This window comes from Thalassophryne amazonica, chromosome 9 (genome assembly GCF_902500255.1).
Source record: "Thalassophryne amazonica chromosome 9, fThaAma1.1, whole genome shotgun sequence".
NCBI classification, from domain to species: domain Eukaryota; kingdom Metazoa; phylum Chordata; class Actinopteri; order Batrachoidiformes; family Batrachoididae; genus Thalassophryne; species Thalassophryne amazonica.
In genome coordinates, this window is record NC_047111.1 from 109,270,442 (window position 1) to 109,342,530 (window position 72,089).

At 41.5% G+C, this 72,089-nt stretch overlaps 1 long non-coding RNA gene across 1 annotated transcript; it reads left to right on the forward strand.

Annotated features, from left to right (window-relative positions):
• Positions 1–17,609: 17,609 nt before the first annotated feature.
• Positions 17,610–34,024, forward strand: LOC117517802. The gene is made up of 3 exons (XR_004562838.1): positions 17,610–17,620; positions 20,755–20,764; positions 33,656–34,024. It is a non-coding gene; the product is annotated as an uncharacterized LOC117517802 (long non-coding RNA).
• Positions 34,025–72,089: the final 38,065 nt, after the last annotated feature.

Below are 72,089 nucleotides of genomic sequence, written 5' to 3' on the forward strand. Positions count from 1 at the left end.
CTAAGTCTATAGCAGCATAAGGGTCACCTGATCCAGCCCTAACTATAAGCTTTAGCAAAAAGGAAAGTTTTAAGCCTAATCTTAAAAGTAGAGAGGGTGTCTGTCTCCCTGATCTGAATTGGGAGCTGGTTCCACAGGAGAGGAGCCTGAAAGCTGAAGGCTCTGCCTCCCATTCTACTCTTACAAACCCTAGGACCTACAAGTAAGCCTGCAGTCTGAGAGCGAAGCGCTCTATTGGGGTGATATGGTACTATGAGGTCCCTAAGATAAGATGGGACCTGATTATTCAAAACCTTATAAGTAAGAAGAAGAATTTTAAATTCTATTCTAGAATTAACAGGAAGCCAATGAAGAGAGGCCAATATGGGTGAGATATGCTTTCTCCTTCTAGTCCCTGTTAGCACGCTAGCTGCAGCATTTTGAATTAACTGAAGGCTTTTCAGGGAACTTTTAGGACAACCTGATAATAATGAATTACAATAGTCCAGCCTAGAGGAAATAAATGCATGAATTAGTTTTTCAGCATCACTCTGAGACAAGACCTTTCTAATTTTAGAGATATTGCGCAAATGCAAAAAAGCAGTCCACATATTTGTTTAATATGCGCTTTGAATGACATATCCTGATCAAAAATGACTCCAAGATTTCTCACAGTATTACTAGAGGTCAGGGTAATGCCATCCAGAGTAAGGATCTGGTTAAACACCATGTTTCTAAGATTTCTGGGGCCAAGTACAATAACTTCAGTTTTATCTGAGTTTAAAAGCAGGAAATTAGAGGTCATCCATGTCTTTGTCTGTAAGACAATGCTGCAGTTTAGCTAATTGGTGTGTGTCCTCTGGCTTCATGGATAGATAAAGCTGGGTATCATCTGCGTAACAATGAAAATTTATCAAAAGCAGCACTGAGGTCTAACAGAACAAGCACAGAGATGAGTCCACTGTCTGAGGCCTATAAGAAGATCATTTGTAACCTTCACTAATGCTGTTTCTGTACTATGATGAATTCTAAAACCTGACTGAAACTCTTCAAATAGACCATTCCTCTGCAGATGATCAGTTAGCTGTTTTACAACTACCCTTTCAAGAATTTTTGAGAGAAAAGGAAGGTTGGAGATTGGCCTATAATTAGCTAAGATAGCTGGGTCAAGTGATGGCTTTTTAAGTAATGGTTTAATTACTGCCATCTTAAAAGCCTGTGGTACATAGCCAACTAATAAAGATAGATTGATCATATTTAAGATCGAAGCATTAATTAATGGTAGGGCTTCCTTGAGCAGCCTGGTAGGAATGGGGTCTGATAGACATGTTGATGGTTTGGAGGAAGTAACTAATGAAAATAACTCAGACAGAACAATCGTAGAGAAAGAGTCTAACCAAATACCGGCATCACTGAAAGCAGCCAAAGAGAACAATATGTCTTTGGGATGGTTATGAGTAATTTTTTCTCTAATAGTTAAAATTTTATTAGCAAAGAAAGTCATGAAGTCATTACTAGTTAAAGTTAAAGGAATACTGGGCTCAATAGAGCTCTGACTCTTTGTCAGCCTGGCTACAGTGCTGAAAAGAAACCTGGGGTTGTTCTTATTTTCTTCAATTAGTGATGAGTAGTAAGATGTCCTAGCTTTACGGAGGGCTTTTTTTTTATAGAGCAACAGACTCTTTTTCCAGGCTAAGTGAAAATCTTCTAAATTAGTGAGATGCCATTTCCTCTCCAATTTACGGGTTATCTGCTTTAAGCTGCGAGTTTGTGAGTTATACCACAGAGTCAGGCACTTCTGATTTATAGCTCTCTTTTTCAGAGGAGCTACAGCATCCAAAGTTGTCTTCAATGAGGATGTAAAACTATTGACGAGATACTCTATCTCACTTACAGAGTTTAGGTAGCTACTCAGCACTGTGTTGGTATATGGCATTAGAGAACATAAAGAAGGAATCATATCCTTAAACCTAGTTACAGTGCTTTCTGAAAGACTTCTACTGTAATGAAACTTATTCCCCACTGCTGGGTAGTCCATCAGAGTAAATGTAAATGTTATTAAGAAATGATCAGACAGAAGGGAGTTTTCAGGGAATACTGTTAAGTCTTCAATTTCCATACCATAAGTCAGAACAAGATCTAAGATATGATTAAAGTGGTGGGTGGACTCATTTACATTTTGAGCAAAGCCAATTGAGTCTAATAATAGATTAAATGCAGTGTTGAGGCTGTCATTCTCAGCATCTGTGTGGATGTTAAAATCGCCCACTATAATTATCTTATCTGAGCTAAGCACTAAGTCAGACAAAAGGTCTGAAAATTCACAGAGAAACTCACAGTAACGACCAGGTGGACGATAGATAATAACAAATAAACTTCCAATTGGGACTTCCAGTTTGGATGGACAAGACTAAGAGACAAGCTTTTAAATGAATTAAAGCTCTGTCTGGGTTTTTGATTAATTAATAAGCTGGAATGGAAGATTGCTGCTAGCGGATTCCTAAAAACACACAAAGTAAATAATGTGTAAATAATTTAGAGGTGATTCAGCAGAGGGAGTGCTTTAGTTAAGGCATGTGAAGATTACACTGTGAAACAAATCGTTATCTAGTTAACTAGATCAATCTAACTGTGCAGATTAAACAGCTAACAGATACAGCAAAACACCGCTGTGCTCCGGAACAGGAAGTGATACAATACCGCAGTGAGAGCCAACCACCAGTAGAGGCCAGTAGAGGTAGTATGAGTCTGTGCTTGAAACTTGAATAAAACTAAAATATTATTTGGCATCTGTAATAAGGAGACTCCAGTGCAGGTACAAATAGATGGTGTGGATATAGAGTGCATGAAACTACGTTTTTTGATGTAATAAAAGACGATAAAATAAACTGGAAACCTCACTCTAAACATGTACAAAATAAACTGTCAAGAAGCGTCTCAGTACTCAGTAAGGCCAAACACAATCTGGACTATAAATCACTCCACATTCTCTACTGTTCACTGATTTTACCATATTTAAATTACTATGTGGAGGTTTGGGGCAATACTTATAAAAGCACACTGCATTCATGATTGATACTACAAAAAATGAGCTGAAAGGATTATTCATAATGCCAATTACAAAGAACATACAACTTCACTATTTTTAAAATCAAAAACATTAAAATTCAATTATCTAGTTCATCTTCAAAATGACGCAAATCATGTACAAAGCAGTAAACAATCTACTTCTGGAAATATCCAAAAATTGTTTTTTTTAACAGAGATGGGGATTATAATCTGAGGAGGGAGTATAAATCTATTTTGTCTGTAAATATGCACATATATAAATATGTATAATCATGAGGTGTAAGTAGGTTTTTTCATATATCTACAGTAGTTGCAAATTTGTTTAAAAGTATTTTGAAATCAACTGATTAAGAAAAGGACTTAGAAAGGATAAGGAGTAGGATGAATAAGCATATGCTTCTTCTTACTCCCTTTTGGAGACATTATGTTGACATTGTTTTTTTGTTTTTTGCCTTTTTGTGATTTGCTGCTTTTCTATGTTTGTTGTTTGTTTTCTTCTATATTTGTTTTTTATGTGCTAAATACAACCAATTAATATTTGTATCTTGTGCACACACAGGAGCATTTAGAGTGCTCACTAAGATCTGGACTCATTTGTCTTACATTTGAGTTCTACATCAACTCCAGGTGGAACAACCTTTGCAGAGCTGCACAGTTCCTGCTCCTCCTTTACTGCATGGACAGACACGCCCACTATCATGTGTCAGCTGTGTTCTGTGGTCATTCTGCAAGACACTCCTGTATTATGTTGATACAGCATGATGACATCTTAAAATGTTATCAATCATGCCTGGGGGGGGGGGGGGTGCTGCTAACCTATGACCTTGGTATCATAAAATAGTGTGAGCGTCACGTGACAAGACAGCTGGAGTATATTTATGTTGAAGTCACACATATTGAGATATGACATAATTAAAAAAAAAAATAAAAATCTGAAGACACACAAATGTTGAATTTAATGATTTACTGCTGAAAGTTAAGCAATGAGAAGGTAGAATTCAGTTCATAACAGCAGCCACAGCATGTTGTTTCTTTCAGCTGACCCCAGTGGTTCATGGTCGTCACAGTAGATCAAGTCCAGAGACACCAGGGAACTGCTTACAGATTCACAAAGTACACTACCAGTTAAAATTTGGACACTTTCCCATTTATTTGAATTGACAAATTTGTTATCAGTCTCTTGGTGGCTTCCCTCACCAGTCTCCTTGCAGGGTCACTTAGTTTTTGAGAACTGCTAACTCCAGATAGATTTACCACAGAGTACCACACTGTTTATATTTCTTGATGATTGATGTAAATTAAATTCAAGATAAATTTGGTGCTTGAAAATGTCCATATACCCAACCCCTGACCTGTCTAAAGAAATCTGGCTGTAAAAGTGATAATTTAGTTTTATTCTACCAAAGACCGCCCATAACACATTCCATTCTTTAAATTTACATCAGATTGTAGACATACAGCGTAAGTTTAAAGAGCACAATTTTGTAAATTTTACGAAAGAGAAGCTTGAATTCTTTGATTTAATTTGCCAAAGCAATAAATAAATCAATATGTTGTCAAAGGGACAGAGTATAACTATAACTTACTATATTACCTGAACGTGAACCAACAAAACAAGAAATACAGCCAACAGCAGGATGATCATTAGATATTCAGAAATAAATGTCCTCAAACAGTTTTTGTCCAATTTTCATGTCGTCATCCTTTTCTTCTGCACTCGTACTCCATATGCTCTGACCTCTGGTTCGCCTCCTTAATGACAAAGTTAAATCAGTGCAAATGCACAATTTTAAATTTAATATCTGATTTTTTTATTTGATTTATTTAAGAGAAACCACAACACTATGAGGAAACACTCACTTCCGATTCTTGAGGACATCCGGCTCACTGGAAGCTCCAACCAGATGGTTGTCTTCTTCGGAGTTTTGTCCTCTGTCTCGTTGCTGCGGGTCATCTCGCTCGTCCGTGTTGATTTCCACATTCTGGGTGTTCAGGTCAGCATGTGATGAGCCTTTTGGAGACCAGGCCTCACAGGATTGGCCACTTGCAGAGGCTCCTCCCACTACAGAACATTCACCGCTTAAAAAAAACATAAGACAACATGCATTTAGGACATGAATCAGAAATAAAACAGAGCTCATCTTTGACAGCTGAAGTGGGATTTGAACAAGTATATTTGTCTACATTTGTGTAACAACAAAAGTATGTTTGAGGGCGGGGCTTCCATCAGGCTCAGGCTCCAGCAGGTCATGTGACAAGTTGACATCTTCAGTTTCAGCAGCAGCGCATAGATGGTTCAGTCTGTTCATTGAAGCCAGAACCCAAAGTCCTGGTGTCTTTCTTGGGGACGGACAACTCGTCTTCTTCTACCTCCGTACAGCAGAAGGTGCACCAAAATGTGTGTGTGGGAGAACAAGATGGGAGGGGCACTTCAACTTCCTCCTGGATTCTCTGATCTAATAAACTCACCAAAACAAAGAAACACTGATGTGAAATCTGAGCCGTTGAGTGTGTGAGTGCTGGAAAGGTGTGCACGTGCAACATGCCCACATCGGGTCACACAACGGTGAGATAGGTTACATTTTTGTTCGAAGCAGGTGATGACTGGATGGTTTGTCATTAAAATTGTTGTCATCTCGTCTTCATACTTAAAGGTTTTGACACTTTCAGTTTTACATAAAAATTGACAAAATTGACTTTGGTCTGAAAGCAGGATTGCAGGGAAATTATAGTAGGTTTGTTCTGTCAGATCTTGGGGACAACATGAAGGTGGACGTGTGTACACAAGGGTCAAAGGTCATGCTGCATTCAATGGAAAGCTAGAACTCAGGATTTCTGACTTCCAGCTTGAAAATTTACATATTTTAACAGGAGTTAGAATTAGTGTAACAAGTTGGACATTAAACATCTGGTTCTGTTCTGGTCCAGTGTGTGTTGAATCAGGTGCATTTCGTTTTGGGTTATGACAGTCACACAGAATTTTATTAAGATTCATGAATTAATATTGCATTTAATAATTTTTCAGCACTTTCATGAGGGTGAGAAATTTTGCATTGATACTAAATCACATTTTTAAACAAATTTCTGATTTTGATCCATCACCTTTTTTAAAATATTTGTTTTTAAATGCTTTTTTTTATTTGAATCAATTCTGATAAAGTTTTTTAAATTTTTAACATTCAAATAATTTGTGATTTTGAAATATTTTGCATGTTTTGCTGTTTTCTAATTTCAGTCATTTTCATTTTTTTAAAACTATTTTCTTTGTCATTTTTACAGATTTTTAGGTCATTTCCTTAATGTTGTATTAAACTTTTTTTGCTTTGTGCTGATTTTTATTTTAATAATAAAGATGACACCATGTAATTAAAGAAAAGCTTTCTGAAATGATTTGAACCCATTTTAAAGGTTTTTTTTTCATGTGTTCACAGTCTCCCCTCGTTTATGTCAAATTAACAGATTTTGGTGTGAAAAGGCGGGTCCACAAGTTGAAGGTTCTGATTGGTTAAACTCCACTTTGATGTTACATTTCCTGAAGAAACAAACATACTGACAATTTAAATGATTTCATCTTAATAGTAACAACTGTTACTGTTGAGAAGCTGTTGTTAATCTGAGGGATTTTTGATATAAATGCAGTTATGTTCCAGTACATTTATAGACCAAATGGTAAACAGGGACGTCTCAGAGACAGAGACAGACAGTTTGCTGGACTGAATTCTTCCTCACACACAGCTTCATATTTATTAGAATCTTTGAACTGAGAACTGTAATATGGAGAATAAAAACTGGACATTTGTCTCTCTAAAGGGTTGCCATGGTAATATTTGACAACCTTTTTCAACCATTTAACTTCAGTCTTGGTCATTATTTGCTAAGTGTTAATACAATTTATATCTGAATCTGTACAAATTAATTAGTGTAAATGGGTCATAGATCTACGGGGCAAATTAAAAACCCAAACATTAGTGTTGAGTCCAGCTGTCTCTGTGTTGGTCACTGCTGTTTGTGTCTCAGAAAATGGTCCATGGTTCTGATTTTACTGCTTCTCTTTTACTTCAAACTGAAACGTGACTCTGGCAACACAATTTACAGATCATTCAAGTTTAAATCATTTCCTCAATGTTCATGAATGAATCTGTAAAATGTAAAAAAACTTTAAATGTATCATGGATTAAGTGTCATTTGTGTCGGTTTCTGTTTGTGTGTTTTACAAATAAGTCGTCACAATAAAAGTATGAACAGGTTCATTCTACTGCATGACGCTCTTCAATAAAAAAAAAGTGTGCTAGTGGAGCTGTTAGTCGTGACAATTGTGCACAGAATGAAAACATGAAACTTTCAGGGTTTGTTCTTGATGACAGAAGCTTTAACTTAAGATGTCGAGATGTTCTGGGAGCTGTCGAGCTCTGGGATATGAAATTTCTGACCATGAAATTAGAATCGGGTGACTCTTAGGATCTAAATGTGATAAAATGTAAACCAAATATGTATTTCCATGTTTCTGGACATGAGAAACTCATTTATGACAAGTACAACACCCCCAGAGGTCAATATGGGGTCACCAACAAGCTGAAGCAAGTGTCTACTTTGACTACTGGCTCCAAACACTGACCCTGGAGATTCACATGCTGCTCTTTATGAGGTAATAGAGGCAGGCTGACTTTGAGTTTGATATACAAGTACTGACTCTACTTCTGCCTTGGATGTTTGCTCTTGACCACACCCATGATGCCACGTGGCTCTCAGTCCATGTAAAGGACATGATCCAACTGTGTGAGACTCATCCAGAGACACATTCAGAGTTTGTGTCTGGACAGTTTATCATTAAAAAGAGGATCAGCTGATTTTCTGCCATTGCAACTGACCACTGCCAAACCCGAACACCATGAATTTCTTGTTGGTAAATGGACTTTTCTAATATGATGCAAAGGTCAAAGGTGAGCAGCCTCACAGAGGCTTGAATGATAACATTTTAATATGATGTCATAGAGCAGCATCAAAGTAATGCAGTGTTTTACAGAGTGACCACAGAACACAGCTGACACATTATGGTGGGCGTGTCTGTCCATGCAGAGGAGGAGGAGCCAACATCCAGCTGAATGAAGCCGTCAGAAACCTGGATCAGAGCAGCTGAACAGCAGCGTTGTAAATCTGGACACCCTGTTGTCCTCAGTTCATGTCCGTCTCTTCTGTCATGTTGATCTTCCAGCATTTTTGCTGCCGAATTGTCTTGATGACAGAATCAGAAACGCCGCTGATTCAGGAAAAACGTTCCCCTTTAAGACACTCCTCGTTCCACCTCCACCATCAACTTCTGTCACTGCTGGTGGTTTGACCTCTGACCTTACAGGTATAGCAGCAGACATGGTGAACCAGTTCTAGTTAATAACCAGAGCTCACCCAGGTTTATTCTGCAACTATTTCTCCGCACTATGCAGGTGAGGAAAATGATGACAAACCCCAAGTAAAATTTTTTTTACCAATGACTGTAAATTTTGTAAGAGTCATTTTAGTGTTTACACTATTGTGTAAATAGACTTTTGAATGAAACCTGAAGTACCAGCTGAAATGTTGACAGCAGTGTGTCAACTGTATCAGGGGACAGAAATTTACTAGAAATACAGTATTATTGATGGAAATTGAGGTTCTCCTCCAAAAATGTAATGACAATCTGTAAATTTTCTTGAATGCCATCTAGTTATTTTTCTATCACAAAACATAAAATTCAGGAACATGCTCAATTTTGGGTGAATTTCAGTTTTTATGACCAAGTGATGTATTTCCTCAAATTGAAATTTCAAAATTCTTCAGTGAGGAACAGAGCTTTGATGAATCAAACAAAACCATCAGAGTTCAAATTTATCAGAAGCTGGAGAAAAAAAAAAAGCATTTTGGGCGAATTTGAAGAATTGTGAACAGAGTGGTGGTGGGATCCATGAATAAGTGAAGAAGGAAAAAACATTTCGGGTGAATTAAAAATGTCCATATCTTACCCAAAATTTACAATTTCAACATTAAGACATTACAACACTCAAGAGAATCAGAAAGTTTCCCGGCATGCAGCAGCACTCCTGACACAGACGCCATCTCACACCTCGGTTACTATAACACCTTGCACATGCAAATTCATCACACCACCTTTTAGTCCAAATCTGCTGACACTGACACTTTTTGTTAATAAATTTCTCTTTGGTTTATTGAAGCCATTTGTTAGAAGTCCCTGATCTTGTGCTCCAACTGTAATTTTTCTCCATCAAAACCAAGTTCTCCATTTTTTGGCCACTGCATTGATCCAACTTTGTCAATGTATTCCTTTTAGAGTTCTTCTTGGAATGGTCCAGCCCTTTTGTGCTGTTCCCATCTGTCCAGATGTTTTCGTTCTGTCTGGCGAGTTTTGCTGCAGGCGTCAGATTGTTGCTTTCTCCCTCTTGTGTGAGTTCTCCTCTAAGGTTTTCTGCCAGTTTTATAACTGAGGTCTGTTGGGATAAGATCTCATTGTGATGTTGTGCAACCTTTTTCACGATTTCTTCTTCAGAGCTCTTTAAGTACTGTCCAATACTTATCGATGCTCTGTAGGCCTGGTTGATTTCAGTGAGACCCAGACCGCCTTCTCTACGAGGGAGATATATTCTGTCCATGCACTGATTTCTGTACGTGACTTTGTGGAGGATGAGTATCTCCCTGGTTAGTCTACTATGCCAAACCCATAGGTCACCACTGGCACTGGAAACTGGTGTATGGCTTTGATCTTGTTCTTTGGTGTTAATTCCGATTTGCAGATCTTTTTTAAGTGGTTTAAGTATTCTTGTCCTCCTCTTTCTCAAATTTTATTATGTTCTATTGTAGCATCTTCTTCTACTGCCAATTCAATTTAATTCATTTCATTTATATAGCACCAAATGACAACAAAGGTACCTCAAGGTACCATGAGGTACCTTTGTTGTCATTTGCTTCATACAAGTAAGGTCTAACCTTACCAAACCCGAGAGCAAGCACACAGGCGACAGTGGTAAAGAAAAACTCCCTCTAATGATATCGAGGAAGAAACCTCAAGCAGACCAGACTCAGAGGGGTGACCCACTGCTTAGGCCATTCTAAGTTACAAGGGTTTTACAAACTTTTACATAGATGAAGAAACAGAAAACAGGAAAATGACACACAGCAAAAGAAGATGCATTCAATGAGAAGTCCACACAGGTGTTTACACCACAGCCAGGGGTCACCCACCAGCATTCTTCATGCCATCAATGGGCCCGCTCCCGCAGCAACGTCCACTCCAAATGCAGACTGCAGTGGACTGCATCTATGGCGTCAGATCAGTGACAAAAAAAATGCATTCACGCATAGATATTAGGGTGATTCTTAAGACTACGGGCACTTATGTCCTTTGATCATATTGTATGAAAAACAGAAAAAAGGGGAAATTTCACACTTTTATAGTTATCTTTACAATGAAAGTGTGTTAAGAAATTTGTTCTAGTAGTCTATGATGACTTTTTCACCTTTTTTCAGCATCATTATATGCAAATATTGCCGTTTTGTGCTTGTCCCACACCCAGACTTTTGATCTTCAATGATAAAAATGAATGGTAAAGAAACATTTTTTCTAATGTTTTAAAATATCTGGCTCTGCTGTGATTGGCCGTCTCTGGAGAGCGAGGTTTGATTGATAGCCCTCCTGTCGCGGAAGTCAGTCAGACACAACAGCGTTAACCGATTATCACCTTGTTTCTACTGAAAAGTTCACTCCAGTCATCATCTATCTCAGTGACAGATCTTTGAAGCTTCTGTACAACAATTATTTCCACATAAATTCAGCATTATTTCATAACAAATTACAGAAAGTCCTAAAAATCACCTCCTGACACCGGCGCATCTGCAGACTGACTCTGTACACCCAGACCGACCAAAGGGAGTAATTATTAACCTGGGTTAATAATCACATTACTGATGGCAAATTAAAATCTCTTAAATCACGTGCAAACCATGACGCCACCACCTCCCTGGTGGAGACAATGGTGTCTTTTAAAAAATAAATAAATAATTAAATTATTTATTTATTTACGAATCAAATCCAAACAAAACAGGTTCTGTACAAAATCCTGTAATGCTGCATACATGAAAATACAAATACAAGAACATAAGGGGCTTATTGAATATATTTACAAATAAAGAAAATATTGGGCAACCAAACATTTACAAATCAAATTCTTCAATAAAAGAAACTACTTTTAAAACATTATTGGATTCGAACAATAATAGAGATTTATTATGACGTTTCATACTCATTTCTCCAGTGAGTAATGTTTGGTTTTGTCTTGAAGAAAAAAAAAACAAAAACATTTGTGTATGTAACATTTGCTTAGTAACATTATATTATTAATACCAAAGTCATTACACTTACTTAATAATTGTCTCAAAAATTCACCCAAAAGAGATTATATTCTTAAAGATTTTGGAAAGGAGGAAATACAAAAGATTAGATGTAAATATTTAACATTTCCAGTCTCACCAAAGGCGAAAGAACTCCAACTGAAAATTACTAACAAGATTTATCCAACTAAGGAGTTTTTAAAACAGATTCCAAATGGATGTCGGTAACTGAATACCTGCTGGACCATCTTTTCTTTTTGTGCGAAACAGTGCAAAGCTTTTGGTTTGACCTTCAACAATGGATTGTTTCTGAAGGAATTTGGATCGATGCTAAAACATCACAGACATCAATTCTGGAATAATAACTGAATTGACAGAATAAAAGTAGCGACAGGCTGTCTCCCGGGAATATCCCTCTCTGAACTCGTGTGTCTGGGATTATTTGTTCCTCTGTGTAGTTTAGGGTGATGGTGGAAATCTACTTGTTCATCTGTGCCCTCAGGAAAAGTCTTCTTTCCTCACTGACGTAGAGTTCTAAACACCTGACACACTGTCAAATGCCATTTTATAATCAATCAAAGCCATGCTGAGATTTCTTCTCCTTTTTTGCAGTCCTCCAGGATAGCTTTGTTTTATCAGTAACTGTCTTTTTTTCTGAAACAACCTTTCTGTTCATTTTCCAGATAGCCACCAGTGTCAAGATGTTCATAAATGGCATTGGCTGTGATTCCTGTCAGCCATTTGTATGTTGTTGTTGTTAGGCAGCAGATGGGTCTGTACTTGTTGGGTAGCTGTGTTTTCCTGGTCTTTGATAGTAGGCTTGTATTCCCAGTTGTTAGCCAGTCTGGTGTGTCCTCTTCTCCATTCAGTATTTTTTGTCAAAGCCATGGCATAGTGGTGGTGCAACACTATCAGCCTTTTCAACCAAAAATTTAAGATTTTGTCAATGCCGGGTGCCTTGAAGTTACTGTATTCACTCATTTTCTTTCTGATCCCCTCTTCAGTGATTACAACTGCTGGCATTTGCTGTTTGTCTTTGTTTTACTACTTCTATCCACTCGGCCTCCTGGTGTTGTTTTGGGTCTTCAAAGAGTGGCCTCCGGAATTTTTCAACTTCTCTCTCGGGTGGCTGTTGTACTTCTATTGTTGTTACTGTAGACTAGCTTGGGGTTTTCTGCAAACTGCTTTTTGTCCTTTATCAATTATCATGTGTTTGTTCAGGTAGCTCTTTAGTCCAAATCTTTGGCCACATTCAGAACAGGCAAAAGGTTTTTGCTCTGTATGAATTATCATGTGCCTGTTCAGTGTGCTCTTTTGTCCAAATCTTTGTCCACACACAGAACAGACAAATGCTTTTTGTCCTGTATGAATTATCATGTGTGTATCCAAGTGGCTCTTTTGTCCAAATCTTTGACCACACACAGAACAGACAAATTCTTTTTGCCCTGTATGAATTATCATGTGCCTGTTCAGAGTGTTCTTTTGTCCAAATCTTTGACCACACTCAGAACAAACAAATTCTTTTTGTCCTGTATGAATTATCCTGTGTGTGTCTAGGTGGCTCTTTTTTGCAAATCTTTGTCCACACACAGAACATACAAATGCTTTTTTCCCTGTATGAATTATCATGTGTGTGCTCAGAGTGCTCTTTAGTGCAAATCTTTGACCACACTCAGAACAGACAAATGCTTTTTGTCCTGTATGAATTATCATGTGGTTGTTTAGAGTGCACTTTCGTGCAAATCTCTGACCACACTCAGAACAGACAAAAGCTTTTTGCCCTGTATGAATTATCATGTGGTTGTTCAGAGTGCTCTTATGTCCAAATCTTTGACCACACTCAGAACAAACAAATGCTTTTTGCCCTGTATGAATTATCATGTGTTTGTTCAGATTGCCCTTCTGTCCAAATCTTTTACCACACTCAGAACAGTCAAATGGTTTTTGTCCTGTCTGAATTGTAATGCATTTGTTCAGAGCACCCTTCTGTTTCTGTCTTTTACTCAGATCAGAACAGCTAAATGGTTTTCTTCTATTTTGTCTATCCTTTTGTTGCTCCAAGTTGTTCATGTGACCGAATGCTTTTCCATATTTAGAGCCTTTAAACTGTTTCTCATCAGTGTTGCCTGAATTAACAAGTATGGTATTCTTTCGACAGTTAAAACGTGACTCTGGTTTTTCATCATCATTTTCACTCCTCACAGGGACGGCAGTGAAACCAAGCTTGGTGAGATCTGCCTCCTCCAGCTGCTGAAGCTGCTCTCCCTGCTGACTTATCCACAGCTTATCTTCTTCTTTAATGTCCTCCTGGTCAACACTCAGATTCCATTCCTGGTGCTCAGGGAGAGTTTCTTCTTTAATCACCAACAACGGCTGCATGTCTGTTAAAAACAAATTAACAATAAATGTTAAAACAACACTCATTAAAATAAAGTAGCAAAGTGGTGACTTTGACCTGATGACAGTACTAATACAATAACATGCTTTTGGAGGGCGGTATGCCTTTTCAGAGGCCCAACATCCATGCCCAGTCGTCCAAAATGACCGATATTCACCCGAGTTAGACAAGGGCGAATATCTGTCATTGCGGGCGACTAGGCATGGACGGAGGGACTCAGAAAATGCATTCTGCAAGACAACTGCATGTTATTTGCATTATTATCACTTACTGAGATACACAACACGTGGAATCACATTAACAATATTTAATGTCATTTCAAAAACACACGACACCCAGCAAATGCATACATAAAAATTTTGGCTCACTTTAACTTTTGTCGTGTTGGGTGGTACTGCGCTGCTCTCCAAATTCAGCATGGCATCCTCCTCAAGCTGGCTGCTTTGGCTGCTGTTCGTTGTCGGACTGACTACCCATGATAAAAATCATCCGGAATATCCATATTGGGACCAACACACACTTCTCGCCTTTTCAAGTTATCATCTGCGGACAGTTCTTGGGTTGCACGTGCTATGATGTCATCACTTTATGCACACTACTGCGGGCAGGTATAGACAGGTCGCGTAAATGTAGATCTATGCTACCGGCCCAGCAACACCTCAGTAAAGCCCCGGTCACAACCCACCGTGTGTTTTTTTTTTCGCCGTACGTTTTCTGCGGATGCCATGGCCACTACGTTTTTGTGAAAACGTACTGAGGCGGTAGCAAGAGGAGGGAGGGAGTACGTTCAACGCACGTCTCTAGGAGTGTAACGATAAAGAGAGTTGACAATAAAGCAGTGTGTGTGTGTGTGTGTGTGTGTGGGGTCACTTTTCTTTTCTATGAGCGGGACCGGAGCGGCAGGTGTTTTTCGGCGTCGGCGATGCATGAGCATGTCCAGCCTGCAGCGGTCAGTTGTACAAGTGTTTACTTGCCTCGAAAAGTTACAGCTAGTTAACAGACTGAAGCTGTGGAGTGTGTGTTGCTGACGTTTAGAAATAAAGTCCAAGTTCAAGTGAGAAGCTGCGTTGTGCATGCAAGTCTGTCGGCCTCCATAGTATGTGGTGAGTGCCATAATCCGTACTGCCTCCATACGGATTTGGTTAATTCAACAGTAATTGAATGAAAATGTGCTGCTTTGAATCCGTACTGAGGCAGTACTCACAATGTGCGTCATCTGTACTGCTGGTGAATCCGCAGCCTGACCGCAGCGAAAGTTCTGCATGCACTAAAACCTCTACGGCGTGTCTGCGTGCTCCTAAATTCGTACTGAGGCAGTACTTACGATGTACGTATCTCCAAATTTAGCCCACATTTTGCAAGTAGACTGCACGCACATACAAGTACGGCGGGTTTGTGACCACGGCTTAAGTGATAATAATATAAGTTATTGCACTGATGGAATTGATAAAGTGGAAATGTACATCAGAATTTGTTATAAATTTTTACAATTTTAATTCAGGTCTTTGTCTTCCACAATTGATTACTGTAATGTTTTATGTTCTGGATTGCCATATAAGAGTATATGATGTCTCCAGATGGTACAGAATACTGCTGCTCGAGTTTTGATGAAAACCAGAAGGTTTGATCACAAACATTCTGGCTTCTCTTCACTGGCTCTATCAGCTTCCAATAGCAATGTATACTCAACAAAAATATAAACGCAACACTTTTGGTTTTGCTCCCATTTTGTATGAGATGAACTCAAAGATCTAAAACTTTTTCCACATGTACAATATCACCATTTCTCTCAAATATTGTTCACAAACCAGTCTAAATCTGTGATATTGAGCACTTCTCCTTTACTGAGATAATCCATCCCACCTCACAGGTGTGCCATATCAAGATGCTGATTAGACACCATGATTAGTGCACAGGTGTGCCTTAGACTGCCCACAATAAAAGGCCACTCTGAAAGGTGCAGTTTTATCACTACAGCACAATGCCACAGATGTCACAAGATTTGAAGGAGCGTGCAATTGGCATGCTGACAGCAGGAATGTCAACCAGAACTGTTGCTCGTGTATTGAATGTTCATTTCTCTACCATAAGCCGTCTCCAAAGGCGTTTCAGAGAATTGGCAGTACATCCAACCAGCCTCACAACCGCAGACCACGTGTAACTACACCAGCCCAGGACCTCCACATCCAGCATGTTCACATCCACGATCATCTGAGACCAGCCACTCGGACAGCTGCTGAAACAATCGGTTTGCATAACCAAAGAATTTCTGCACAAACTGTCAGAAACTGTCTCAGGGAAGCTCATCTGCATGCTCGTCGTCCTCATCGGGGTCTCGACCTGACTCCAGTTCGTCGTCGTAACCGATTTGAGTGGGCAAATGCTCACATTCGCTGCCGTTTGGCACGTTGGAGAGGTGTTCTCTTCACGGATGATGCGAAGGAGATGTGTTGCCACTGCATGAGGCAAATGGTGGTCACACCAGATACTGACTGGTATCCCCCCCCAATAAAACAAAACTGCACCTTTCAGAGTGGCCTTTTATTGTGGGCAGTCTAAAGCACACCTGTGCACTAATCATGGTGTCTAATCAGCATCTTGGTATGGCACACCTGTGAGGTGGGATGGATTATCTCAACAAAGGAGAAGTGCTCACTATCACAGATTTAGACTGGTTTGTGCACAGTATTTGAGGGAAATGGTGATATTGTGTATGTGGAAAAAGTTTTAGATCGTTGAGTTAATCTCATACAAAATGGGAGCAAAACCAAAAGTGTTGCGTTTATATTTTTGTTGAGTATAATTCAAGTATCAGAAAATACTGTTACAACCTGTGACATTTTCCGATACAGGCCGCTGAGCATGGAAAAATAAACTAAATTGTTGTTGAAAATGTATGCTAAAAATTCAGGGTTTTTTTTCCCCCCACTGAATGGGGAAAAAAAATAAAAAATTCATCAAAATCCTTCAGTATTAATCCAGGGTTCCTCACGTGAGCATAGCTGATGATATATTTACAAATTTACAGTTTATTTTACAGTTGAAAGGCTTCGTGCTTCTAAAAAGTTACAAGTTTTCACTTTATTTGTATTATATATTTTATTTATTTATATTCATATTTGGTTTCATAGTAGGAGGGCTGGTACTTATTGGCTTATGTGCTGCCCTGACCTACCAGAAAATTGGCAAGACGGCTGCCGCCAAAACCACGACCCTCACTTGTCCGTCATGATTAATGAGTTGGGCAAGGCAATGCATTCTCAGACTGCGTTAACCCTTGAACTCAGACGCAAACTGGATACATCTCGGAGCAAATGCGCACCTTGCAGGGGAAGGTGATTTCAGAGACAGGGGATATTCATAATTTGGAATTTGGTTTGTTCATGTGAAGCTGGAAAAGGGTTTTTCATTGTTCAACCACAAACACGGCAGGCTTATCAGCCTCTGAAGGACAAAATGCCCCACTGATTTCCACCAGAAGAATCTCTACAGCCTTGGGGAACATTGGCTGCCTCCTTATCTCTCTAACTCCAGTAAACTGACTCACACATGGACAAAGACTGAGCATGCCCCACTTCCCCCCCCCCGTCCCCTCCTGCTCCATCAAAAACCCATCCCGGCCACCACTCACGCACCCCTTCTCCCCTCCGGGGGGCTGCGTAGTTTAGCTGTGCAGGTCCCCCGTTCCCCTAAGCTGGCGGAGGCGTGACTCCTGTTGCAGCGGCTACCACACAGTCACATCTCCTCAATTCGGAAAGCAGACTGTTTCAAGTTTAGTGCACATAAACAATGTCAAATGTATATGTGTTGTCTTAATTTTGATGTGTGCCATTATTACGGTAAACAAGTAATAATTGTGGATTAATTGCTGTATCCTGTCTGTGGCAATTTGAGTGTGGACGTAATCTCGTTGTTGTTGCACTTGTAATGACAATGACAATAAAGCTCATCCATCCATCCACGAGCGAGCAAGACAGAGAACAAGAGAGACAGACTGAGCGAGAAAGAGCAAAAGCGAGACAGAGAGAAGAGAGGCAGAAGACTTAATTTCTAATTGTTACTCTTTAACAGTTGCTCTGACAGTGTAAACATATGTTTCCCATCAATAAAGCTCCACTGAAATTGAAATTTCAGAAGCGAGACAGAGAGACAGACAGAGAGAGGCGCTGTCTATACTCTTTTAAGTCTATAAAAGTCTATTTAATTCTTTCACCAAAACATCAAATCTATGCTTGCATCTTAGATGTGCCTTCTGGCAAATTGTAGTTTAACTTTCAGGTCTCTCTTTTGTTGAAAACTTATTTATGAATGTTTTATGATTTTACAATACAAAGTAAACAGTACAAAACAAATTATACCCACCCCAAAACTAACATAACATAATCCAGAAAAAAAATAAATAAATAAATAAATAAATACAAATAGGCAGTGTCTCATACACAGTTTACAAAGTCAAATCAAGCTTTTCTTCTGCATATTTCAGAAAGGGTTGCCAGATATCCAAAATGTTGTGTATTTGCCCTTGAGGGCATGTCTGATCTTTTCAATTCTCATGAAATATAAAATGTCTTTAATCCACTGCGAGTGTGTTGGAGGTGTTGCATTTTTCCAGTTTAGTAAAATCTGCCTGAGAGCAAGAAGTGTTCAGTAGGCCAGAAAGGCCTGTTGGTGTTTATTTAAATTATAGGAGTCTGGGATTACGCTAAAAAGAGCCACTACTGGGCATGGGTCCAAAGGTAGCCTAAAAGTGTTCAAAAGTGTCTTAAACACACCTGTCCAGAAAGACATTAATTTTGAACAGCTCAAAATAAATGAAAATAGGTACCACATGTTATTTTACAACGATCACAGTTAGGGTTTGTGTGAGGAAATCTTTGACAGTCTGTCCTTGGACCAATGAACCCGATGCACTATTTTACAATGCGAAAGGCCGTGTCTGGTACAAACTGATGAAGTATGGACCCTATTGAGAAGTTTGCCCATTTCTCCTCTGATAGATCTCTTCCTAGGTCCTGTTCCAATTTTGTTTTTATTATGTCAAGAGGGGGCTCACTGAATGACAATAATGCATTACAAAGTGCTGAAATCATTCCCTTAAAATATTTAAACACTGTTAATAATGTGTCAAAGCCTGGTTGTGGAGGCAGAGTTGGAAACTGAGTAAATTGCTTCCTAACAAAGTCACAGACCTGTAGATACGGAAAAAAAGTTTGCACGTGCAATGGCAAAATAGCGCAGAGTTGTTGAAATGATACGAACTGTCTATTCACAAATAAATCCTGAAAAGTCCTGATCCCCTTATGCTGCCAGAGTAAGAAAGCATTACCTCCAGCGAGGGGGAAAGCATATGATTTGTATGAATTGGAGCTCTGATTGAGAGGCAATGCCATCCATATCATCTACGGATTTGTTTCCATATAATTTGTGCTGTTAAGCCCAATGGATTCACCGTGAAGGGAGCAGAAGCTGCAACTAGTGAAAAATAAATTAATGTAGCCAGCGAGGACGGTTTACAGGACCGCACTTCCAATATGCACCACGAGGGGGCATTAGCACCTAGATCTTCGTATAGGCAATGTACAGTAGGTCAATATTTGCTGCCCAGTTGTTTCGAACATTGTAAATAATTTACATAACCGAAGTGGTTTATGATCCCAAATAAAACCAGAAATAATCTATTTAAATATATATATATATTATATATAATATGCGCGTTGGTAATAAATACTGGAATACATCGAAAGAGATAGCTAAATTTAGGAAGCCCGTTCATCTTGATGGTGTTTATTTTACCTGCAATCGATAGATTTAAAGATGTCCAGCGTTTAATATTCTGTTCTAGATCCTTTACAAGAGGGGTGAAATTTTCCTTAAACAACTTTATGTCTTTATTTACACAAACACCAAGATAGACAAACTGATCAACATTAATCTTAAAGTAGACCTGCATTGAAATAAATGTGGTCAGATTTCAGAAAGAAATAGCTGATATGTATTTATAAGACCCTTGTGAATGCAGTTAAGTAAATCTGTAAGCCCAAATTTGTAATTCAGCGGAGAAATCTTCGTTTAAAAATGACAAATTTGCAGCTAAAATTTAGCCCTCTGTGAAAACAGTTTGTACAGCCGTATCATTTCCATGACGTCAGGGACAAGACAATGCGCTCCCGCCTTCAGTCCCATCCCGCATTGAAATTGATTTTATCTGTTAGTAATGTTACTTATACACGTCCTGGTTTCAACATCCAAAAGTAAGCTGTAATGAATGTGAGATACAGATCTGTGTGCTCAGATCAGCAACGACATCGACAGCGGGCGCCGTTCTTCCTCTCCCGCTCTCTCGCCTCCGCTACGCTCACTGTTTAATGCGAAGCGGCCGGTACACCTGTTGCTGCAAGGACAGACTTCTTGCGGCAAAATCCACAGCACCGCACATCTCGGCAATCGGAGCCCCAGAGCTCCATGGACGCTGAGAGAGGTTTATATATTTTTAATGACTTGAATTCTTTGCGGGTCTCGCCTCCGTAGCCCGCGACGGTACACCGGAGGTGAAAGACAGTAGATTTTCAATGCGACACCACTCAATCAAACGGGCATATGAAAAAGTCCCCCAAAATTATTTTCAAGCACAAATAAAAGAAATGTGTACTCACTAAACGTGCCGCAAGACAATATGAAATTTTAAAAAAAGTAGATCCTTCCGTATAAGACAAGAAAAAGTGCAGATGCAAACTGACGTAAATCCATTAATTACAATTGGCGCAATGCATGCTGGGAGAGGGTCTTGTCCGTGACGTCTCGGCAGTGTCCATGATGAGAGGGACAATTTGCGGAGGGCTAAATGTTAGCTGTAAATTTGTCATTTTCAAATGAAGATTTCTCTGTTGAATGACAGATCTGGGCTTGCAGATTTACTTTACTACATTCAGAAGGATCTCATGTGTAAATGTAAGTCATTTTTTGTTCAAAAAATTTGACTGCATTTTTTTCAATGCAAGTCTCCTTTAAAGGGAAATTTGTGCAGTGGATATACTTGAGCCAAAGAATTAACAGGAAAGATATGGCTCTTTTGGAGATTTATTTTGTAACCTGAAGGCCTTGAGAGTGGATAAAACAACAGGAAGGGAAGCATCAATATTGGAGATGTCATATCATTGGCATACAAGGAAATTTTCTGCTCGAGACCTTCTCCGATTATACCGGTTATCGCTGAATACTGTCCAACTGTTATGGCCAGAGGCTCCAAGGCTAATGCAAATGGCAGGGGTGACAAGGGGCAACCTTGCCTAATTCCGCGGGAGATAGGAAATGCTGTCAAGTATAGCCCGTTCATACAAACTGACGCTAAGGGGTTGGTATAGAGTAATCTTATCCATTTTATAAATTGTTCACCAAAACTGAACTTTCTAAGAACATAAAACAGGGAATCAGTCCCATTCAAGGCTATCAAAAGCTTTTTCAGCATCCATTAACATTATTATTTCAGGAGATAAGGAGCTAGGTAGACCATAAATTATGTTAAATAGCCTGCGAATATTAAAGAAAGAATATCTATTTTTTATGAACCCTGTTTGGTCAGCAGAGATTAATTGAGGTAGAACATTTTCTATTCTTAATGCCAAGACCTTAGCTAAAATTTTTACATCAACATTAAGCAAAGATGTGGGGCAGTAAGATGCACAATTTTCCAGATTCTTATCCTTTTTCGCTATAAGGGATATGGATGCCAATCTTAATGACTGAGGAAGGGTACCTGCCGTAAAAGTCAGTACATGTTAAGTAAGTAAGGATCAACTGATTAGAAAATTTCTTTAAAAAACTCAGGTGGAAACCCATCTGGACCTGGGCACTTCCCTGTTTGAAAGATTTTATGGCAGTTTCCAGCTCCCCAGCCATAACTGGCACATCCAGTCTGTTTTGAAATTCTTTGTTTAGAAAAGGTATGTTTAGATTGGTAAACTTTTAAGAAAATTCTCTTCTAAACACTTAATCATGAAGCTGTATAACTGGGAATACAAAATATCTTCATGTAAAACCAACAATGATAATAATACTCCGAACTGACACAGGCAATAGACTGCAGTGAGTGCAATTTACGATGCATTTCCTGCACTTCATGTCGACTTGTATCTCCATTTCTCTGTGCAGTTGGAAGATCAGCAGTTTTCTTCAGGATAAATTAAGTCTTCTGATTCTAACTGATTTGAGTGAAACCATGGCAGGGTTCTCCCCAGACAGTGAAACAATGGCACCACGCCACCATACCGCCATCTAGCACCGCTATAGTGTGTCATCTCATGATGTTTAGCGGTAGACTTGGTGGGAATCTAACGGCAGGCAAACCCGCTTTTATGGGAAATTTCAAACAACTTCAGCTCTTTATTTATCATGTTTACATCCAGATGACACAAACACAAAGCCTTACATGAAGCCAGATCTCTGCATTTTTTGTTTTGTCTTGGCGGGGACGTAGCGATCGCCGGGCCGTCTGGGGAGGAGGCACGCCGGGGCTGAGCATCACGGAGGCAGGTGCACAGCCGACTCAATAAACGCTGTAGCAAGATCGATCAGATCAGAGGTTAAGAACAATGCTGCAGTCTCTTTGACAGTGAACAGAGAGGCTTTAATGAAAAAAATGGTAGAACTGAATTCAAAATTATTCAAGTACCGAGACACACTGAGATTTTGGTGCTGCATAGCTGCGTGCATTATTTCCATTCTTCTATGTTTTAAAGGACATGTCGCACTGAAATCAACATTTCCGAGTGCTTCTGATAGTGTTTCTTAGATGAAACCGGGCACTTGAATGCTGCTAACGTTAAAAAAGAACCACAGATTAATTACAGTTTGTATAAGTGTGATGTGGGGTTATGATGACTTGTTTTTTAAGTGATAACTGTTCATTTTGATGCAGTCACAGTAAAAGGAACTGCTTTCCACTGTGCAAAACTTGGTGCGCGTGCACATTGCGCAAGTGTGGTGCGTGCTGCTCTGTTACAGAACAGTTTCACGTCAAGACAGACACTCAAATTAAGATAAAAATAAACCCTACCAGCTCCACTGAGAATAAAAAAACCCCTGAACAGTTATCCACTTGTGATGTCCAAAGTCCGCTCCACCAAAGGAGTCCCCAAGCACGGATGGCGCGCGATCGCCAGCTGGTTTTGCAGTGCTCCTCACAGTTCTCTCATGGTTAGATAGAAAGTCCATTATCTCCTGAAAATAACATATTCCAACTTTTTCCCAATGTAAAAATAAATAAATAAATAAATAAAATCCATCTGCATGTCCAGCCTGTACAAAACAGCGTCATGGAGCCACTCCGCGTGCACACTCATGGCGGGACTAAAATAGTGTCCAGGGACACAAACGGCAGCGTCACCACACGTTAGAACAGACTCTGAAATAATTAAGAGTTTTGCGGTGATGTGTGTCGCCTCCAGTCTCTCTGTACAGTCTCTGTAAATCCGAACCTTTACTTTCGAATGAAAGCTCATAAGCTTTGTTATCGGACGAAGCAGTGCTCATTTCGTCACTGTGTCAGCCTGATGTTTCTACTTTTCCTAAAATGTACATCACGCACTGAGCAATGCCAACAAATGCTGAGTAATAAGATATTTCCAGAAATGCATCTGCTGACTCGGGGAGGAAAGCTGGACCTTTCGGATTTCTATTTTTTGATAGTATAGAGGGGTGTCAAAACACTATGAAGTGTGATACTTCCCAACAGCACCGCTATACTAAAAATCTCTGGTGTTGTGCCCAGAGTTCAGCAGCTTGGAGTCATGATGTTGATTCATGAGCTTCAGATTGTATGAATTGTGTGCATAGTTCCATTTTTGTGTGTAAAATGAGGAAAAACTATAATCAATAGTATCAATTCATCGGCTTCATCAGTCCATCACCAAGCTGAACTGTCCTTCATTTATCATCATAAAGCATAGTTTGTCTTATTTATTTTTGCTGCTATTTGGTGTTCAGTCTATAGAGGGTTTTCATGTGATGTGTCGGTCAAGTGATTTTGCGCCCCACAGCCATTCTGGATTACGACGCGGTGGCCGCTATGATATGCTATGTGCATTTGGCGAACAACTGCAGAAATTTCAAAAATGGTCAGCTTTCGTGCTGCCATCGGTTGTTCAAACAGAGGTGATAAAAATGAGGCAGGTCGCTCATTTTACAGGCTACCAGCAGTTATTGTGCATCAAGCAGTGGAGTGTTACGAGCTTTCTAAGTGACACAGAGACCTGGCTCAGGAGATCTGAAGGAAGCTTTAATATGGCCAGAACCAAGCAGACCATAACCCTAAATCTAAATCCAAAGCCGCCCGGAAGAGTGCTCCGGCTACTGGCGGTGTGAAGAAGCCTCACCGTTACAGACCCGCAGCATGGAGCTGAGAGAGATCTGACGTTACCAGAACTGTGCTTGAAACTTGAATAAAACTAAAATATATTTGGCATCTGTAATAAGGAGACTCCAGTGCAGGTACAAATAGATGGTGTGGATATAGAGTGCATGAAACTACGTTTTTGATGTAATAAAAGACGATAAAATAAACTGGAAACCTCACTCTAAACATGTACAAAATAAACTGTCAAGAAGCGTCTCAGTACTCAGTAAGGCCAAACACAATCTGGACTATAAATCACTCCACATTCTCTACTGTTCACTGATTTTACCATATTTAAATTACTATGTGGAGGTTTGGGGCAATACTTATAAAAGCACACTGCATTCATGATTGATACTACAAAAAATGAGCTGAAAGGATATTCATAATGCCAATTACAAAGAACATACAACTTCACTATTTTTAAAATCAAAAACATTAAAATTCAATTATCTAGTTCATCTTCAAAATGACGCAAATCATGTACAAAGCAGTAAACAATCTACTTCTGGAAATATCCAAAAATTGTTTTTTTAACAGAGATGGGGATTATAATCTGAGGAGGGAGTATAAATCTATTTTGTCTGTAAATATGCACATATAAATATGTAATCATGAGGTGTAAGTAGGTTTTTTCATATATCTACAGTAGTTGCAAATTTGTTTAAAAGTATTTTGAAATCAACTGATTAAGAAAAGGACTTAGAAAGGATAAGGAGTAGGATGAATAAGCATATGCTTCTTCTTACTCCCTTTTGGAGACATTATGTTGACATTGTTTTTTTGTTTTTTGCCTTTTTGTGATTTGCTGCTTTTCTATGTTTGTTGTTGTTTTTCTTCTATATTTGTTTTTATGTGCTAAATACAACCAATTAAATTTGTATCTTGTGCACACACAGGAGCATTTAGAGTGCTCACTAAGATCTGGACTCATTTGTCTTACATTTGAGTTCTACATCAACTCCAGGTGGAACAACCTTTGCAGAGCTGCACAGTTCCTGCTCCTCCTTTACTGCATGGACAGACACGCCCACTATCATGTGTCAGCTGTGTTCTGTGGTCATTCTGCAAGACACTCCTGTATTATGTTGATACAGCATGATGACATCTTAAAATGTTATCAATCATGCCTGGGGGGGGTGGGGTGCTGCTAACCTATGACCTTGGTATCATAAAATAGTGTGAGCGTCACGTGACAAGACAGCTGGAGTATATTTATGTTGAAGTCACACATATTGAGATATGACATAATTAAAAAAAAAAATAAAAATCTGAAGACACAAATGTTGAATTTAATGATTTACTGCTGAAAGTTAAGCAATGAGAAGGTAGAATTCAGTTCATAACAGCAGCCACAGCATGTTGTTTCTTTCAGCTGACCCCAGTGGTTCATGGTCGTCACAGTAGATCAAGTCCAGAGACACCAGGGAACTGCTTACAGATTCACAAAGTACACTACCAGTTAAAATTTGGACACTTTCCCATTTATTTGAATTGACAAATTTGTTATCAGTCTCTTGGTGGCTTCCCTCACCAGTCTCCTTGCAGGGTCACTTAGTTTTTGAGAACTGCTAACTCCAGATAGATTTACCACAGAGTACCACACTGTTTATATTTCTTGATGATTGATGTAAATTAAATTCAAGATAAATTTGGTGCTTGAAAATGTCCATATACCCAACCCCTGACCTGTCTAAAGAAATCTGGCTGTAAAAGTGATAATTTAGTTTTATTCTACCAAAGACCGCCCATAACACATTCCATTCTTTAAATTTACATCAGATTGTAGACATACAGCGTAAGTTTAAAGAGCACAATTTTGTAATTTTACGAAAGAGAAGCTTGAATTCTTTGATTTAATTGCCAAAGCAATAAATAAATCAATATGTTGTCAAGGGACAGAGTATAACTATAACTACTATATTACCTGAACGTGAACCAACAAAACAAGAAATACAGCCAACAGCAGGATGATCATTAGATATTCAGAAATAAATGTCCTCAAACAGTTTTTGTCCAATTTTCATGTCGTCATCCTTTCTTCTGCCCTCGTACTCCATATGCTCTGACCTCTGGTTCGCCTCCTTAATGACAAAGTTAAATCAGTGCAAATGCACAATTTTAAATTAATATCTGATTTTTTTATTTGATTTATTTAAGAGAAACCACAACACTATGAGGAAACACTCACTTCCGATTCTTGAGGACATCCGGCTCACTGGAAGCTCCAACCAGATGGTTGTCTTCTTCGGAGTTTTGTCCTCTGTCTCGTTGCTGCGGGTCATCTCGCTCGTCCGTGTTGATTTCCACATTCTGGGTGTTCAGGTCAGCATGTGATGAGCCTTTTGGAGACCAGGCCTCACAGGATTGGCCACTTGCAGAGGCTCCTCCCACTACAGAACATTCACCGCTTAAAAAAAACATAAGACAACATGCATTTAGGACATGAATCAGAAATAAAACAGAGCTCATCTTTGACAGCTGAAGTGGGATTTGAACAAGTATATTTGTCTACATTTGTGTAACAACAAAAGTATGTTTGAGGGCGGGGCTTCCATCAGGCTCAGGCTCCAGCAGGTCATGTGACAAGTTGACATCTTCAGTTTCAGCAGCAGCGCATAGATGGTTCAGTCTGTTCATTGAAGCCAGAACCCAAAGTCCTGGTGTCTTTCTTGGGGACGGACAACTCGTCTTCTTCTACCTCCGTACAGCAGAAGGTGCACCAAAATGTGTGTGTGGGAGAACAAGATGGGAGGGGCACTTCAACTTCCTCCTGGATTCTCTGATCTAATAAACTCACCAAAACAAAGAAACACTGATGTGAAATCTGAGCCGTTGAGTGTGTGAGTGCTGGAAAGGTGTGCACGTGCAACATGCCCACATCGGGTCACACAACGGTGAGATAGGTTCATTTTTGTTCGAAGCAGGTGATGACTGGATGGTTTGTCATTAAAATTGTTGTCATCTCGTCTTCATACTTAAAGGTTTTGACACTTTCAGTTTTACATAAAAATTGACAAAATTGACTTTGGTCTGAAAGCAGGATTGCAGGGAAATTATAGTAGGTTTGTTCTGTCAGATCTTGGGGACAACATGAAGGTGGACGTGTGTACACAAGGGTCAAAGGTCATGCTGCATTCAATGGAAAGCTAGAACTCAGGATTTCTGACTTCCAGCTTGAAAATTTACATATTTTAACAGGAGTTAGAATTAGTGTAACAAGTTGGACATTAAACATCTGGTTCTGTTCTGGTCCAGTGTGTGTTGAATCAGGTGCATTTCGTTTTGGGTTATGACAGTCACACGAATTTTATTAAGATTCATGAATTAATATTGCATTTAATAATTTTTCAGCACTTTCATGAGGGTGAGAAATTTTGCATTGATACTAAATCACATTTTTAAACAAATTTCTGATTTTGATCCATCACCTTTTTTAAAATATTTGTTTTTAATGCTTTTTTTTATTTGAATCAATTCTGATAAAGTTTTTTAAATTTTTAACATTCAAATAATTGTGATTTTGAAATATTTTGCATGTTTGCTGTTTTCTAATTTCAGTCATTTTCATTTTTTTAAACTATTTTCTTTGTCATTTTTACAGATTTTAGGTCATTTCCTTAATGTTGTATTAAACTTTTTTTGCTTTGTGCTGATTTTTATTTTAATAATAAAGATGACACCATGTAATTAAAGAAAAGCTTTCTGAAATGATTTGAACCCATTTTAAAGGTTTTTTTTTCATGTGTTCACAGTCTCCCCCTCGTTTATGTCAAATTAACAGATTTTGGTGTGAAAAGGCGGGGTCCACAAGTTGAAGGTTCTGATTGGTTAAACTCCACTTTGATGTTACATTTCCTGAAGAAACAAACATACTGACAATTTAAATGATTTCATCTTAATAGTAACAACTGTTACTGTTGAGAAGCTGTTGTTATCTGAGGATTTTTGATATAAATGCAGTTATGTTCCAGTACATTATAGACCAAATGGTAAACAGGGACGTCTCAGAGACAGAGACAGACAGTTTGCTGGACTGAATTCTTCCTCACACACAGCTTCATATTTATTAGAATCTTTGAACTGAGAACTGTAATATGGAGAATAAAAACTGGACATTTGTCTCTCTAAAGGGTTGCCATGGTAATATTTGACAACCCTTTTTCAACCATTTAACTTCAGTCTTGGTCATTATTTGCTAAGTGTTAATACAATTTATATCTGAATCTGTACAAATTAATTTGTGTAAATGGGTCATAGATCTACGGGGCAAATTAAAAACCCAAACATTAGTGTTGAGTCCAGCTGTCTCTGTGTTGGTCACTGCTGTTTGTGTCTCAGAAAATGGTCCATGGTTCTGATTTTACTGCTTCTCTTTTACTTCAAACTGAAACGTGACTCTGGCAACACAATTTACAGATCATTCAAGTTTAAATCATTTCCTCAATGTTCATGAATGAATCTGTAAAATGTAAAAAAACTTTAAATGTATCATGGATTAAGTGTCATTTGTGTCGGTTTCTGTTTGTGTGTTTTACAAATAGTCGTCACAATAAAAGTATGAACAGGTTCATTCTACTGCATGACGCTCTTCAATAAAAAAAAAGTGTGCTAGTGGAGCTGTTAGTCGTGACAATTGTGCACAGAATGAAAACATGAAACTTTCAGGGTTGTTCTTGATGACAGAAGCTTTAACTTAAGATGTCGAGATGTTCTGGGAGCTGTCGAGCTCTGGGATATGAAATTTCTGACCATGAAATTAGAATCGGGTGACTCTTAGGATCTAAATGTGATAAAATGTAAACCAAATATGTATTTCCATGTTTCTGGACATGAGAAACTCATTTATGACAAGTACAACACCCCCAGAGGTCAATATGGGGTCACCAACAAGCTGAAGCAAGTGTCTACTTTGACTACTGGCTCCAAACACTGACCCTGGAGATTCACATGCTGCTCTTTATGAGGTAATAGAGGCAGGCTGACTTTGAGTTTGATATACAAGTACTGACTCTACTTCTGCCTTGGATGTTTGCTCTTGACCACACCCATGATGCCACGTGGCTCTCAGTCCATGTAAAGGACATGATCCAACTGTGTGAGACTCATCCAGAGACACATTCAGAGTTTGTGTCTGGACAGTTTATCATTAAAAAGAGGATCAGCTGATTTTCTGCCATTGCAACTGACCACTGCCAAACCCGAACACCATGAATTTCTTGTTGGTAAATGGACTTTTCTAATATGATGCAAAGGTCAAAGGTGAGCAGCCTCACAGAGGCTTGAATGATAACATTTTAATATGATGTCATAGAGCAGCATCAAAGTAATGCAGTGTTTTACAGAGTGACCACAGAACACAGCTGACACATTATGGTGGGCGTGTCTGTCCATGCAGAGGAGGAGGAGCCAACATCCAGCTGAATGAAGCCGTCAGAAACCTGGATCAGAGCAGCTGAACAGCAGCGTTGTAAATCTGGACACCCTGTTGTCCTCAGTTCATGTCCGTCTCTTCTGTCATGTTGATCTTCCAGCATTTTTGCTGCCGAATTGTCTTGATGACAGAATCAGAAACGCCGCTGATTCAGGAAAAACGTTCCCCTTTAAGACACTCCTCGTTCCACCTCCACCATCAACTTCTGTCACTGCTGGTGGTTTGACCTCTGACCTTACAGGTATAGCAGCAGACATGGTGAACCAGTTCTAGTTAATAACCAGAGCTCACCCAGGTTTATTCTGCAACTATTTCTCCGCACTATGCAGGTGAGGAAAATGATGACAAACCCCAAGTAAAATTTTTTTTACCAATGACTGTAAATTTTGTAAGAGTCATTTTAGTGTTTACACTATTGTGTAAATAGACTTTTGAATGAAACCTGAAGTACCAGCTGAAATGTTGACAGCAGTGTGTCACTGTATCAGGGGACAGAAATTTACTAGAATACAGTATTATTGATGGAAATTGAGGTTCTCCTCCAAAAATGTAATGACAATCTGTAAATTTTCTTGAATGCCATCTAGTTATTTTTCTATCACAAAACATAAAATTCAGGAACATGCTCAATTTTGGGTGAATTTCAGTTTTTATGACCAAGTGATGTATTTCCTCAAATTGAAATTTCAAAATTCTTCAGTGAGGAACAGAGCTTTGATGAATCAAACAAAACCATCAGAGTTCAAATTTATCAGAAGCTGGAGAAAAAAAAAAAAGCATTTTGGGCGAATTTGAAGAATTGTGAACAGAGTGGTGGTGGGATCCATGAATAAGTGAAGAAGGAAAAAACATTTCGGGTGAATTAAAAATGTCCATATCTTACCCAAAATTTACAATTTCAACATTAAGACATTACAACACTCAAGAGAATCAGAAAGTTTCCCGGCATGCAGCAGCACTCCTGACACAGACGCCATCTCACACCTCGGTTACTATAACACCTTGCACATGCAAATTCATCACACCACCTTTTAGTCCAAATCTGCTGACACTGACACTTTTTGTTAATAAATTTCTCTTTGGTTATTGAAGCCATTTGTTAGAAGTCCCTGATCTTGTGCTCCAACTGTAATTTTTCTCCATCAAAACCAAGTTCTCCATTTTTTGGCCACTGCATTGATCCAACTTTGTCAATGTATTCCTTTTAGAGTTCTTCTTGGAATGGTCCAGCCCTTTTGTGCTGTTCCCATCTGTCCAGATGTTTTCGTTCTGTCTGGCGAGTTTTGCTGCAGGCGTCAGATTGTTGCTTTCTCCCTCTTGTGTGAGTTCTCCTCTAAGGTTTTCTGCCAGTTTTATAACTGAGGTCTGTTGGATAAGATCTCATTGTGATGTTGTGCAACCTTTTTCACGATTTCTTCTTCAGAGCTCTTTAAGTACTGTCCAATACTTATCGATGCTCTGTAGGCCTGGTTGATTTCAGTGAGACCCAGACCGCCTTCTCTACGAGGGAGATATATTCTGTCCATGCACTGATTTCTGTACGTGACTTTGTGGAGGATGAGTATCTCCCTGGTAGTCTACTATGCCAAACCCATAGGTCACCACTGGCACTGGAAACTGGTGTATGGCTTTGATCTTGTTCTTTGGTGTTAATTCCGATTTGCAGATCTTTTTTAAGTGGTTTAAGTATTCTTGTCCTCCTCTTTCTCAAATTTTATTATGTTCTATTGTAGCATCTTCTTCTACTGCCAATTCAATTTAATTCATTTCATTTATATAGCACCAAATGACAACAAAGGTACCTCAAGGTACCATGAGGTACCTTTGTTGTCATTTGCTTCATACAAGTAAGGTCTAACCTTACCAAACCCGAGAGCAAGCACACAGGCGACAGTGGTAAAGAAAAACTCCCTCTAATGATATCGAGGAAGAACCTCAAGCAGACCAGACTCAGAGGGGTGACCCACTGCTTAGGCCATTCTAAGTTACAAGGGTTTTACAAACTTTTACATAGATGAAGAAACAGAAAACAGGAAAATGGACACACAGCAAAAGAAGATGCATTCAATGAGAAGTCCACACAGGTGTTTACACCACAGCCAGGGGTCACCCACCAGCATTCTTCATGCCATCAATGGGCCCGCTCCCGCAGCAACGTCCACTCCAAATGCAGACTGCAGTGGACTGCATCTATGGCGTCAGATCAGTGACAAAAAAAATGCATTCACGCATAGATATTAGGGTGATTCTTAAGACTACGGGCACTTATGTCCTTTGATCATATTGTATGAAAAACAGAAAAAAGGGGAAATTTCACACTTTTATAGTTATCTTTACAATGAAAGTGTGTTAAGAAATTTGTTCTAGTAGTCTATGATGACTTTTTCACCTTTTTTCAGCATCATTATATGCAAATATTGCCGTTTGTGCTTGTCCACACCCAGACTTTTGATCTTCAATGATAAAAATGAAATGGTAAAGAAACATTTTTTCTAATGTTTAAAATATCTGTCTCTGCTGTGATTGGCCTTCTCTGGGAGAGCGAGGTTTGATTGATAAGCCCTCCTGTCGCGGAAGTCAGTCGACACAACAGCGTTAACCGATTATCACCTTGTTTTCTACTGAAAAGTTCACTCCATCATCATCTATCTCAGTGACAGATCTGTGAAGCTTCTGTACAACAATTATTTCCACATAAATTCAGCATTATGTCATAACAAATTACAGAAAGTCCTAAAAATCCTCCTGACCACCGGCGCATCTGCAGACTGACTCTGTAACCACCCAGACCGACCAAGGAGAATTATTACCCTGGTTAATAATCACATTACTGATGGCAAATTAAAATCTCTTAAATCACGTGCAAACCATGACGCCACCACCTCCCTGGTGGAGACAATGGTGTCTTTTAAAAAATAATAAATAATTAAATTATTTATTTATTTACGAATCAAATCCAAACAAAACAGGTTCTGTACAAAATCCTGTATGCTGCATACATGAAAATACAAATACAAGAACATAAGGGGCTTATTGAATATATTTACAATAAAGAAAATATTGGGCAACCAAACATTTACAAATCAAATTCTTCAATAAAAGAAACTACTTTTAAAACTTATTGGATTCGACAATAATTAGAGATTTATTATGACGTTCATACTCATTTCTCCAGTGAGTAATGTTTGGTTTGTCTTGAAGAAAAAAAAAACAAAAACATTTGTGTATGTAACATTTGCTTAGTAAAATTATATTATTAATACCAAAGTCATTACACTTACTTAATAATTGTCTCAAAAAATTCACCCAAAAGAGATTATATTCTTAAAGATTTTGGAAAGGAGGAAATACAAAAGATTAGATGTAAATATTAACATTTCCAGTCTCACCAAAGGCGAAAGAACTCCAACTGAAAATTACTAACAAGATTATCCAACTAAGGAGTTTTTAAAACAGATTCCAATGGATGTCGGTAACTGAATACCTGCTGGACCATCTTTTCTTTTTGTGCGAACAGTGCAAAGCTTTTGGTTTGACCTTCAACAATGGATTGTTTCTGAAGGAATTTGGATCGATGCTAAAACATCACAGACATCAATTCTGGAATAATAACTGAATTGACAGAATAAAAGTAGCGACAGGCTGTCTCCCGGGAATATCCCTCTCTGAACTCGTGTGTCTGGGATTATTTGTTCCTCTGTGTAGTTTAGGGTGATGGTGGAAATCTACTTGTTCATCTGTGCCCTCAGGAAAGTCTTCTTTCCTCACTGACGTAGAGTTCTAAACACCTGACACACTGTCAATGCCATTTTATAATCAATCAAAGCCATGCTGAGATTTCTTCTCCTTTTTGCAGTCCTCCAGGATAGCTTTGTTTTATCAGTAACTGTCTTTTTTTCTGAAACAACCTTTCTGTTCATTTTCCAGATAGCCACCAGTGTCAAGATGTTCATAAATGGCATTGGCTGTGATTCCTGTCAGCCATTTGTATGTTGTTGTTGTTAGGCAGCAGATGGGTCTGTACTTGTTGGGTAGCTGTGTTTTCCTGGTCTTTGATAGTAGGCTTGTATTCCCAGTTGTTAGCCAGTCTGGTGTGTCCTCTTCTCCATTCAGTATTTTTTGTCAAAGCCATGGCATAGTGGTGGTGCAACACTATCAGCCTTTTCAACCAAAAATTTAAGATTTTGTCAATGCCGGGTGCCTTGAAGTTACTGTATTCACTCATTTTCTTTCTGATCCCCTCTTCAGTGATTACAACTGCTGGCATTTGCTGTTTGTCTTTGTTTTACTACTTCTATCCACTCGGCCTCCTGGTGTTGTTTTGGGTCTTCAAAGAGTGGCCTCCGGAATTTTTCAACTTCTCTCTCGGGTGGCTGTGTACTTCTATTGTTGTTACTGTAGACTAGCTTGGGGTTTCTGCAAACTGCTTTTTGTCCTTTATCAATTATCATGTGTTTGTTCAGGTAGCTCTTTAGTCCAAATCTTTGGCCACATTCAGAACAGGCAAAAGGTTTTTGCTCTGTATGAATTATCATGTGCCTGTTCAGTGTGCTCTTTTGTCCAAATCTTTGTCCACACACAGAACAGACAAATGCTTTTTGTCCTGTATGAATTATCATGTGTGTATCCAAGTGGCTCTTTTGTCCAAATCTTTGACCACACACAGAACAGACAAATTCTTTTTGCCCTGTATGAATTATCATGTGCCTGTTCAGAGTGTTCTTTTGTCCAAATCTTTGACCACACTCAGAACAAACAAATTCTTTTTGTCCTGTATGAATTATCCTGTGTGTGTCTAGGTGGCTCTTTTTTGCAAATCTTTGTCCACACACAGAACATACAAATGCTTTTTTCCCTGTATGAATTATCATGTGTGTGCTCAGAGTGCTCTTTAGTGCAAATCTTTGACCACACTCAGAACAGACAAATGCTTTTTGTCCTGTATGAATTATCATGTGGTTGTTTAGAGTGCACTTTCGTGCAAATCTCTGACCACACTCAGAACAGACAAAAGCTTTTTGCCCTGTATGAATTATCATGTGGTTGTTCAGAGTGCTCTTATGTCCAAATCTTTGACCACACTCAGAACAAACAATGCTTTTTGCCCTGTATGAATTATCATGTGTTTGTTCAGATTGCCCTTCTGTCCAAATCTTTTACCACACTCAGAACAGTCAAATGGTTTTTGTCCTGTCTGAATTGTAATGCATTTGTTCAGAGCACCCTTCTGTTTCTGTCTTTTACTCAGATCAGAACAGCTAAATGGTTTTCTTCTATTTTGTCTATCCTTTTGTTGCTCCAAGTTGTTCATGTGACCGAATGCTTTTCCATATTAGAGCCTTTAAACTGTTTCTCATCAGTGTTGCCTGAATTAACAAGTATGGTATTCTTTCGACAGTTAAAACGTGACTCTGGTTTTTCATCATCATTTTCACTCCTCACAGGGACGGCAGTGAAACCAAGCTTGGTGAGATCTGCCTCCTCCAGCTGCTGAAGCTGCTCTCCCTGCTGACTTATCCACAGCTTATCTTCTTCTTTAATGTCCTCCTGGTCAACACTCAGATTCCATTCCTGGTGCTCAGGGAGAGTTTCTTCTTTAATCACCAACAACGGCTGCATGTCTGTTAAAACAAATTAACAATAAATGTTAAAACAACACTCATTAAAATAAAGTAGCAAAGTGGTGACTTTGACCTGATGACAGTACTAATACAATAACATGCTTTTGGAGGGCGGTATGCCTTTTCAGAGGCCCAACATCCATGCCCAGTCGTCCAAAATGACCGATATTCACCCGAGTTAGACAAGGGCGAATATCTGTCATTGCGGGCGACTAGGCATGGACGGAGGGACTCAGAAAATGCATTCTGCAAGACAACTGCATGTTATTTGCATTATTATCACTTACTGAGATACACAACACGTGGAATCACATTAACAATATTTAATGTCATTTCAAAAACACACGACACCCAGCAAATGCATACATAAAAATTTTGGCTCACTTTAACTTTTGTCGTGTTGGGTGGTACTGCGCTGCTCTCCAAATTCAGCATGGCATCCTCCTCAAGCTGGCTGCTTTGGCTGCTGTTCGTTGTCGGACTGACTACCCATGATAAAATCATCCGGAATATCCATATTGGGACCAACACACACTTCTCGCCTTTTCAAGTTATCATCTGCGGACAGTTCTTGGGTTGCACGTGCTATGATGTCATCACTTTATGCACACTACTGCGGGCAGGTATAGACAGGTCGCGTAAATGTAGATCTATGCTACCGACCCAGCAACACCTCAGTAAAGCCCCGGTCACAACCCACCGTGTGTTTTTTTTTTCGCTGTACGTTTTCTGCGGATGCCATGGCCACTACGTTTTTGTGAAAACGTACTGAGGCGGTAGCAAGAGGAGGGAGGGAGTACGTTCAACGCACGTCTCTAGGAGTGTAACGATAAAGAGAGTTGACAATAAAGCAGTGTGTGTGTGTGTGTGTGTGTGTGGGGTCACTTTTCTTTTTTATGAGCGGGACCGGAGCGGCAGGTGTTTTTCGGCGTCGGCGATGCATGAGCATGTCCAGCCTGCAGCGGTCAGTTGTACAAGTGTTTACTTGCCTCGAAAAGTTACAGCTAGTTAACAGACTGAAGCTGTGGAGTGTGTGTTGCTGACGTTTAGAAATAAAGTCCAAGTTCAAGTGAGAAGCTGCGTTGTGCATGCAAGTCTGTCGGCCTCCATAGTATGTGGTGAGTGCCATAATCCGTACTGCCTCCATACGGATTTGGTTAATTCAACAGTAATTGAATGAAAATGTGCTGCTTTGAATCCGTACTGAGGCAGTACTCACAATGTGCGTCATCTGTACTGCTGGTGAATCCGCAGCCTGACCGCAGCGAAAGTTCTGCATGCACTAAAACCTCTACGGCGTGTCTGCGTGCTCCTAAATTCGTACTGAGGCAGTACTTACGATGTACGTATCTCCAAATTTAGCCCACATTTTTGCAAGTAGACTGCACGCACATACAAGTACGGCGGGTTGTGACCACGGCTTAAGTGATAATAATATAAGTTATTGCACTGATGGAATTGATAAAGTGGAAATGTACATCAGAATTTGTTATAAATTTTACAAATTTTAATTCAGGTCTTTGTCTTCCACAATTGATTACTGTAATGTTTTATGTTCTGGATTGCCATATAAGAGTATATGATGTCTCCAGATGGTACAGAATACTGCTGCTCGAGTTTTGATGAAAACCAGAAGGTTTGATCACAAACATTCTGGCTTCTCTTCACTGGCTCTATCAGCTTCCAATAGCAATGTATACTCAACAAAAATATAAACGCAACACTTTTGGTTTTGCTCCCATTTTGTATGAGATGAACTCAAAGATCTAAAACTTTTTCCACATGTACAATATCACCATTTCTCTCAAATATTGTTCACAAACCAGTCTAAATCTGTGATATTGAGCACTTCTCCTTTACTGAGATAATCCATCCCACCTCACAGGTGTGCCATATCAAGATGCTGATTAGACACCATGATTAGTGCACAGGTGTGCCTTAGACTGCCCACAATAAAAGGCCACTCTGAAAGGTGCAGTTTTATCATACAGCACAATGCCACAGATGTCACAAGATTTGAAGGAGCGTGCAATTGGCATGCTGACAGCAGGAATGTCAACCAGAACTGTTGCTCGTGTATTGAATGTTCATTTCTCTACCATAAGCCGTCTCCAAAGGCGTTTCAGAGAATTTGGCAGTACATCCAACCAGCCTCACAACCGCAGACCACGTGTAACTACACCAGCCCAGGACCTCCACATCCAGCATGTTCACATCCACGATCATCTGAGACCAGCCACTCGGACAGCTGCTGAAACAATCGGTTTGCATAACCAAAGAATTTCTGCACAAACTGTCAGAAACTGTCTCAGGGAAGCTCATCTGCATGCTCGTCGTCCTCATCGGGGTCTCGACCTGACTCCAGTTCGTCGTCGTAACCGATTTGAGTGGGCAAATGCTCACATTCGCTGCCGTTTGGCACGTTGGAGAGGTGTTCTCTTCACGGATGATGCGAAGGAGATGTGTTGCACTGCATGAGGCAAATGGTGGTCACACCAGATACTGACTGGTATCCCCCCCCAATAAAACAAAACTGCACCTTTCAGAGTGGCCTTTTATTGTGGGCAGTCTAAAGCACACCTGTGCACTAATCATGGTGTCTAATCAGCATCTTGGTATGGCACACCTGTGAGGTGGGATGGATTATCTCAACAAAGGAGAAGTGCTCACTATCACAGATTTAGACTGGTTTGTGCACAGTATTTGAGGGAAATGGTGATATTGTGTATGTGGAAAAAGTTTTAGATCGTTGAGTTAATCTCATACAAAATGGGAGCAAAACCAAAAGTGTTGCGTTTATATTTTTGTTGAGTATAATTCAAGTATCAGAAAATACTGTTACAACCTGTGACATTTTCCGATACAGGCCGCTGAGCATGGAAAAATAAACTAAATTGTTGTTGAAAATGTATGCTAAAAATTCAGGGTTTTTTTCCCCCCACTGAATGGGGAAAAAAAATAAAAAATTCATCAAAATCCTTCAGTATTAATCCAGGGTTCCTCACGTGAGCATAGCTGATGATATATTTACAAATTTACAGTTTATTTTACAGTTGAAAGGCTTCGTGCTTCTAAAAAGTTACAAGTTTTCACTTTTATTTGTATTATATATTTTATTTATTTATATTCATATTTGGTTTCATAGTAGGAGGGCTGGTACTTATTGGCTTATGTGCTGCCCTGACCTACCAGAAAATTGGCAAGACGGCTGCCGCCAAAACCACGACCCCTCACTTGTCCGTCATGATTAATGAGTTGGGCAAGGCAATGCATTCTCAGACTGCGTTAACCCTTGAACTCAGACGCAAACTGGATAACATCTCGGAGCAAATGCGCACCTTGCAGGGGAAGGTGATTTCAGAGACAGGGGAATATTCATAATTTGGAATTTGGTTTGTTCATGTGAAGCTGGAAAAGTGTTTTTCATTGTTCAACCACAAACACGGCAGGCTTATCAGCCTCTGAAGGACAAAATGCCCCACTGATTTCCACCAGAAGAATCTCTACAGCCTTGGGGAACATTGGCTGCCTCCTTATCTCTCTAACTCCAGTAAACTGACTCACACATGGACAAAGACTGAAGCATGCCCCACTTCCCCCCCCCCACGTCCCCTCCTGCCTCCATCAAAAACCCCATCCCGGCCACCACTCACGCCACCCCTTCTCCCCTCCGGGGGCTGCGTAGTTTTAGCTGTGGCAGGTCCCCGTTCCCCCTAAGCTGGCGGAGGCGTGACTCCTGTTGCAGCGGCTACCACACAGTCACATCTCCTCAATTCGGAAAGCAGACTGTTTCAAGTTTAGTGCACATAAACAATGTCAAATGTATATGTGTTGTCTTAATTTTGATGTGTGCCATTATTACGGTAAACAAGTAATAATTGTGGATTAATTGCTGTATCCTGTCTGTGGCAATTTGAGTGTGGACGTAATCTCGTTGTTGTTGCACTTGTAATGACAATGACAATAAAGCTCATCCATCCATCCACGAGCGAGCAAGACAGAGAACAAGAGAGACAGACTGAGCGAGAAAGAGCAAAAGCGAGACAGAGAGAAGAGAGGCAGAAGACTTAATTTCTAATTGTTACTCTTTAACAGTTGCTCTGACAGTGTAAACATATGTTTCCCATCAATAAAGCTCCACTGAAATTGAAATTTCAGAAGCGAGACAGAGAGACAGACAGAGAGAGAGCGCTGTCTATACTCTTTTAAGTCTATAAAAGTCTATTTAATTCTTTCACCAAAACATCAAATCTATGCTTGCATCTTAGATGTGCCTTCTGGCAAATTGTAGTTTAACTTTCAGGTCTCTCTTTTTGTTGAAAACTTTATTTATGAATGTTTTATGATTTTACAATACAAAGTAAACAGTACAAAACAAATTATACCCACCCCAAAACTAACATAACATAATCCAGAAAATAAATAAATAAATAAATAAATAAATACAAATAGGCAGTGTCTCATACACAGTTTACAAAGTCAAATCAAGCTTTTCTTCTGCATATTTCAGAAAGGGTTGCCAGATATCCAAAAATGTTGTGTATTTGCCCTTGAGGGCATGTCTGATCTTTTCAATTCTCATGAAATATAAAATGTCTTTAATCCACTGCGAGTGTGTTGGAGGTGTTGCATTTTTCCAGTTTAGTAAAATCTGCCTGAGAGCAAGAAGTGTTCAGTAGGCCAGAAAGGCCTGTTGGTGTTTATTTAAATTATAGGAGTCTGGGATTACGCTAAAAAGAGCCACTACTGGGCATGGGTCCAAAGGTAGCCTAAAAGTGTTCAAAAGTGTCTTAAACACACCTGTCCAGAAAGACATTAATTTTGAACAGCTCAAAATAAATGAAAATAGGTACCACATGTTATTTTACAACGATCACAGTTAGGGTTTGTGTGAGGAAATCTTTGACAGTCTGTCCTTGGACCAATGAACCCGATGCACTATTTTACAATGCGAAAGGCCGTGTCTGGTACAAACTGATGAAGTATGGACCCTATTGAGAAGTTTGCCCATTTCTCCTCTGATAGATCTCTTCCTAGGTCCTGTTCCAATTTGTTTTTATTATGTCAAGAGGGGGCTCACTGAATGACAATAATGCATTACAAAGTGCTGAAATCATTCCCTTAAAATATTTAAACACTGTTAATAATGTGTCAAAGCCTGGTTGTGGAGGCAGAGTTGGAAACTGAGTAAATTGCTTCCTAACAAAGTCACAGACCTGTAGATACGGAAAAAAAAGTTTGCACGTGCAATGGCAAAATAGCGCAGAGTTGTTGAAATGATACGAACTGTCTATTCACAAATAAATCCTGAAAAGTCCTGATCCCCTTATGCTGCCAGAGTAAGAAAGCATTACCTCCAGCGAGGGGGAAAGCATATGATTTGTATGAATTGGAGCTCTGATTGAGAGGCAATGCCATCCATATCATCTACGGATTTGTTTCCATATAATTTGTGCTGTTAAGCCCAATGGATTCACCGTGAAGGGAGCAGAAGCTGCAACTAGTGAAAAATAAATTAATGTAGCCAGCGAGGACGGTTTACAGGACCGCACTTCCAATATGCACCACGAGGGGGCATTAGCACCTAGATCTTCGTATAGGCAATGTACAGTAGGTCAAATATTTGCTGCCCAGTTGTTTCGAACATTGTAAATAAGATTTACATAACCGAAGTGGTTTATGATCCCAAATAAAACCAGAAATAATATCTATTTAAATATATATATATATATATATATATATATGCGCGTTGGTAATAAATACTGGAATACATCGAAAGAGATAGCTAAATTTAGGAAGCCCGTTCATCTTGATGGTGTTTATTTTACCTGCAATCGATAGATTTAAAGATGTCCAGCGTTTAATATTCTGTTCTAGATCCTTTACAAGAGGGGTGAAATTTTCCTTAAACAACTTTATGTCTTTATTTACACAAACACCAAGATAGACAAACTGATCAACATTAATCTTAAAGTAGACCTGCATTGAAATAAATGTGGTCAGATTTCAGAAAGAAATAGCTGATATGTATTTATAAGACCCTTGTGAATGCAGTTAAGTAAATCTGTAAGCCCAAATTTGTAATTCAGCGGAGAAATCTTCGTTTAAAAATGACAAATTTGCAGCTAAAATTTAGCCCTCTGTGAAAACAGTTTGTACAGCCGTATCATTTCCATGACGTCAGGGACAAGACAATGCGCTCCCGCCTTCAGTCCCATCCCGCATTGAAATTGATTTTATCTGTTAGTAATGTTACTTATACACGTCCTGGTTTCAACATCCAAAAGTAAGCTGTAATGAATGTGAGATACAGATCTGTGTGCTCAGATCAGCAACGACATCGACAGCGGGCGCCGTTCTTCCTCTCCCGCTCTCTGCCTCCGCTACGCTCACTGTTTTAATGCGAAGCGGCCGGTACACCTGTTGCTGCAAGGACAGACTTCTTGCGGCAAAATCCACAGCACCGCACATCTCGGCAATCGGAGCCCCAGAGCTCCATGGACGCTGAGAGAGGTTTATATATTTTTAATGACTTGAATTCTTTGCGGGTCTCGCCTCCGTAGCCCGCGACGGTACACCGGAGGTGAAAGACAGTAGATTTTCAATGCGACACCACTCAATCAAACGGGCATATGAAAAAGTCCCCCAAAATTATTTTCAAGCACAAATAAAAGAAATGTGTACTCACTAAACGTGCCGCAAGACAATATGAAATTTTAAAAAAAGTAGATCCTTCCGTATAAGACAAGAAAAAAGTGCAGATGCAAACTGACGTAAATCCATTAATTACAATTGGCGCAATGCATGCTGGGAGAGGGTCTTGTCCGTGACGTCTCGGCAGTGTCCATGATGAGAGGGACAATTTGCGGAGGGCTAAATGTTAGCTGTAAATTTGTCATTTTCAAATGAAGATTTCTCTGTTGAATGACAGATCTGGGCTTGCAGATTTACTTTACTACATTCAGAAGGATCTCATGTGTAAATGTAAGTCATTTTTTGTTCAAAAAATTTGACTGCATTTTTTTCAATGCAAGTCTCCTTTAAAGGGAAATTTGTGCAGTGGATATACTTGAGCCAAAGAATTAACAGGAAAGATATGGCTCTTTTGGAGATTTATTTTGTAACCTGAAGGCCTTGAGAGTGGATAAAACAACAGGAAGGGAAGCATCAATATTGGAGATGTCATATCATTGGCATACAAGGAAATTTTCTGCTCGAGACCTTCTCCGATTATACCGGTTATCGCTGAATACTGTCCAACTGTTATGGCCAGAGGCTCCAAGGCTAATGCAAATGGCAGGGGTGACAAGGGGCAACCTTGCCTAATTCCGCGGGAGATAGGAAATGCTGTCAAGTATAGCCCGTTCATACAAACTGACGCTAAGGGGTTGGTATAGAGTAATCTTATCCATTTTATAAATTGTTCACCAAAACTGAACTTTCTAAGAACATAAAACAGGGAATCAGTCCCATTCAAGGCTATCAAAAGCTTTTTCAGCATCCATTAACATTATTATTTCAGGAGATAAGGAGCTAGGTAGACCATAAATTATGTTAAATAGCCTGCGAATATTAAAGAAAGAATATCTATTTTTTATGAACCCTGTTTGGTCAGCAGAGATTAATTGAGGTAGAACATTTTCTATTCTTAATGCCAAGACCTTAGCTAAAATTTTTACATCAACATTAAGCAAAGATGTGGGGCAGTAAGATGCACAATTTTCCAGATTCTTATCCTTTTTCGCTATAAGGGATATGGATGCCAATCTTAATGACTGAGGAAGGGTACCTGCCGTAAAAGAGTCATTGTACATGTTAAGTAAGTAAGGATCAACTGATTAGAAAATTTCTTTAAAAAACTCAGGTGGAAACCCATCTGGACCTGGGCACTTCCCTGTTTGAAAGATTTTATGGCAGTTTCCAGCTCCCCAGCCATAACTGGCACATCCAGTCTGTTTTGAAATTCTTTGTTTAGAAAAGGTATGTTTAGATTGGTAAACTTTTAAGAAAATTCTCTTCTAAACACTTAATCATGAAGCTGTATAACTGGGAATACAAAATATCTTCATGTAAAACCAACAATGATAATAATACTCCGAACTGACACAGGCAATAGACTGCAGTGAGTGCAATTTACGATGCATTTCCTGCACTTCATGTCGACTTGTATCTCCATTTCTCTGTGCAGTTGGAAGATCAGCAGTTTTCTTCAGGATAAATTAAGTCTTCTGATTCTAACTGATTTGAGTGAAACCATGGCAGGGTTCTCCCCAGACAGTGAAACAATGGCACCACGCCACCATACCGCCATCTAGCACCGCTATAGTGTAGTGTCATCTCATGATGTTTTAGCGGTAGACTTGGTGGGAATCTAACGGCAGGCAAACCCGCTTTTATGGGAAATTTCAAACAACTTCAGCTCTTTATTTTATCATGTTTACATCCAGATGACACAAACACAAAGCCTTACATGAAGCCAGATCTCTGCATTTTTTGTTTTGTCTTGGCGGGGACGTAGCGATCGCCGGGCCGTCTGGGGAGGAGGCACGCCGGGGCTGAGCATCACGGAGGCAGGTGCACAGCCGACTCAATAAACGCTGTAGCAAGATCGATCAGATCAGAGGTTAAGAACAATGCTGCAGTCTCTTTGACAGTGAACAGAGAGGCTTTAATGAAAAAAATGGTAGAACTGAATTCAAAATTATTCAAGTACCGAGACACACTGAGATTTTGGTGCTGCATAGCTGCGTGCATTATTTCCATTCTTCTATGTTTTAAAGGACATGTCGCACTGAAATCAACATTTCCGAGTGCTTCTGATAGTGTTTCTTAGATGAAACCGGGCACTTGAATGCTGCTAACGTTAAAAAAGAACCACAGATTAATTACAGTTTGTATAAGTGTGATGTGGGGTTATGATGACTTGTTTTTTAAGTGATAACTGTTCATTTTGATGCAGTCACAGTAAAAGGAACTGCTTTCCACTGTGCAAAACTTGGTGCGCGTGCACATTGCGCAAGTGTGGTGCGTGCTGCTCTGTTACAGAACAGTTTCACGTCAAGACAGACACTCAAATTAAGATAAAAATAAACCCTACCAGCTCCACTGAGAATAAAAAAACCCCTGAACAGTTATCCACTTGTGATGTCCAAAGTCCGCTCCACCAAAGGAGTCCCCAAGCACGGATGGCGCGCGATCGCCAGCTGGTTTTGCAGTGCTCCTCACAGTTCTCTCATGGTTAGATAGAAAGTCCATTATCTCCTGAAAATAACATATTCCAACTTTTTCCCAATGTAAAAATAAATAAATAAATAAATAAAAATCCATCTGCATGTCCAGCCTGTACAAAACAGCGTCATGGAGCCACTCCGCGTGCACACTCATGGCGGGACTAAAATAGTGTCCAGGGACACAAACGGCAGCGTCACCACACGTTAGAACAGACTCTGAAATAATTAAGAGTTTTGCGGTGATGTGTGTCGCCTCCAGTCTCTCTGTACAGTCTCTGTAAATCCGAACCTTTACTTTCGAATGAAAGCTCATAAGCTTTGTTATCGGACGAAGCAGTGCTCATTTCGTCACTGTGTCAGCCTGATGTTTCTACTTTTCCTAAAATGTACATCACGCACTGAGCAATGCCAACAAATGCTGAGTAATAAGATATTTTCCAGAAATGCATCTGCTGACTCGGGGAGGAAAGCTGGACCTTTCGGATTTCTATTTTTTGATAGTATAGAGGGGTGTCAAAACACTATGAAGTGTGATACTTCCCAACAGCACCGCTATACTAAAAATCTCTGGTGTTGTGCCCAGAGTTCAGCAGCTTGGAGTCATGATGTTGATTCATGAGCTTCAGATTGTATGAATTGTGTGCATAGTTCCATTTTTGTGTGTAAAATGAGGAAAAACTATAATCAATAGTATCAATTCATCGGCTTCATCAGTCCATCACCAAGCTGAACTGTCCTTCATTTATCATCATAAAGCATAGTTTGTCTTATTTATTTTTGCTGCTATTTGGTGTTCAGTCTATAGAGGGTTTTCATGTGATGTGTCGGTCAAGTGATTTTGCGCCCCACAGCCATTCTGGATTACGACGCGGTGGCCGCTATGATATGCTATGTGCATTTGGCGAACAACTGCAGAAATTTCAAAAATGGTCAGCTTTCGTGCTGCCATCGGTTGTTCAAACAGAGGTGATAAAAATGAGGCAGGTCGCTCATTTTACAGGCTACCAGCAGTTATTGTGCATCAAGCAGTGGAGTGTTACGAGCTTTCTAAGTGACACAGAGACCTGGCTCAGGAGATCTGAAGGAAGCTTTAATATGGCCAGAACCAAGCAGACCATAACCCTAAATCTAAATCCAAAGCCGCCCGGAAGAGTGCTCCGGCTACTGGCGGTGTGAAGAAGCCTCACCGTTACAGACCCGGCAGCATGGAGCTGAGAGAGATCTGACGTTACCAGAAATCCACAGAGTTGCTGATCCACAAGCTGCCCTTCCAGCGCCTGGTGAGAGAAATCATTCAGGATTTCAAGACTGACCTCCTCTTTCAGAGCTCCGCTGTGATGCTCTGCAGGAGTTCCAGCGAGGGTTACCTGGTAGGCAGCTTTGGGGATCAGCAGTTTGGTGGATTTCTGTTAGCGGCGGATTTCTCTCAGCGCCACGGTGCCAGTGTCACGTACAATTCTTTCTGCCTCGCTTAGAAAACAGCGCTTGGAACTTGAGGTGGATGGATGATGAAAGAAGCAAAACCTTTGCAATTTATGTCAATATTTTGATGAATTTCTTCATTTACAGCTATTGTCAGTTATTTATTCGTGTCCGTCTGGACGACTCTGAAATACCCTGTGGGTATTTGTTCATTTGTAAATATTCCGCGAGGGCAGTCATCTGCTCACTAAACACTTGCATTTTTGTGGAGTAAATGATTAACCAGTGTTAACAATTAAAATAGATCGAGTTTACTTCTGCCCTGGTACCAGTTGACAGGTAGAGATGCAGACAACAACTAAATAGATCTACGCATGCGTAACATTCCGCGCTGTTTTCTAAAGCGCAGGTCATAACCCACCGTGCATTTTTTTTCGCCGTACGTTTCTGCGGATGCCACGGCCACTACGTTTTTGTGAAACGTACGGAGGCAGTAGCAAGAGGAGGGAGGGAGTACATTCAACGCACGTCTCTAGGAGTGTAACGATAAAGACAGTTGACAATAAAGCAGTGTGTGTGTGTGGGGTGCATTATGAGCGGGACCGGAGCGGCAGGTGTTTTTTGGCGTCGGCGATGCATGAGCATGTCCAGCCTGCAGCGGTCAGTTGTACGAGTGTTTACTTGCCTCGAAAAGTTACAGCTAGTTAACAGACTGAAGCTGTGGAGTGCGTGTTGCTGACGTTTGGAAATAAAGTCCAAATTCAAGTGAGAAGCTGCGTTGTGCATGCAAGTCTGTCAGCCTCCATAGTATGTGGTGAGTGCCGTAATCCGTACTACCTACGTACGGATTTGGTTAATTCAATAGCATATCTCACCCATATTGGCCTCTCTACATTGGCTTCCTGTTAATTCTAGAATAGAATTTAAAATTCTTCTTCTTACTTATAAGGTTTTGAATAATCAGGTCCCATCTTATCTTAGGGACCTCATAGTACCATATCACTCCAATAGAGCGCTTTGCTCTCAGACTGCAGGCTTACTTGTAGTTCCTAGGGTTTGTAAGAGTAGAATGGGAGGCAGAGCCTTCAGCTTTCAGGCTCCTCTCCTGTGGAACCAGCTCCCAATTCAGATCAGGGAGACAGACACCCTCTCTACTTTTAAGATTAGGCTTATATAAAAAAATTGATTGATTGAATAGTAATTGAATGAAAATGTGCTATTGAATGAAAATGTGCTGCTTTGAATCCGTACTGAGGCAGTACTCACAACGTGCGTCATCTGTACTGCTGGTGAATCCGCAGCCTGACCGCAGCGAAAGTTCTGCATGCATTAAACATCTACGGCGTGTCGGAAAGAATTGTACAGGACACCGGGACTGTAATGGTGAGGCTTCTTCACACTGCTGGTAGCCGGAGGGCTCTTGCGGTCGGCTTTGGCAGCGAGGTGCTGCCTCTGGGCTTTCCCTGGATTTACGGGCGGTCTGCTTGGTACTGGCCATATTAAGCTTGAAACTACCGGCCACTTCGTTACATAGTCATTAAATTCACTATCCGGTACAACATACGGATCCACTGAACCAACTGTTGCACATCGATCACGATAAACAGCCTTATGGCTTATCTCGAGGGATTAAAGCCTCCTAATAAGCTTTCATGCTCTCTATTTTCTTTCACGCGCCAGCCGCGTTGTAATCCATGGTAAAGACGGGAGCAAATCGGTCACGTGATTGTTGGTCTGAAATAAAGTTCAGTGGACAAACCTGCACTGGATCAGCTTCAGGCTTGAAAACAGCATCCAGCACGCTGACTAGTTTCTTCTTGCTGCTCTACGATCTGTTTATTTCTACAAACTCAAATATCTCGGCATTAGCAGCAGTTAGCCACTGTTTCAACAACCTTCTCAGCTGTTCCACCGTTTCGCGTTAACTTCGCCTTTTCTTCTTCTTCCGGTTTACTATCGACCTTTGTACTCCTGGAGCTCTTCAAAAAACATATTTGAGGATCACAGAGTGAAGTTTGATGAAGAGTTTCCAGCGTCTCCAGATAATTAGCTTTAGCCTCGGAAACACTTCTTCTTCGTTGGTTTATAATGACGGTGACAAATTTATCATTGCATTACCGCCACCTACTGGACTCGAGTATTGACGGAGACTCGCAGAGACGAGGAAAAGAAAGGGGGGAAAAACGCTATATCAGTCCAGTAATTCAAAGATGTTGAACTGTTGGGTTATTATGAGGACTGCTTTCTTCCACCTGCGAAATATAGTGAAGATTCGTCCCACCCTGTCTATGGCTGATGCTGAGACCCTGATCCATGCATTTATCTCTTCTAGATTGGACTACTATAATGTTTTATTTTCTGGTTTACCGCAGTCTAGCATTAGGGGTCTCCAATTGGTTCAAAATGCTGCAGCCAGACTTTTGACATGAAGAAAAAAGTTCAACCACATTACACCCATTTTGGCATCTCTTCACTGGCTTCCTGGCCCAGCAAGATCAGATTTTAAGGTTCTGCTACTAGTCTATAGAATTGTTCACGGACTAGCACCTCCCTACCTAGCTGACCTAATTAAACCTTACGTACCGGCTCGGGCTTTGCGTTCTCAGGGTGCAGGACTACTTTGTGTCCCGGGTCACAGAGCTTTCTCTTATTGTGACCCTGTTCTGTGGAATGATCTCCCTGCGCCAATAAAACAGTCAGACATGGCACCAAATATTATGTCACTGTAATTATGAGGATGTGTTAAAGTTGGAAAGTGTCATAGAGGGGATGAAAATTAAAGGTCATACTGATCAGGCTGATCTTAAATGTGAAGTGAGTCCAGAGCAGGAAGAGAGAACCAGATGAAAGAGCAAATATCTCACTTGGACATACAGATTTGTCAGGATCTACAGACCCAGCAGCAAAGGATGGTTCAGGTCCACATTCAGATTTATGGGTCAGAGCTTTGAAGGAGGAAATCGATTCTTAGACAATGAGTCCAAGCACTTCATCCTGACACCTGATATCAGTCAGGGTGCTGTTGTTTAGCCTGTAGATGTCTGCGTGTCCTTTGGGAGTTGCCTCGCCAGACCATCATTGACCCACCAAACCGGTCGTGCTGAGTGATGTTGCAGGCAGCATAACGTTCTCCACGGTTTCTCTAGACCCTTTCATGTCTGTCACATGTGCTCAGGTTGAACCTGCTCTCATCTGCGAAAAGCACAGTGGTGGAACAGCCAATTCTGATGTTCTATGGTTAATGCCAGTCGAGCTCCACTGTGCCGGTCAGTGAACACAGGGTCCACTACAGGACGTCAGGCCTTCGGGCCCCCTCATGAAGTCTGTTTCTGATTATTTGGTCAGAGACATTCACACCAGTGGCCTGCTGGAGGTTAATTTGTAGGACTCTGTAGGACTCCTGTTCCTCCTGCACAAAGGAGCAGACACCAGTCCCACTGATGGGTTAATTACCTTTTACCCCTGTCCAGCTGTCCTAGAGCAACTGTCTGTCTAATGGAAACATATTTATCTAATAGATTACAATTTTTATTTTATTCACTTTATACATGCTTCCCTTAGGCAGTATTATTAGAAAGCATTGCTTAAATTTTCATTGTTACGCAGATGATATCCAGCTTTATCGATCCATGAAGCCAGAGGACACACACCAATTAGTTAAACTGCAGGAATGTCTTTCAGACATAAAGACATGCATGACCTCTAATTTCCTGCTTTTAAATTCAGATAAAACTGAAGTTATTGTACTTGGCCCCACAAATCTTAGAAACATGGTGTCTAACCAGATCCTTACTCTGGATGGCATTACCCTGACCTCTAGTAATACTGTGAGAAATCTTGGAGTCATTTTTGATCAGGATATGTCATTCAAAGCGCATATTAAGCAAATATGTAGGACTGCTTTTTTGCATTTGCGCAATATCTCTAAAATTAGAAAGGTCTTGTCTGAGTGATGCTGAAAAGCTAATTCATGCATTTATTTCTTCTAGGCTGGACTATTGTAATTCATTATTATCAGGTTGTCCTAAAAGTTCCCTGAAAAGCCTTCAGTTAATTCAAAATGCTGCAGCTAGAGTACTGACGGGGACTAGAAGGAGAGAGCATATCTCACCCATATTGGCTTCTCTTCATTGGCTTCCTGTTAATTCCAGAATAGAATTTAATATTCTCCTTCTTACTTATAAGGTTTTGAATAATCAGGTCCCATCTTATCTTAGGGACCTCATAGTACCATATCACCCCAATAGAGCGCTTCGCTCTCAGACTGCAGGCTTACTTGTAGTTCCTAGGGTTTGTAAGAGTAGAATGGGAGGCAGAGCCTTCAGCTTTCAGGCTCCTCTCCTGTGGAACCAGCTCCCAATTCAGATCAGGGAGACAGACACCCTCTCTACTTTTAAGATTAGGCTTAAAACTTTCCTTTTTGCTAAAGCTTATAGTTAGGGCTGGATCAGGTGACCCTGAACCATCCTTAGTTATGCTGCTATAGACTTAGACTGCTGGGGGTTTCCCATGATGCACTGAGTGTTTCTTTCTCTTTTTGCTCTGTATGCACCACTCTGCATTTAATCATTAGTGATTGATCGCTGCTCTCTTCCACAGCATGTCTTTTTCCTGGTTCTCTCCCTCAGCCCTAACCAGTCCCAGCAGAAGACTGCCCCTCCCTGAGCCTGGTTCCGCTGGAGGTTTCTTCCTGTTAAAAGGGAGTTTTTCCTTTCCACTGTTGCCAAGTGCTTGCTCATAGGGGGTCGTTTTGAACGTTGGGGTTTTTCTGTAATTACTGTATGGCTTTTGCCTTACAATATAAAGCGCCTTGGGGCGACTGTTTGTTGTGATTTGGCGCTATATAAATAAAATTGATTTGATTTGATTTGGAATCTCTTCTGCGCTCTTGAAATTGTGCTGGGGGAGACAGCAAACCTTCTGGGACAGGCACATATTGACGTACCATCCTGGAGGAGCTGGACAACTTGTGCAACCTCTGTTGGGTCCAGGTATTGCATACTACCAGTGGTGACACTGACCCAAACCAAATGCAAATTAGTGCAAAATCAGTCAGAAAATATGAGGGAGAAAATGTTAGTCCCCTCCGCCTGTTAAACCATTCCTGTTTTAATTAATAAGAAAATAGTTGTAGTACCAGAGTTATGACTGTTAATGTTATTCAAACTGGAATCCTTAATGTTGTGTTTTGTGTATTTGTGAATATTTAAAGAAATTATATATATGAGAAAATTATGCTTTAGTTCACCAGTGTGTCCACCTGAGGGCAGTGAATCATCATGATTTCCTTTAAATTCAAGCGGTTGTATTTTTTGTGGATGGCAATAGTTATATATTTATATAACATATTTTAAAATCTGTTATGAGGGCAGTAAACACTCATGATTTTAGTTTAATTTCCCCAGAATTCGATTAGTGAAACATTTTTATTGTAATTACCTTTATAGTTTATATCCAATTTTGAAAACAGGGCTCCTTTTTCAAAATATTGACAATTATCGAAACACCACACTCAATTTGCAGAACTCCGAGATTGTTTACAAAATAACACGCATATAAAGTACACATATTTATAAAAATGCTGTTTTATTTTCATCTCACTAACAGTCTTCAAATGATCAGACACTGTTTCTGTCAGTTCCACATGACTGATGAACACAAAACACATTTGTAAAACCCCCTATTTTAGGAAATAGCATGTACAAGACTTTTACCAACATAATTTAGATGACAAAAGAAATTAACAAACCAACAACATTCTTCATGATTACTGTGAGATATACAAAGTACACAAATACTATAAACTTACCAAGAACTGCACAACACTGATGCTGCAGAATGAAAATATTTTTTTTTTTACCAAACTCAGTTACAGAAACATATCAACAATGAAAATCAGAACAACTCAGGAGTTTTTCTTACCACTGTAAACAAAAATCTGTACACACAAATAAAAATTACTGCATGAAGTACATACACTTACAGTAACTCAGAAGAAAACAATCAACAAGAGCAATACTGTAAATAGCACCTACATACATGAGTGCTGTATTTTCAATTAAGCACATGTGAGCTTCCACACCTGGTGGATGTGATGATACAATTTGTTCATAGTATGGTCATTGGCAAGCTGGTGCTTTGCAATGAGAAGGAAGTAACCTCACAATCCTTATCTGTGTCTAAGGTGTGAAAATGCATGTAGTCATGCGAGCTTTGCAAAATCAGTGTCATGTTTTACAAAAAGTGTGAAGCTGAGTCTGTGTTTATTGGACAGATTTTTTACAGCCCCAATTCCAATGAAGTTGGGATGTTGTGTGAAATGTAAATAAGAAGCAGAACACACTGATTTGCAAATCCTCTTCAACCTATATTCAATTGAATACACCACAAAGACAAGATAATTAATGTTTAAACTAATAGACCTTTTTTGTTTTTGTGCAAATATTTGCTCATTTTGAAATGGATGCCTGCAACACATTTCAAAAAAGTTTGGACAGGGGCAACAAGACTGGGAAAGTTGATGAATGCTCAAAGAACACCTGTTTGGAACATTCTACAGATTAACAGGTTAATTGGAAACAGGCGAGTGTCATGATAGGGTATAAAAGGAGCATCTCCAAAAGGCTCAGCTGTTCACAAGCAAAGATGGGGCGAGAATCACCACTTTGTGAATAAATGCGTGAAAAAAATAGTCCAGCAATTTAAGAACAATGTTTCTCAACATTCAATTGCAAGGAATTTAGGAATTCCATCATCTACAGTCCATAATATAATAAGAAGATTCAGAGAATCTGGAGAACTTTCTACACATAAGCGGCAAGGCCAAAAACCAATATTGAATGCCTGTGACCTTCAATCCCTCAGGCGGCACTGCATGAAAAACCAACATCATTGTGTAAAGGATCTTGCCGTGTGGGCTCAGCAACACTTCAGAAAACCATTGTCAGTTAACACAGTTCGCCGCTACATCTACAAGTGCAAGTTAAAACTCTACCATGCAAAGCGAAAGCCATACATCAACAACATCCATAAACGCTGCCACCTTCTTGGGGCCCGAGCTCATTTGAAATGGACAGATGCAAAGTGGAAAAGTGTCCTGTGGTCTGATGAGTCCACATTTCAAATTGTTTTTGGAAATCTTCAACGTTGTGTCCTCTGGACAAAAAAGGAAAAAGACCATCCAGACTGTTACCAGTGCAAAGTTCAAAAGCCAGCATCTGTGATGGTATGTGGGTGTGTTAGTGCCCATGGCATGGGTAACTTACACATCTGTGATGGCACCGTCAATGCTGAAAGGTACATCCAGGTTTTGGAGCAACACATGCTGCCATCCAACCAACGTCTTTTTCAGGGACGTCCCTGCTTATTTCAGCAAGACAATGCCAAGCCACATTCTGCACATGTTACAACAGTGTGGCTTCATAGTAAAAGAGTGCGGGTACTAGACTGGTCTGCCTGCAGTCTAGACCTGTCGCCCATTGAAAATGTGTGGTGCATTATGAAGCGCAAAATACGACAACAGAGACCCCGGACTGTTGAACAACTGAAGCAGTACATCAAGCAAGAATGGGAAAGAATCCACCTACAAAGCTTCAACAATTAGTGTCCTCAGTTCCCAAATGCTTATTGAGCGTCGTTAGAAGGAAAGGTGATGTAACACAGTAGTAAACATACCACTGTCCCAGCTTTTTTGAAACGTGTTGCAGGCATCCATTTCAAAATGAGCAAATATTTGCACAAAAACAATAAAGTTTATCAGTTTGAACATTAAATATCTTGTCTTTGTGGTGTATTCAATTGAGTATTGGTCGAAGAGGATTTGCAAATCATTGTATTCTGTTTTTATTTACATTTTACACAACGTCCCAATTTCATTGGAATTGGGGTTGTACTTCTCGAGTATAAAGATCTGTTAATTGTGTGAATTTTTTTAATGTCTAATCAACTGTAAAAACCATAATAATAAAACAGTGAATTATTATTATTTATTCAACTACACTAACTTCTGCATAATTCATACTTAAATTGCACTTGTGCACGAGCGTCTTGCTCGCCGCCCGGTTCAGTGCTCTGTACAGAGGAGATGACACACTTCAGATTTCGGATACTGATATGTGAGCAGTCTGCTGTCTGTGGAGCAGGACACTATTTTAACCCCGTTATAGTAACTGCCGGTGTGAACATGCATGTTGAAATCTGTCCACAGGAGGACGTCGTGCCCCATCAGTGTGTGATGGCCAGGTTGTCTCTGAGGGTGTGGAGTGTTGGACATCACATATTTCAGCCTCCAGGAAACCATTTTACAAGTGGGTGAGTGCTTTGTTCAGTGTTCTTCCTGTTGTATTTTGTTTCCTCAGTGGAGCTGGTAGACTTTGTTACTGCTATTTTATTTTATTGAGAGAGTCTGTCAGATTTTGGGTCTGGATGTGTGCAGAGTCTGCTGTCTGTACCAGAGCAGGACACTGTTAACCCCGTTATAGCGGTTGCCGTGAATGTGCACGTGGAACTCTCAGCTGTTTTTACAGGCTGCCTGATCACACAGATGTATTTCTTAGATTTTTCAGTTACTGCATTGATGACACTTACGAGCATGCAGGTGGGAAAAAAGCTGATTCTGTCCTTTTTAAAGGGTTTCTTGAGTTTATCTGGAGTTTGTCAAAACATAGAAAGCAGCAAATCTGTCATTATTGATTGACTTTGTTGTTTGGAGATGACAGCAGGCAAAATCATCACCCTTAGATTCATTTATGTCCAATGTGACATTTTGCCTTGTGGTTCAGTAACACATGGAACCGTCCCAGGGTAGCAGATGGAGCCAGGTAGAGGTCAACCAAAGGTTACACAAGGGTCAACCTTTAAAAATACTCCAATCAGCTTGAAGCATACACCACATTATTTGACTGATCATAAAAACTTGCATCACTTTTTAACAATTTTGGAGCAACTTTTGACCCCCGCCTGTTCTGAAGTTGACCTTTGTCACCTTTTCTGCTGTTTTTAACCCATAACATTCTATCATAAATAGTCTAAACTATGAACTTATAGAATCTTTTGATCAGATAATTTATTTCCCTTAAACAGAAAACCTTCTCGGCTCATGGACTGTTTCATCAACATAGACAAAGCACTAACATAATTTGGTGCTTTCAGACAAACTGATGGTATCTTCATGAGAATCCTGTGAACCCCTTGATTTTTGGAAAAATGCTGCCCTTGTGTGTTCAATGAAGTTATTTACAATTATAAAGGCAGAAGTAGAAAAAAAACAACACTTCTGGAGATAGATTTTTGTACAGTTTACAGTTTCCTTTTTACGTGCACAAACTGAAGTTCGTTGTTACTGAGCAAACGGTCCACCCTGCCTCCACGGTGCATGCATCATTTTGGAGCTCAGCAGCTCGTCAGAAAGTTTCTTCACCCAAAGCGATCAAATGGACTAATGGGATTATTAACCATCAGATGACAAGGTAAAACCTCTTAAATCATTCTAAATTCGGTTTTAAGCAGAAACGAGGCGACGTTTTGAAATGACCGACGCGCAGTGAATGCATCAGCTAGCAGCTCATGCAGCCTCGGCACTTCCTCCCTCTTATTATGAAATAATGTCGAAGTTATGTGGAAATGAATTTTGTACAAAAGCTTCAGATATCTGTCGGTGAGATAGATGACTGGCGTGCATTTTTAAGCAGAAATGAGATGATAATCAGTGAACCGCGGCTAATGACGCATGCACAGTGAAGGCAGGGCAGACCAACTTTTATGGGCACCATTCGGTCTGCGACACCATTACTTAATTGGGGGGGGGAAATGTTTTTTATTTATACATTAATTATGTTACTTAATTTAAATATTTCTCTCGAAGAGATAAATATTCAGATTTTGAACTGCGTGCCACTAAAAAAACCAAGAACTTCCCGGTGTGCCGACACTGGACAAGAAGGAAGAGCTCAGCTCCGGATCATCATCTTAATTGTCCCATTAATTTTTACAGGCTACTGACAGCCCTGTGGTTCGGGTCGGAGCTGCACCATGTTTTTGGTGTCAGAATGGTTACTTTTCGCCAGTAGAATGGCAGGTGGAACACTTATATTGAGGAACGCGCACTTGCACGGAGTCCCTGGCTTCTCCACTCTACACGGAGACAAACCTAAGGATCTTCATATTATTTTCTCGTTTTCTGGATCATGGGATAATGTCGCCGCTTGCAGATTGAGACGTTATGAGCAGATGAGTTGTTGGGAGTCTTGTTCCTGCAGCGCAAAGTGCCTTGTGAACAGGGCGGTTTTGCACAAAGCGACTCCTTAACAACACAGACTGGATCAATCAGCCGTAATAACTGATTACAGCTGGTGCTGGAACCTGGCACCAAATCCTATGTGTCAAATGGAGTTTTCTTCAACCAGAACAGAAGGAATTAAATTATTTTTCACATGTGTTTTTTTTTTTAAAGGTGGATAAGTTTAAAGATGATCTCACTGAAACACACAGGTAAGAGTATATATACTTATTTCTTGTGTGAGTGGTTTTAATATTTAATAATAACATATTCAAGAAGGAAAACAATATTTATTTTAAAAATAGCTGATATTTTCAGTCCATCGTGTCATTTTTCAGATTTGAAAGTTTCTAAGCAAAAAACAAACAAGCAAACAAAAAAACACTTCATCACTTTTTCTAATGTCACAGATTGTAAAACTAGATTTTTTTTTAATCAACTGATTACGACCAAAGAGCTGGCAAAACAAAAACAGTTTATCACCTTCACCCATGCCGAAATCACCTGCATTATTTTTTTATAATCAGCATTCTCTGTACTGAACTCTACCAGTACTGTCACTGTTTTCAGACTGAAGGTTTTCCTCCAAAGTTTATTGTCATCTATAAATAAGGCTCAAAACTATAACGCTATATGGCCGTGGCTGAGGGCTGAACGGCGCAAAAATAGAGCGCAGGCTTCAGACAGCTGTTGTTTATCCTTCACCTGTTGTGAAAGTGTTGGAACACGGACCCACAACAGGGGGCGCAATGAACGGACAATGGAGAAGGTAAATAACAAGATTTGCTTCTGTGAAACAGGCACAATTAATATAACAAACACAATTTGGGGTCGAATCCGCTGGTGTCGTGTGGGCAGGCTCGAAGGTAGGAGACGTCCGTCTCAGTCGAACCGGAACCACCCAGATCTCCTCTCCACCGAACCCTGGAAATACTGGAACCGCCAAGTCCCGAATTCCCAGGTGGCCACTGCCTCCGCTCGTCGGATCCGGTACTGCTGGCAGGAGAGAGCGACAACACACAGGCGTGGATGACCGCACCCAGTAACGGAGAGGGGAGAAGCCGCCTCCACCTCTTGTCAAAGAACAGCAGGAAGATGAGTACTTATCCAAAACAGTGAAGCTATCTGTAGTCACCAGTCCTGAAAAGGTTTAATAGGTTTAGCTGGTTAATATATATAAATGCAGAGAATACTACCTTAGTCTTAGGCGATATCTCGGCACTGAGGTGGAGACGCCGTCCTCCTGATATACCTCTGTGCTGAGTGGAACAGCTGTGACTGGTGATGGGTGACAGCTGTCACCCAGGCTACTCCCATGATGCGGCAGCGCCCTCTGGTGCCTGGAGCCCGCACTCCAGGCAGGGCGCCCTCTGGTGGTGGTGGGCCAGCAGTACCTCCTCTTCAGCGGCCCACACAACAGGACCCCCCCCTCAACGGGCGCCTCCTGGCGCACGACCGGGCTTGTCCGGATGGCGACGGTAGAAGTCGGCCAGGAGGGCCGGGTCCAGGATGAAGCCCTTCTTCACCCAGGAGCGCTCCTCGGGTCCGTACCCCTCCCAGTCCACCAGATACTGAAAACCCCGGCCCATCCGACGGACATCAAGGAGCCGGCGGACAGTCCAAGCCGGACCCGGGGTGCAGAGGGGTGAGGTGTGAAGAGGCTTGATCCGGGAAACATGAAAAACTGGATGTATCCGCAGTGAGGCCGGAAGCTGGAGCCTCACTGCGGCGGGGTTGACGACTTTGAGGATCTTATACGGTCCGATGTACCGTTCCTGGAGTTTTGGTGAGTCGACCTGTAGAGGAATGTCCTTGGTGGACAACCAGACCTCCTGCCCAGGACGATACTTGGGGGCCGGGGCTCGCCGCCGGTCTGCATGTTTCTTCGCCCTCGTCCGGGCCTGCAACAAGGCAGAGCGGGCGGCACGCCACACCCGACGGCACTTCCGTAGGTGGGCCTGGACCGAGGGCACACCGACCTCTCCCTCAACCACCGGAAACAAGGGGGGCTGATACCCCAAGCACACCTCAAACGGGGAGAGGCCGGTGGCTGATGACACTTGGCTGTTGTGGGCGTACTCGATCCAGGCCAGGTGGGTACTCCAGGCCGTCGGGTGCGCGGCTGTCACACAGCGAAGTGTCTGCTCCAGTTCTTGATTCGCCCGCTCTGCCTGCCCGTTGGTCTGGGGGTGGTACCCAGACGAGAGGCTGACCGTGGCCCCAGTTCCCGGCAGAAACTCCTCCAGACGTGTGAGGTGAACTGGGGACCGCGATCGGAGACGATGTCTGATGGTATGCCATGCAGACGGACGACGTGGTGGACCAGGAGGTCCGCTGTCTCCTGGGCCGTTGGGAGCTTCGGGAGGGCCACGAAGTGGGCCGCCTTGGAGAAACGGTCCACTATCGTGAAGATGACGGTGTTTCCCTGGGACGGCGGGAGACCCGTGACGAAGTCCAGGCCGATGTGGGACCAGGGGCGATGAGGCACGGGCAGTGGCTGTAGCTGCCCTGAGGTCTTCCTGTGGTCGGCCTTGCCCCTGGCGCAGGTGGTACAGGCCTGGACGTAGTCCCGGACGTTGGCCTCCAGGGATGCCCACCAGAAGCGTTGCCGGATGACTGCCACGGTCCTTCGCACCCCTGGGTGACAGGAGAGCTTAGAACCGTGACAGAAGTCCAGGACTGCAGCCCTAGCCTCTGGTGGGACGTATAGTCTGTTCTTTGGTCCGTTTCCGGGGTCCGGGACACGGGTCAGGGCCTCCCGGACGGTCTTCTCCACGTCCCAGGTGAGGGCGGCCACGATAGCGGACTCCGGGACGATGGGATCCGGGGGATCCGACGGTTCCGTTTTGACCTCATCTTCGTGCACCCGGGACAATGCATCCGATCTCTGATTCTTGGTCCCGGGACGGTAGGTAATCCGGAAGTCAAAACGGCCAAAGAACAGTGACCAGCGGGCTTGCCTGGGGTTCAGCCGCTTGGCGGTCCTGATATACTCCAGGTTCCGATGGTCAGTGAAAACCGTGAATGGCACGGCTGTTCCCTCCAACAGATGTCTCCACTCTTCGAGGGCCTCTTTCACAGCAAGGAGTTCCCGATTGCCGACATCATAGTTCCGTTCAGCGGGGGTCAACCTGCGAGAAAAATAGGCACACGGGTGAAGGACCTTATCGGTCTTCCCGCTCTGGGAGAGCACCGCTCCTATCCCTGAGTCCGAGGCATCCACTTCAACCACTAACTGGCGGCTAGGATCGGGCTGCACCAGAACTGGTGCAGATGAGAAGCGCCGTTTCAACTCCTTGAACGCGGCCTCGCACCGATCCGACCAGGTGAAGGGAACTTTTGGAGAGGTCAGGGCTGTCAGGGGGCTGACTACCTGACTATAGCCCTTGATGAACCTCCTGTAGAAATTAGCAAAACCGAGGAACTGTTGCAGCTTCCTACGGCTTGTAGGTTGGGGCCAATCTCTCACCGCCGCAACCTTGGCCGGATCCGGGGCGACGGAGTTAGAGGCGATTATAAACCCCAGGAAGGACAAAGAAGTGCGGTGGAACTCACACTTCTCGCCCTTCACAAACAGGCGGTTCTCCAACAACCGCTGCAGAACCTGACGGACATGCCGGACATGAGTCTCAGGATCCGGGGAAAAGATGAGTATATTGTCCAGATACACGAAGACGAACCGGTGCAGGAAGTCCCGCAGGACATCGTTTACCAACGCTTGGAAGGTCGCGGGAGCATTAGTGAGACCGAACGGCATGACCAGGTACTCAAAATGGCCCAACGGGGTGTTAAATGCCGTCTTCCATTCGTCTCCCTTCCGGATCCGAACCAAATGATACGCATTCCTAAGATCAAGTTTGGTGAAGATATTGGCTCCATGCAAGGGGGTGAACACCGAATCCAACAGGGGCAACGGGTATCGATTGCGAACCGTGATTTCGTTCAACCCCCTATAATCAATGCATGGACGAAGCCCGCCATCCTTTTTACCCACAAAAAAGAAACCAGCACCCATCGGAGAGGTGGAATTCCGGATCAACCCGGCAGCTAATGAGTCCCGGATGTAGGTCTCCATTGATTCACGCTCCGGCCGTGAGAGGTTGTACAGCCTACTGGACGGAAACTCACTGCCTGGAACCAAATCAATGGCACAATCATACGGGCGGTGGGGAGGAAGCGTGAGAGCCAGATCCTTGCTGAACACGTCAGCGAGGTCATGGTACTCCGCCGGCACCGCCTTCAGATTGGGCGGGACTCGGACCTCCTCCTTAGCTTGGGAGCCGGGAGGAACCGAGGAACCTAGACACTCCCGATGGCAGGTTTCGCTCCACTGAACCACTACCCCGGACGGCCAATCGATCCGGGGATTGTGCTTTAGCATCCATGGAAACCCCAAAACCACACGGGAGGTGGCCTGAGTCACAAAGAACTCGATCACCTCCCGGTGGTTACCTGACACCACCAGAGTTACTGGAGGTGTCTTATGTGTGATTGGTGGGAGTAGGGAGCCATCTAGCGCCCGAACCTGCACAGGCGAGGTAAGAGCCACCAGAGGGAGCCCTATCTCCCTGGCCCATCTACTGTCAAGCAGATTCCCCTCAGAGCCCGTGTCCACCAGTGCTGGGGCCTTCAGGGTTGAATCCTCAAACAGGATCGTGACTGGGAGTCGTGTAGCAATGTGGGTGTGTCCCACGCGAATGTTTTGGCCCACCCCTGGCCCAGTCTCTAGGGGCGGGCGGTTGGCGTTTGACCGCTCAGGGCAGTCTCTCACATGGTGCTCCATTGAACCACAACCAAGACACGCTCCGTGGGTCCATCTCCTCTGTGCATCTGGTGCCCTAAATGTTGCCCTACTCGTGTCCCTAGCTTCGTCAGTAGGGGGAGCTGTGACCCCACGGAGCGCAGGAACAGAGGAGCGTGGGGAGGGCGGAGCTCGATCGGACCCGGAAGGGAGAGGGACGACGCGTGCCTGGCCACGCCCTTCGCCTCGTTCCCGACGGCGTTCTTCTAACCGGTTGTCGAGTCGTATGACTAGATCGATGAGCCCATCTAAATCCCGCGGTTCGTCCTTAGCCACCAGGTGCTCTTTTAGGACCAGTGACAGTCCGTTTACAAAGGCAGCGCGGAGGGCAGTGCTATTCCAGCCGGATCTCGCCGCCGCGATGCGGAAGGCGACTGCATAGGCAGCTGCGCTCCGACGCCCCTGTCTTATTGACAGTAGTGCGGTTGAAGCGGACTCTCCTCTGTTGGGATGATCGAACACCGTTCTGAGCTCCCGTACAAACCCATCGTATGTATGAAGGAGCCGCGAGTGCTGCTCCCAGAGCGCTGTAGCCCAAGCGCGTGCCTCCCCGCGAAGCAGATTTATCACATAAGCTACTTTGCTAGCATCAGTCGCGTACATCACGGGACGCTGTGCGAAGACAAGCGAACACTGCATCAGAAAGTCCGCGCACGTCTCCACACAGCCTCCGTACGGCTCTGGAGGGCTTATGTATGCTTCTGGGGACGGAGGAAGGGACCGTTGAACGACCAGTGGAACGTCACTTTCGCGCGCAGGGTCCTCGGGAGGGAAAGCCGCAGCGGCGCCCGAAGGGCGCGCCTCCACTTGTGCGGCGAGAGCCTCCACCCTGCGGTTTAGGAGAACGTACTGCTCGGTCATTAAATCGATCCGAGAGGTGAAAGCGGTGAGGATCCGCTGCAACTCACCGAGTACCCCTCCCGGAGCCTCCGCCGCGCCTTGGTCTTCCATTGGCCGTTCAACAGCCGGTTGACGCCCCTCGGGGTCCATGACGCTGGCCGAGATATCCTGTTGTGAAAGTGTTGGAACACGGACCCACAACAGGGGGCGCAATGAACGGACAATGGAGAAGGTAAATAACAAGATTTACTTCTGTGAAACAGGCACAATTAATATAACAAACACAATTTGGGGTCGAATCCGCTGGTGTCGTGTGGGCAGGCTCGAAGGTAGGAGACGTCCGTCTCAGTCGAACCGGAACCACCCAGATTTCCTCTGCCACCGAACCCTGGAAATACTGGAACCGCCAAGTCCCGAATTCCCAGGTGGCCACTGCCTCCGCTCGTCGGATCCGGTACTGCTGGCAGGAGAGAGCGACAACACACAGGCGTGGATGACCGCACCCAGTAACGGAGAGGGGAGAAGCCGCCTCCACCTCTTGTCAAAGAACAGCAGGAAGGTGAGTACTTATCCAAAACAGTGAAGCTATCTGTAGTCACCAGTCCTGAAAAGGTTTAATAGGTTTAGCTGGTTAATATATATAAATGCAGAGAATACTACCTTAGTCTTAGGCGATATCTCGGCACTGAGGTGGAGACGCCGTCCTCCTGATATACCTCTGTGCTGAGTGGAACAGCTGTGTCTGGTGATGGGTGACAGCTGTCACCCAGGCTACTCCCATGATGCGGCAGCGCCCTCTGGTGCCTGGAGCCCGCACTCCAGGCAGGGCGCCCTCTGGTGGTGGTGGGCCAGCAGTACCTCCTCTTCAGCGGCCCACACAACATCACCTGCGCACTTATCAACTTTTATTGTTCAGGATTTTTAAAAATATAAACATTTCATCATTTTTAGTGATTATTTGTGCACATTTTTTGATGTCACTTACACTTTAAGGTCTTGGTATTTTGTTTGTCTTTGTTTTTTCATTTATCTTTGATGTCTTTTTAGTAGAATGCAGTTGGCCCCAAACCTGGGGTCTAAAGTTGCAACCTAGGCTCTATAGTTATCCTAACCAGAGCTGGCACTGTATCCGAGGGCTCTCTTCAAGATGGTGATTGTTCCATTAATTGCAGACAACTGCACCTCATGTGTGCTTGGGTGACCGGGGATTGCCTCAAGGTATTTCTTCAGGTTCTTCTTCATCAGGCCTGTTGCACCACCACTTGGGGACTGTCACATCAATGATTTTGGCTGTTTTCTCTTGCTTGTTCCAAATGACAATATCAGGTTTGATTGCACCTCCTTCAATATGTCTTCCTGCTGGAATCTCTCTGTCGTAGAAGACAGTTACTTTTCCGCTGGATGAGACTGGTGCTGGCTCGTGTTCCCAGACATGTTCTTTGACTTCCATCTCCAGTTCCTTGCATACCTTCCAGTGGAGATACTGACAGATCTTGTTGTGTCTGGATGTACAACCCCTGGCAAAAATTATGGAATCACCGGCCTCAGAGGATGTTCATTCAGTTGTTTAATTTTGTAGAAAAAAAGCAGATCACAGACATGACACAAAACTAAAGTCATTTCAAATGGCAACTTTCTGGCTTTAAGAAACACTATAAGAAATCAAGAAAAAAAGATTGTGGCAGTCAGTAACCGTTACTTTTTTAGACCAAGCAGAGGAAAAAAATATGGAATCACTCAATTCTGAGGAAAAAATTATGGAATCACCCTGTAAATTTTCATCCCCCAAATTAACACCTGCATCAAATCAGATCTGCTCATTGACATTGACCCTATGCCATGACATTGACCCTATGTGTCTTTTTGCAAGGAATGTTTTTGCAGTTTTTGCTCTATGGCAAGATGCATTATCATCTTGAAAAATGTTTCATCATCCCCAAACATCCTTTCAATTGTCCAAAATATCAACATAAACTTGTGCATTTATTGATGATGTAATGACAGCCATCTCCCCAGTGCCTTTACCTGACATGCAGCCCCATATCATCAATGACTGTGGAAATTTACATGTTCTCTTCAGGCAGTCATCTTTATAAATCTCATTGGAAAGGCACCAAACAAAAGTTCCAGCATCATCACCTTGCCCAATGCAGATTCAAGATTCATCACTGAATATGACTTTCATCCAGTCATCCACAGTCCACAATTGCTTTTCCTTAGCCCATTGTAACCTTGTTTTTTCTGTTTAGGTGTTAATGATGCCTTTCGTTTAGCTTTTCTGTATGTAAATCCCATTTCCTTTAGGCGGTTTCTTACAGTTCGGTCACAGACGTTGACTCCAGTTTCCTCCCATTCGTTCCTCATTTGTTTTGTTGTACATTTTTCGATTTCTGAGACATATTGCTTTAAGTTTTCTGTCTTGACGCTTTGATGTCTTCCTTGGTCTACCAGTATGTTTGCCTTTAACAACCTTCCCATGTTGTTTGTATTTGGTCCAGAGTGTAGACACAGCTGACTGTGAACAACCAACATCTTTTGCAACATTGCGTGATGATTTACTCTCTTTTAAGAGTTTGATCATCCTCTCCTTTGTTTCAATTGACATCTCTCGTGTTGGAGCCACGATTCATGTCAGTCCACTTGGTGCAACTGCTCTCCAAGGTGTGTTCACTCCTTTTTAGATGCAGACTAACGAGCAGATCTGATATGATGCAGGTGTTAGTTTTGGGGATGAAAATTTACAGGGTGATTCCATAATTTTTTCCTCAGAATTGAGTGACTCCATATTTTTTTCCTCTGCTTGGTCTAAAAAAGTAACCGTTACTGACTGCCACAAACTTTTTTTCTTGATTTCTTATAGTGTTTCTTAAAGCCAGAAAGTTGGCATTTGAAATGACTTTAGTTTTGTGTCATGTCTGTGATCTGCTTTTTTTCTACAAAATTAAACAACTGAATGAACATCCACCGAAGCCGGTGATTCCATAATTTTTGCCAGGGGTTGTATAATGTCCGTCTGCCATGAGGATCTGTAATGCTAAAGTTAGATGGTTTACACTCTCAACAGCTGTATGACAGAATCAGCATTTATCATTTTGTGAGATCCCTGACATTTTTTTGAAGCCATTTGTTAGAAATCCTCAATCTTGTGCTCCAATCAGAATTCTTTCTCCATCAAAACCAAGTTCCCCATTTTTTTTAGCCACGGCATTGATCCAACTTTGTCAATGTATTCCTTTTCGAGTTCTTCTTGGAATCATCCGGCTATTTTGTGCTGTTTCCAGCTTTCCATTCAATGTTTTCCTTCTCTTTTGCTGTATTGTTCTCTGGTCTGTCTTGCAAGTTGTATGAATTATCATGTGTCTGGTCAGATTGCTCCTTAGTCCAAATCTTTGACCACATTCAGAACAGACAAATGCTTTTTGCCTTTTTTTTTTTTTATTTCTCTTCAATTTCTTTTTTTACAGAGTGCAATGGGCCCCAACCCTGGGGTCTACAGTTGCATCCTAATCATTAATCATTATTGGCATTGTATCCGAGGGCTCTCTTCAAGATGGTAACTGTTCCTTTAACTGCAGATATCTGCACCTCATGGGCACTTGGGTGACCAGGGATTGCCTCAAGATATTTCTTCAGGTTCTTCTTCATAAGCCCTGTTGCTCCCACCACGACTGGTATGATATCAATTTCTTTCAATGACCACGTTATTCGTAGATCATTTTTAAGGTCTTGGTATTTCGTGATTTTCTCCCTCTCAGCTCTATTCAGGCCATAGTCATTGGGGACTGTCACATCAATAATTTTTGCTGTCTTCTCTTGCTTGTTCCAAATGACAATATCAGGTTTTACTGCACCTCCTTCGATATGTCTTCCTGCTGGGATCTCTTTGTCATAAAAGACAGTCACTTGGTGCTGGCTCATACTCCCAAACGTGTCCCTCTACTTCCACCTCCAGTTCCTTGCATACTTTCCAATGTAGATATTTACAGATCTTGTTATGCCGGCTTGTGTAATGTCCGTCTGCCATGAGGATCTGACATGCTGATACTAAGTGGTTTACACTCTCAACAACTGCATGACAGAAACGGCATTGATCATTCTGTGATATTCCTGCCATTTTTTTGAAGCCATTTGTTAATAGTCCTTGGTCTTGCGCTCCAACTATAATTCTTTCCCCATCAAAACCAAGTTCTCCATTTGTAAGCCACCGCACAGATCCTTCTTTGTCTATGTATTCCTTTTCAAGTTCTTCTTGGAATCGGCCAGCCCTTTTGTGCTGTTTCCATCTGTTCATTCGATGTTTTTGTTCTCTTTTGCTGTATTTTTCCCTGGCCTGTCTTGCTAGTGTCGTTGCAGGTGTTGCCCTGTATGAATTATCATGTGTGTGTTCAGAGTGCTCTTCTGTCCAAATCTTTGACCACATTCAGAACAGACAAATACTTTTTGCCTTTTGGTTTTTCATTTATCTTTGATGTCTTTGTAGTAGAATGCAATGGGCCCCAAGCCTGGGGTCTAAAGTTGCACCCTAGGCTCTATAGTTATCCTAACCAGATCTGGCATTGTATCCGAGGGCTCTCTTCAAGATGGTGATCTTTCCCTTAATCGCAGACAACTGCACCTCATGTGCACTTGGGTGACCGGGGATTGCCTCAAGGTTTTTCTTCAGGTTCTTCATCAGGCCTGTTGCTCCCACCACAACTGGGATGATATCAATGTCTTTCAATGACCATGTTGTTCTTAGGTCATTTTTCAGGTCTTGGTATTTCGAGATCTTTCCCCTTTCAGCTCGATTCAGGCCGTAATCATTGGGGACTGTCACATCAATGATTTTGGCTGTTTTCTCTTGCTTGTTCCAGATGACAATATCAGGTTTGATTGCACCTCCTTCAATGTGTCTTCCTGCTGGGATCTCTTTGTCGTAGAAGATCGTTACTTTTCCGTTGGATGAGACTGGTGTTGGCTCGTGCTCCCAGACATGTTCTTTGACTTCCATCTCCAGTTCCTTGCAGATCTTCCAGTGGAGATATTGACAGATCTTGTTGTGTCTGGATGTATAATGCCCATCTGCCATGAGGATCTGGCATGCTGAAGTTAGATGGTTTACACTCTCAACAGCTGTATGACAGAATCAGCATTTATCATTCTGTGAGATCCCTGCCATTTTTTTGAAGCCATTTGTTAGAAGTCCCTGATCTTGTGCTCCAATCAGAATTCTTTCTCCATCAAAACCAAGTTTTCCATTTTTTAGCCACTGCATTGATCCAACTTTGTCGATGTATTCCTTTTCGAGTTCTTCTTGGAAACGTCCGGCTCTTTTGTGTTGTTTCCATCTTTCCACTCGATGTTTTCCTTCTCTTTTGCTGTATTGTTCTCTGCTTTGTCTTGCAAGTTTTGTTGCAGGCATGAGACTGTTGCTTTTTCTCTCTTGTAGAAGTTCTCCGCCAAAGTTTTTTGCCAGTTTAGTGATTGAGGTCCGTTCACTTATGGCCTCGTGGTGTTGTGTGACCGTTTTTACGATTTCTTCTTCAGAGCTCTTTAAGTACTGTCCAATACTTATTATCGATGCTCTGTATGCCTGGTTGATTTCAGTGAGACCCATACCGCCTTCTCTGTGAGGGAGATATATTCTGTCCATGCACTGATTTCTGTATGTGATTTTGTGGAGGGTGAGCATTTTCCTGGTTTTTGTGTCCAATTTATTAAGCTCACATTGTGGCCAGTTCACTATTCCAAACCCATAGGTCACCACTGGTATTGCAAACTGGTCTATGGCTGTGATCTTATTTTTTGGTGTCAGCTGTGTTTTGCAGATCTTTTTTAAGCGGTTTAGGTATTCTTTTGTTGTTCTTGTTCTCATTTTCTTGTGCTCAATTGAATTACTTTGTTCAATTCCCAAGTATTTGTATGTGGAGTCTGCAGCCAGATCTTCAATGTAGCTCCCTTCATCCAATTGTATGTTTTCGTTTTTTGTCTTTTTTCCTTTTGTCATTGTGCATTTTGAGCATTTATCCAGTCCAAATTCCATGCCAATGTCTTTTGAGAACTTATGGGCAGTTTCCACGAGCTGAGTGAGTCCGTTTTTTGTGTTGGCATAGATTTTCAAATCGTCCATGAACAACAGATGGTTCATAAGTTTTTGGTTTTCCTTTCCTTTGTCTTTACTTAAGTCATATCCGATGTCTTGCTCCTTCAGGATCTTGCTGAGCGGGTCCATGATTAAGCAGAATAAGAGAGGTGAAAGGCTGTCTCCCTGAAGTATCCCTCTCTGAACTCGTACGTCTGGGATTGTTATTTGTCCCTCTGTGTGATTGAGGGTGATGGTGGTGTTCCACTTGTTCATTTGTGCTCTCAGGAAAGTTCTTATTTCCTCATTGATGTTGTAGAGTTCTAAGCACCTCATGATCCAGGAGTGTGGTACACTGTCAAATGCCTTTTTGTAATCAATCCAAGCCATGCTGAGGTTCCTCTGCCTTGTTTTGCAGTCCTCCAGGATAACTTTGTCTGTCAGTAACTGGTCTTTAGCTCCTAATCTTCTTTTGGAACATCCTTTCTGTTCATTTTCCAGGTAGCCACCAGTGTCAAGATGTTCATAAATGGCATCAGTTATGATTCCTGTCAGCCATTTGTATGTTGTTGTTAGGCAGCAGATGGGTCTGTACTTGTTGGGAAGCTGTGTATTCTTGGTCTTTGGAATTAGGCTTGTGTTCCCTGTCATTAGCCAGTCTGGTGTGTCCTCTTCTCCGTTCAATATTTTTGTGAAAGCCACAGCATAATGTTGGTGTAATGCTGTCAGTCTTTCCAGCCACAAATTTGGGATTTTGTCGATGCCAGGTGCCTTGAAGTTACTGTATTCACTCATTTTCTTTCTGATGTCGTCTTCAGTGATTACAATTGCTGGCATTTGTTGTTTGTCTTTGTTTTTCTGTTGTATTTTTTCAATCCACTCAGCCTCTTGGTGTTGTTTTGGGTCTTCAAAGAGTGGTCTCCAGAATTTTTCAATTTCCTTTCTCTCAGGTGGTTGTTGTACTTCTATTGTGTCATTTGCCAGCTTTCTGTACACTAGTCTGGGATTTGTTGCAAATAGTTTGTTTATCTGTTTTGCTTGTATTTTCTTGTCTTTGTTCCTAATTTGTGCTGCGAAAGCTTTTACTAAGGCTTGATGTTCAGCCAGCCTTCCACCTAGCAGTTTGTCTTCAACATTGTATTTTCTTTTAATGCGATTTATTTTTTTAAGAAGATTCTTTTTGTGGTTCTTGTTTCCCAAAAATGTGGCCATTTGGGAGATCTCTGCTCTTAGGCAGCTGATTTTTTGTTGTAATTTCTTTTTCCATCGTGGCATGGTATTCTTTTTCTTATTTGTGGTACTGTTTCTCTCCAAATCTTGTGGGGCTAATTTACTTTGTATGTACCATGTCGCTCCATAATTTACAGAGTTTAACTCTCAATGTGGCTCCTTTTGGGACCAGTTTGGTCAGTCCTATGTTAACTTTTTGAAGGATATTTTTGAATTTTTTATTCTCCTTTAGTTTAGTCAGCTTTGGACGCTCTTTCATGTCCATTTTTCTTGTTTCTTCAATCTTATTTGCCAATTCCTCTTTAGTTCCTGCTGATCTGGGTCTGTGTGCACCTGTGAATTATTTTGTAGATGAGCTGGTGAGTTGTTCGTTTTTTCGGTGGGCAATGAGTTGCTCATTTTTTCAGGGGGCAGTGAGTTGTTCATTTTTCCGGGAGGCAGTAAATGGTTTGGTTTTTCGTGAGGCAGTGAGTTGTTCGGTTTTTCGGGAGGCAGTGAGTAGTTCGGTTTTTCGGGAGGCAGTGAGTTGTTCGTTTTTTCGGGAGGCATTGAGTTGTTCGTTTTTTCGGGAGGCATTGAGTTGTTCGGTTTTTCGGGAGGCATTGAGTTGTTCGGTTTTTTGGGAGGCATTGAGTTGTTCGGTTTTTCGGGAGGCATTGAGTTGTTCGGTTTTTCGGGAGGCAGTAAATGGTTTGGTTTTTCGGGAGGTGGTGAATGGTTCGTTTTTTCGGGGGGTAGTGAGTTGCTCGTTTTTTTGGGGGGCAATGACTTGTTCATTTTTTCGGGAGGCAATAAATGGTTCGGTTTTTCGGGAGGCAGTGGATGGTTTGTTTTTTCGGGGATAAACTTTTTTTGAGGGCAATAATTTTTTGGTGGTGTAATGGGTTGCGTCAGAGGGCAGATGCCTTCTCTTATCATTTTCTCAATCTCCTGCTGCATTGTTTTTATTTCATTATCTGAGAAATGTTTTTGTTTGATAAAGTTTGATTTTTGGGTTGAGAGATTCTTACAAGTGATGTCTTTCTTACTTGGGCAGTGGTGGTGGAATATTTTTTGCCATTCTTTGGATGTCTTTGTCTGATTTTTGGGGTATTTTATTTTGGCATATTCTTTTGCCCACAACAGTATCCATTCTTCCTCCCTCTTCCACTGTTTAAACTGTAGTTGCTTCCCTTTATCCAGCAACTGATAGTCTTTTATCGCTTCCTTTTGGGCTTCTTCCTTTATTTTTTTTATTTCCTCAGTCGTCAGATATTTTGCGATCTGTGAGGCAATCGATTCCAGTTTTGCGGTAGTTGTGGCTTCTTTCTTTTGTGTAGGTAAATCCGCTTCTTTTATGCGTTCCTCAAATACTGCTTTTTTCTTTCTGCCCCACTTCTCATGCCTTGAGTAAGTGAAGCAGTGAAAGATCTTTTTTTTCTCTTCAATGGTCCAATTAACTGTGGTGTAGTTTCGCTTGTTTCTTTTGGCCCATTGATGCTGTTGTTGCTGGAGTCCAGGATCAGAACTATGCTGATCTGGTGGATTATCCAGCTGAGTGTTCTTCTGTTTAGTTCCAGAACTGTCTGAACTCCTGCCACTGGTATCTGGTTGTAAATAACTGTTTGGACCTGAGGTGCTGGCTGGTTGTGATCCTCCATCGTCCTCTCCATCAGCTTTTTCTGTCAGTGTTCTGTGTACAGATGAGCTGCTGGCTCTTTGTCCTGTATGAATTATCATGTGTGTTTTCAGGTTGCTCTTTAATCCAAATCTTTGACCACACTCAGAACAGACAAATGCTTTTTGTCCTGTATGAATTATCATGTGTATTTTCAGGCTGCTCTTTTGTCCAAATCTTTTACCGCACTCAGAACAGACAAATGCTTTTTGCCCTGTATGAATTCCAATGTCTTTTTTTTGTCTTTTGTTTTTTCATTTATCTTTGATGTTTTTTTAGTAGAATGCAATGGGCCCCAAACCTGGGGTCTAAAGTTGCATCCTAGGTTCTATAGTTATCTTAACCAGATCTGGCATTGTATCCAAGGGCTCTCTTCAAGATGGTGATCGTTCCCTTAATCGCAGACAACTGCACCTCATGTGCACTTGGGTGACCGGGGATTGCCTCAAGGTATTTCTTCAGGTTCTTCTTCATCAGGCCTGTTGCTCCTACCACAACTGGAATGATATCGATGTCTTTCAATGACCATGTTGTTCTTAGGTCATTTTTTAGGTCTTGGTATTTTGAGATCTTTCCCCTTTCAGCTCGATTCAGGCCGTAGTCATTGGGGACTGTCACATCAATGATTTTGGCTGTTTTCTCTTGCTTGTTCCAGATGACAATATCAGGTTTGATTGCACCTCCTTCTATGTGTCTTCCTGCTGGGATCTCTTTGTCGTAGAAGATCGTTATTTTTCCATTGGATGAGACTGGTGTTGGCTCGTGCTCCCAGACATGTTCTTTGACTTCCAACTCCAGTTCCTTGCAGATCTTCCAGTGGAGATATTGACAGATCTTGTTATGTCTGGATGTATAATGCCCATCTGCCATGAGGATCTGGCATGCTGATGTTAGATGGTTTACACTCTCAACAGCTGTATGACAGAATCGGCATTTATCATTTTGTGAGATCCCTGCCATTTTTTTGAAGCCATTAGTTAGAAGTCCCTGATCTTGTGCTCCAATCAGAATTCTTTCTCCATCAAAACCAAGTTTTCCATTTTTTAGCCACTGCATTGATCCAACTTTGTCGATGTATTCCTTTTCGAGTTCTTCTTGGAAACGTCCGGCTCTTTTGTGTTGTTTCCATCTTTCCACTCAATGTTTTCCTTCTTTTTTGCAGTATTGTTCTCTGGTCTGTCTTGCAAGTTTTGTTGCAGGCATGAGACTGTTGCTTTTTCTCTCTTGTAGAAGTTCTCCGCCAAAGTTTTTTGCCAGTTTAGTGATTGAGGTCCGTTCACTTATGGCCTCGTGGTGTTGTGTGAC